Source organism: Piliocolobus tephrosceles, chromosome 5 (genome assembly GCF_002776525.5).
Source record: "Piliocolobus tephrosceles isolate RC106 chromosome 5, ASM277652v3, whole genome shotgun sequence".
In the NCBI taxonomy this organism is placed as follows: Eukaryota; Metazoa; Chordata; class Mammalia; order Primates; family Cercopithecidae; genus Piliocolobus; species Piliocolobus tephrosceles.
Window position 1 is genome coordinate 160273199 of NC_045438.1, and position 71293 is coordinate 160344491.

Here is a 71293-nt window from a genome sequence, read left to right on the forward strand (position 1 = left end):
CTCTGGGAATATATGGAAAACCTGTAATTTGTACACTTTAAATGGTGAATGTTGTAATATGTGAATTACAGCATGAAAGCATTTGGGGGTGGGGAAGCAGTGGAGTCGAGCACACCAGCCTCACCATGTGTTAATTATGAAACCTCACTCAAGTTACTGCACGTGGAATTCCTCATGTGAAATAGGGGCAAAGATGACTGATCTCGTTTAATTTGCAGTGAGAATGTATAAAAATTACCCAGCACTGTGCCTAATGTGTAGAAAGTTATGAGTAAAGGACAAACTGCTATGGAAGGTTGTAAAATCATAAAATTATTAAGACTTTTCCCACCTGCCAATCATCCCTGAGGTACCAACCTGCTCAACATGTGAGCCTATCTGAGATAAATGGTGGCAGAACATCTTGAGATTTTGATAAAACACACATTTACATTACTTACCAGTTTAAAAAGTCTCTCACACCTGTAATCCCAGCACTTTGGGAGGACGACGCGGGCGAATCACAAGATTAGGTGTTCAAGACCAGCCTGGCCAACATGGTGAAACCCCATCTCTACTAAAAATACAAAAAAATAGCTGGGTGTAGTGGCAGGCACCTGTAATTCCAGCTACTTGGGAGGCTGAGGCAGGAGAATTACTTGAACCCGGGAGGCGGAGGTTGCAGTGAGCCGAGATTGTGCCACGGCACTCCAGCCCTGGTGAAAGAGTGAGACTCCGTCTCAAAAAATAAAAAAATAAAAAAGTCTGATTCTTACATTTTTCAAGCTGTTGAAAAAAAGGACCATGCTGTCTTTCTTATTTTGTTTCTAGTAGATCAGCGAGCCAGGTGTGGTGGCTCACACCTGTAATCCCAGTGCTTTGGGAGGCTGAAGCAAGAGGATCACTTGAGCCCAGGATTTGAGATTACAGTGAGCTATGATTGTGCCACTGGATCCCAGCCTGGGCAACAGAGTGAGACTCTGTCTCTTAAAAACAAAGATTGATGAGACCTGTCTAAGATACAGTATAGTTATCTTTGTGAATGATCTTCCTTCAGAAAAGTGAAAGCCCCTTTCCAAGGATTTTCTTTCTGTAATTCCGAGAAACCTACAGCACTGACCAGTCAATGATAACCCAAATATTATTTAGGCCATACTGTGTAACAGACACTCTGCTAGGCCCTGCAGATAACACAGTCACATCCCTGCTCTCATAAAGTTTACAATCCAATGGTCTGTGAACATATTCCTGAAACAAGGTGTATAGAGCACTCTTTGGGAGGCTGCCAGCCACTCAGCATTGTTTGAAAGTAAATAATTAGATATCATTTACTGAGTATTTAATATGTTCTGAGCTCTGTATGGGAATTTTACAACACTAATATGATCTCATGTTAATTTAGGAGCTAGAGAGGAGGCAGAGACTAACCCACATGCTAACCTCCACCTTGGTTAGACCATGGCTGAAATGGGAACTGTATGATTTCAGGGTTGGAAGACCATCTGTTGCCATGTTCACTGGATTTGATTCAACTGCCCTGATTAGATATATGTCCCTATTCCATGTGTAACTTTCAAGAACAGACCAAAAATTCCAAGTAGGGAAGACACACTCTTCAGTCAAACATCCGTGAACTTTTTCATTAATTAGAATAAAAACGAGTTTTAAAACAAATAGAAATTCTAGAATGGGAACAATGTCAAACGACCACAGCCATGGTTATACCCAAGCATCCAAGAGATCATGAAGTGTTTTGTGTAGTTTTGTGGTTGCAAGTCTCTTCCCAAGCGACAACTATCACAATATGGTAGAAAAGGTGACATAGCTCCAAGAATGACATAATCATCCATCCATGACCTGACTTCCCAGTTAAACACCCCATCTCCCACCCCCAGTTCAGCAATAAGATTATTCACTAAGGTTTTTAGCAGATATATAGGAATTCTCATGTTTACTCCCAGTTATACCTTGATCTTCCACTGACCCCACCCAAGTACACCTGAACCCACGGTTAACCATAGTCAGTAATAAGCACATTAGATCTCCCACAGGGATGAAGAAGGCAGGAAAGGAGGAGTGGAATGAATGTGAATCATCACCCACTGCCAGCGCATCATACCATCAGTGCCCCCTTAAAAATGTAGTTCATGGCCAGACGCGTTGGTTCACGCCTGTAGTCCCAGCACTTTAGGAGGCTGAAGTGGGCAGATCACCTGAGGTCAGGAGTTTGCAACCAGCCTGATCAACATGAAGAAAGCTTGTCTCTACTAAAAATACAAAATTAGCCGAGTGTGGTGGCGCATGTGTGTAATCCCAGCTATTTGGGAGGCTGAGGCAGGAGAATCGCTTGAACCCGGGAGGCAGAGGTTGCAATGAGCCAAGATCGTGCCATTGCACTCCTGCCTGGGCAACAAGAGCAAAACTCCGTCTCAAAAAAAAAAAAAAGTCATTCATGAGAGACTCGCTGAAAGTCCATCCAGAATAGCAAGTCTGCCCAGAATAGCTTCAAGATATGTTGATAAAAATTTAAGCAGATATATTGTTAGGACGGAATAGAACTCTATTATAATCAGGTACATGTACATCACACCCAAAGATAAAATACACTATTTGACAAGTGGTCAAATTAGACTTATTGTGAACTATAGCTTTTTCGTATACATTTTTTTCTAATATTTGACTTAATTCCTTTTAAAAAAAAAGTCAGATGTTACATGAACTTTCATATTAATCTAGCTTTGGCAGGGAGGTGGTAGTTTAATGGATTAGAGCATTTAGCTTTTTACCCCAGAGAGCAATATTTCTTCTTTCTCTCTATAATTAGATAATCTGCTACTACCCATTACCAGGGCACTAAATTTCAAATTCTCCATACACCTGAGCAGGCTGCTACATATCTGGCCATCTTAATTTTCGTCTTGATTTATTGAAGCTGAATTACATTCCTAACTCTTCCTGGAGCACTGGGTGAATTTTATTGCAAAAGCAATGGGGAGAAAGTTACCGTCATATATCTCTCTTGCTGGGCAGAGCTTTTAGATACACAAGGGGCTCCACATCCCACTGCTCTGTGGCTTGTATGCTGGATTTATAACATTGTGAAGCCCAGCTCTAGGGTTACATACAGGCATATCAGAGATGAGATGGGGAATTTGATTTTGCAATAATGATTACTTGTTGCTGGTGCCCACATTCCTGCAGGCTTTGCCTTTATTCCCAATACTGCTAGAAATAAAACTAATTCTAACTCTACCTAATCTAGCAAAACTCATCTTTCACTTAAGGAAGGGAGACCAAAAGAAGATAGGCAGGAAGGCAGGAGAATTTGAGATGCTGGCCATTTTTGCTATTATCTCAAGGATTTCTGCTTCCATTATCATGATTCCTTTAGGAATATTTTAATCTTTTAAACTTTTGTTTCTTTGGGGGTAATGAAAGCATTGCATCTTTTTCAGCCCAGTGAGTTAATTTAATGGCTCATTCGTGCTGTCTCTTCCACTTCAAAGAGGCCAGGTCCCGAGGGCTAGCCAATAGTATTATGGCTCCTGCAGATTTGGCTTGCCATTCCTGCTGGGTGTCATCTGTCCTTGGAGTCTTGCAGTGGATAATTTTTGTTCTCCCCAATATCATCAGCTTGAGAAATTTGTGCCTGGCAGGCCTGTCTATCCAAGTTAAGCTTGAAATACAGTAGCCATATGACCAATTTGACAAGGCATACATAGCTCTAAACAATAAGGCCGCAGGCTTGCTTTGAGCAAGATGAGAAACTTCCAGCCACCTGATTAGAAATTCCAAAGCTTCTTCGGTGCAGTCTATGAACTAGTCTGTTCATGTAATGTAAGTTCTCCTTCTCCCCATCCCCATTTTTCCTGACCTTCTGCAACACACATACCTTGTCTTAAAAACCCTTAGAAGTTTTAAACTCTCAGACTGACCTCATGAGGTTTCCAGTTCCTGACCGCTTTCACCATTTGACTTGAGCCCTGTCACTTGGATAAAAGAATTCTATCACTGACTCTCATTATCAGATGCTGAGGGAACAGGTAATAGACACTGCAATAAAGCACTGGTTCTCAGACCTTAGCATGCATGGGAATCACCTGGGGCTTCTCAAAGCACAGATTTCTGGGATCCAATTTGAGTTTCTGATTCAGGAGGATTCTTTTTTTTTTTTTTTTTTTTTTTTTTTGAGACAGAGTCTGGCTCTGTAGCCTGGGCTGGAGTGCAGTGGCCAGATCTCAGCTCACTGCAAGCTCCGCCTCCCGGGTTTACGCCATTCTCCTGCCTCAGCCTCCCCAGTAGCTGGGACTACAGGCGCCCGCCACATCGCCCAGCTAGTTTTTTGTATTTTTTTTTTAGTAGAGACGGGGTTTCACCGTGTTAGCCAGGATGGTCTCGATCTCCTGACATCGTGATCCACCCGTCTCAGCCTTCCAAAGTGCTGGGATTACAGGCTTGAGCCACCACGCCCGGCCTGATTCAGGAGATTCTAATACTGCTGCTGTGATGACCATACCATGCAAACCACTACACTACACCTGTCCAGAGCTTAGGTGACAGGCATACACAGAGTTAGCTGCATGTACACAACAACTCATGCTTTTGTCCTTTTGCACAGCTGAGTCCAGTTTAATGAAGGTGTGCCCAGGGTGGTGGAGGGAATGCATTCTGTGTTCCAGTGGGTTGGTTCTGTCACTGGAGCAGTTACTTTCTAGTAGTTCTTGCAGTAAGCCCTGCATGTTCTCTGAATGGTGGAGCTACACCAGAAGCTTCTCTAGGGGGAACTACTAGTAGCAGTTGGTACAGGAAGATTCAGTACTGGATTATAAAGTTGCTTCAGCCTAAAAGACCGCTAATGCTAATACAAAGCATGCTACCTCACAGTAAACTGGCTTTCATGCCCGGTGTGCCCTAAGCATTTCCCAAACTTTTTTTTTTTTTTTTTTTTTGAGACAGAGTCTCGCTCTGTTGCCCAGGCTGCACTGCAATGGTGCAATCTTAGCTCACTGCAACCTCTGCCTCCCAGGTTTGAGCGATTCTCCTGCCTCAGCCTCCCGAATAGCTGGGATTACAGGTGTTAGCCCGGTGCTAATACTAAAATTTTTTTGTATTTTTAGTAGAGCGGGGTTTCACCATGTTGGTCAGGCTAGTCTTGAACTCCTGACCTCAGGTGATCCACCCGCCTCAGCCTCCCAAAGTGCTGGGATTACAGGTGTGAGCCACCGCACCCGGCCGCATTTCCAAAACTTTATGAGATTGCTACACAGTAATATTTAGTACCTCACCAAAAAAGACCATCTACTCTTTTTGTTTTTGTTTTTGTTTTTGTTTTGAGACAGAGTTTCACTCCTGTTGCCCAGGCTGGAGAGTAATGGTGCGATCTCATCTCACCGCAACCTCCACCTCCCGGGTTCAAACGATTCTCCTGCCTCAGCCTCCTGAGTAGTTGAAATTATAGGCATGTGCCACCTTGCCCAGCTAATTTTGTATTTTTAGTAGAGACAGGGTTTCTCCATGTTGGTCAGGCTGGTCTCGAACTCCCTACTTCAGGTGATCTGCCCGCTTCAGCCTCCCAAAGTGCTGGGATTACAGGCATGAGCCACCGCGAACAGCAAGACCACCTACTCCTTTCTCCTCCTTTGCCTTAATCAGTTTTTGCATTATTTTTTATTTTTTAACCCATTTCTAAAATAGGTTAGACAAATGAAGATAAGAAATAATGTCAATAGAAGATGTTGCAGAGGAAATCTCGTGGAGTGGATTTGATAGAACACAAAATAAACTTAGGAGTCCCTCCATCTCGCACCCTGTGCCGGCTATGGTTCCCCTTGATAGGCTTATACTAAGGAATAAATTATAATTGTATTAATTGTATACATGTAATTACTCATTTGTTTTTTAATTTTCACAAGATTCAATATGGGATTACAGCAAATAATTATCCCCAAAGTCAGAACTTTACTTCTACTAAATTGACAATATCTCCATGATGTAGATGTCTTGACTCTCAAAAAGTACAGTAATTGGAAAAATCCCTTTATAATCCCATGGTTATATTTGTATATGATATCGATTCTCCAATCTTGTATAGAGGTTATGATGTGAGTACAGCTATTCTTAAAAACGTAAAGGTACTTCATGTATGATTTCATTTCTATAATATTTTTGAGGTAAAAAAATTTTTTAGAAATAGAGGACAGATGATAGGTTGCCAGAAGTCAGGGTGGGGACAGGGAGGAAGGTAAATGTGGTTATAAACAGGAAACTTAACGGGATCCTTATGGCATCAGAACTGGTCAGTATGTTGACTGTGATGATAGATGCATAAATCTACGCATAATAAAACTGCATAAACTTAAACATATACACGCACAATGAATACAAGGAAAACTGGTGAAATCTGAATAACACTGGTGATTGTATCAATGTCAATATCCTGGTTGTAATATTAGCATTTGCAAAATGTTACCACTGGGGGAAACTAGGCAAAATGTAAAAGGAAACTCTATTATTTCTTACAACTGCATGAGAATCTACAAATATCTCAATACGAATTTCATTAAAAAATACAAGAAAAGTCCCGCCAATCCCGGGACAATAAGAGATAATACAAGACCTTCAGGGAGAGGATAAGAGTCCTAAAACTCTTGAGATTTCATGGTTCAAAGACCAAGGACACACTCATAGCAGTTGAATGTGCCAGGTGAAATGGCACTGCCAGTGTTGCTTCTCAGTCTCCTAGCTGTCTGAGCTGCAGTGTAAAGATTTCTGTAAAAGCAGAGAGAACAGAAGCATATGCTGGACCTCACTATCCCAGAGAACAATACAACTCAATAGTGTATAATCAAATGGCTAGAACACATATTCACAGGCTACAAGCAACAGACTTGCAGAAAAGTAATTGTGTACTTATTCAGTGTTGGCTCCCCTGTAGGCTCCATGAGGAAAGGAAAAGGCTGCATCAGTCTTGTTCACCACTATATCTTAGTTCCTAGCACTGTGCTGGGCACATAGCAGCTGCTCAATAACGTATTTGTTAAATGTTTTTGAACGAAAAAATGAAAAGCCCATGTGGCCTGTTAAAGTTAATATGGTTTCGGTCTTCCTTCTCTCCAAATCTCCCTTACCCACTTTCTCTTCACCCACCACCTATACTTAAACACATACACAGAGTCAGATGTTTCTGCCACATACAAGTCAGGCAGTCATTTAACCTCTCTGTGCCTCAGCCTCCTCATCTGTAAAATGAGGACAGTAATAATAACGACTTCAAAGGCCGGCCATGAGGATTAAACGAATGCAAATTTGTAGACCACTTACAGTATTGCCTGGCATGTAGCAAGTGCCATGTAAGTGTTTGTTAAACCGCAGTGCTATCCAAAGTTAGCACAGCTTTCAGAGGTCAAAGCATGTTCCTCCTCAAGACTCCCCTTCAGACACCCGCCACAAGCTCTGGGGTTCCCAGGCCACCTGCATTTCTGACCAGCTGTCTCTGTCAAATGCCCAGGGCCTGAGCACTGTCTGCTAGGGTGCCTCAGTTCTCACCCATGCAGCTTCTCTCTACACATGATGTTTCATTGCTATTCGCTTTACTCTCTCAGGTTTCACAGAATGACTCATAGAACTCAAGAAAGTGCTCTCCTTACTATTACAGTTTTATTATAAATGACACATGTCAGGACCAGCCAAATGAAGAGATGCATATGGCGAGATATGGGAGATTCCCCAGATAGAAGCTTACGTGTCCTCAGGAACGCTTCACCCTCCTGGCATTTTGATGAATGATTACCAACCAGTAAGCTCACCTGAGCTTCCATGTCCAGAGTACTCATTAGGGTTCCATTATGTAGGCATAGTTGATTAAATCATTAGCCACATGGCTGAACTCAGTCTCCAGCCCCCATCTGCTCCCCAGAGGTGGACCTGTTTATGTGGCTCAAAGCCTAAGCCCTCATGGTTGGCCGGCCCTTCTGGCGTGGCCAACCTCCCTTCTGAAATCATCTTGGGCCCTCCATGAGTCATCTCATTAGCATAAACTCAGATGTATTCCCAGAGGCCCAGCATGAATAACAAAGACAATTCTATCACCTGGGAAATTCCAAGGATTGAGGGTACCTCCCAGGAACCAGAGTCAAAGTCCAGTCAAATTCTTTATTATACAGCATAAGTTTACTGACTTGAATAGGCAGAGGGAGCAAGAAAAGCATTCTAGGAAACAGGTGTCTAAAAAGAAAGGCAGGAATAGTCTGCCACACTCATGGCATAGTAGGGAAACAGCCCCCAACTAATTGACTTTGCTATACAGTGGTCCCTCCTTATCTGAGGTTTCACTTTCTGCAGTTTCATTACCTGCAGGACAGTACAATAAGATATTTTGAGAGAGAGAGAGACTACATTCACATAACTTTCACTAAATTGTTCTAATTGTTCATCTCTTACTGTGCCTAATTTATAAATTAAACTTTCATATGTATATGCAGGAAAAAACATAGTATATACATGGTTCAGTACTATATGAAGTTTCAGGAATCTACTGGGGGTCTTGGAATGTATTCTCAGCAGATATAGGTGGCAACTGCACTGGAATGCATCAGCCTTGAGCCAAATAACCAGGGCTCTGAGTTTAGCTCCAACGTTCAAGCATCTTCCTATTCCAGCAGCATCCGCCCTGAGCCAGCATGGCGGCAAGAGCTTCTGCCAGTTAACACCCTGACTACACTGCAGACGCCTTTCCGGAATCGCCCGCTGAGTAGATTAAATTTCTCCGGCGCCCTGTGATGACGCAAAAAAAAACCCCGAGCGCGCCTTGAAAGAGGGCGGCCAGGTTTGCGCAGGCGCAGCGCGGCCGCGGGTGGGCGGAACTGGTCGGGATGAGTGGCGGAGGGACAGAGACCCCTGTGGGTTGTGAGGCCGCCCCGGGCGGTGGCAGCAAGAAGAGGGACTCCCTGGGGACTGCAGGCTCAGCGCACCTCATTATCAAGGGTACGGAGTGTCAGGGCTATCGTCCCTGCTGGTTCCTAGCACAGCCTCACCTCCCAGGCGGCGCCCTCTGACCCGGGCCGACCCCTGGCTCACGGGCTGGCGCGCGTGCGTTTGTGCGGGTGGGGGCGTCGTGGTTGGTTCCCTTCCTTTTCCCCGCTCCAAATGCGTCCCACTACAACCAACCAGCCCCAACTCCTCTTGTTTCCCTGCTTTCCTCTGCCTCAGCCTGAGCTATCAGGCCCGCCCACGTCCATTCCGCAAGCTCAGGACCCCTGGGCGCAGAGCCTTTGGGCAGCCTCGTGACCGACGTATAGTGGAAAGGGCATTGGACCTGGGAGGCGGGGGCCAGTCGCTTAGGAGTTGAGTGACTTCGGGTCATTGGCTTTACGCACTCTCCTCCCCGATCTGTTGTTCCTGGTCGTGCGAGGAGTAAGTGAGATACACTTATGAAGGCGCCCTATAGCACCGTAAAGAACCATTCACGTTCAGAAATGTCCATGTGTCCTGTGTGCTTTGAGCTGGGAGAAGGTTACAACCTAGATTCTCACAGAACCTGCATTAGGTTTGACTCCTAAAGCTCGCAACGCTGTTTCCTGCGGGAAAGTCTTTGACAGTTGAGTTGTGTAGTTCTTTATGTATACCAGATATATACGGTGCTTATATACAGTGTTTGTATTCGTATTTTTTCTACTTCACATACTTAAGAAGAGATGTCCTAATAAAATTCATTAAAATAGAGAATTGAAATCTGCCCATCGTGTGTCTGCAAAAATGAAAAATTTGGGGAACATTGCCAGTGAATGAACATGAATACTACATTTTCTTACTTTAATTTCTCAAGGAATTTTGAGATTTACATTTTAAACTACATAGTTGTAACTAAGAAGAATAATAGAGTCACAAAAGACTTAAATTCAGACCTTCTTAATGACTTTCTCAGACTTATGAAAAAGAGACTTACAATGAACATTCACCAACCACCGTGATAAATAAATTACTAAAAACCCCACTGTGTCTTGCTCTAATTGCAGTCATTCCCCTCCCTCCTCTCAAGGTAGCCACCATCCAGAATTCGGTGTTTATTATTCTTGTGCATTTCTTTATAGTTTTGTGGCTTCTATCTCTATCCCAAAAGGAAATATTTTGAATATTTTTAGAAGTTTATGTAAATGGCTTTAATCCTCCTGAAACTTGCTTTTTATTTATTATAAAATGCATATTACATTTTTTATTGTATTTATGTTGATAAGTGTAACTCTGATGTATTTATTTTTAATTGGTGATTCATAGAATTCCATTATATGAGTATGGTTAAGGTGTTTCCCGGTTTTTCTTTTGATATTACACCTATGCTGTAATAAATATGTATAAATGGCCTTATTAATTGGTGCAAGAGTTTTCTAGGCTACATACCTAGGCATGAAAATGCTAGGTATACATGTCTTCAACTTTATCAGATACTGAAAGATTGTTCTCAAAAGCGGTTGCATCGGTGCACACATCCACTGGCAGTGGATGAGATTTCCTCTTAGTCCATAGTCTAAACTGGATTTTAACCTTCATCTCTTGGTGGGGAAGAGAGAGAGTAAAACAAGCTAGAGATGATGCCATTTAGCATGAATTAACCCTGAATTTCATTTTATCTTTATAGATCTTGGAGAAATTCATTCAAGGCTTTTGGATCACAGACCAGTTATTCAAGGTGAAACTCGTTATTTTGTGAAAGAATTTGAAGTGAGTATTTAAACTTATTTTATAAAAGTACTTCCCTAATTGTTAGTGTGTTATTATACAGAAGAGAAATTCCCCAGTTTTAAAATCTGATTTTAGTTCATGTGTTCATAAAATATACGAAGTAAAAATGATGAAGAGGTAAAAATTGCTGTTTTTAATGGGATAAATTCCATACTAAACAGCAGGAGACGTAAGTTCTGGTGCCTACTTTAGGGCATTTAATATCTGTCCATCTCAGGTTTTTTAAATCTATAAAATGAGATATAGTGGAAAAAAAAAGGGATTTTAGAGATTGATGGGTCTGAGTTTTCCAGACTCATTTTCTGTATTTTTTTTCCTCAATTGAGACATCACCAGTCACTCAAGCAGTCAAATTAAAACTTGAGAATTATCCTTGGCTATTTCCTTTCTTATAGGTTCCACATTCAGTGACCACATCTTTTAGACGTTACCTAGATGTTTACCTCATAAATGTCCATTCTTTCTGACAGGTTTGCCTGCTTTATCAACCAAGTCAAATTCAGTTTTCACCCTGCTGCCAGGGGAATCTAACATTATTTCACTTTTTAAAACCTTTGATAATATTTCTGTCAGCAGGATAAAGTCCAAGCATTGTTCTGTGACCTGGCTCCTGCTTTTCTAGCTTAACCACCTGCCACTCTACCTTACATACTATGTTTCAGTGACAGTGATGCACGAACATGCCATCTTGTTTCATATTACTGTTTTTAATATGTAGTATTAAAAATTATTATTAAAAATATTAAACATACTACTGTTTTAAATATGTTTTTAAAATTGTATTCAGTTTCACATTTACAGAGTGTGGATTTAGTTCTTAAATATGGGAGTTACATTTTCTTCTTTTTACTTCACTTCAGCAACCACATTATCAGCAAATCTACCTCTAAAACATATCTTAAATCTTTCTACTTATCCTTTTTGCCACTACTCCCATCCCAACCCAGCTCACCGGCAGCCCTCACCTGGCCACCTGCAGTACGCCCCAACCTGGTCTTCTTGATTTCAGTCTTATATCTGTGAAATAGCCTTTCTCCCACGGTAGCTAAATGGTCTGCAGATCCGGTTGTACAACACCCTTGCTTAGCCTTCTCTTACTATGGCTTCTCTTTACATGGACAGTGCACTCCAGCTCCTTGGCTGTTCTTAAAAATCCTAGATGATCTCTGACCTCAGCTTGTCTTTCAGACTTTATTGTATACAACTCTTCATTCCTTGTGAATCTGCATTATTTGTACTTCTTTTCTATCTTGGCCGAAACAATGATATCAGATAATTAATAAATGGTCTTTGCCCAAAGTGGCATGGTTAGATAGAGAAGAGTGGCGAAGCAGAGCTGCTGGTACCTCCTGGAAGTTTCGTCTTTTCTGTACCATTTGTATATTGTTTACTTTAAGAAAAACTGTCTAGCACTTAAAGTTAAAGTTGTTTATATGTTTAAATAACTTAAGATATATGGCAACAATTAACTTTTTCTTTATAAAATTTTATTTGTAAAAGAAGGGAGTAAGTGCCACATGGTGGCAGCATTACTTAAATTACTGAAGTACTGTTAGGCTATTTTAAGCTCTTTTTTTGTTTTCATTAGTATTTAAGGACAGTTGACTGTCTTTCTCCTAACTTTATACAAACTCTTTTCCCCTTGATTCCAATGGACATTATGGACAGAGATTCATAAGGATCTCACCTTTCAGGTGGAATCCTTCCAGTGAGTATTCATGTCATAGTATCAGTGGGTAAAGGCATTGTCCTCTGTGCCACTGTCTTTCTAGCCTTGGAGGAACTGTTATGGCCTTTCTCATGTAGGAAAGAGCAGAGACTCATGGTAGTCAGTAAGTATTTAGACATACTTATAGAGTATATAATCCTGTATAAGTTCCTTGTTTAGTTTTTAGCAAACTTTATTCATGCAATGCTTTATGGAATAGTTACTGAATACCTATGTGTATCAGTACGGAATGCGTTTAGTTGATAGTGACAGATATCTGAAAAATAGTGGATTTAACAAGTGCTTAATTTTCTATCACAATATGCAGAGTTTAGAGTTAGCGTAGGGGTGGAATGGTGGCCCTATGATGTCAAGCTTTTTCTTCCAGTTTTACCTTCTATCCCCCTGGGATGTTGCCTTTGTCCTTATGCTTTCAAGTTGGCATTTTTGTTTTGTTTTGTTTTAAGACAGAGTCACACTCTAACCCAGCCTGGAGTGCAGTGGCAGGGTCATGGCTTACTGCAGCCTCAACCTCCTGGGTTCAAGCAGTCTTCTTACTTCAGCCTCCCAAGTAGCTGGGACCACAGTAACCTATCCTCTGAATGGAGCTGCATAGCTCCCCTCTCTGTTCTCAGTTGTGTTTGTCTTTGAACTGAGAGACCATTTTCTTGTACATGTTAATTAGTCTGCCATAAGGAATGAAATAGTTTACCCTGCTCTCTCATGATTCTTCCAGATTACAATGCCATGGCCGGCCTTTTCTTTCTTTCTTTCTTTTTTTTAATTTTTGTAGAGACAGAGTCTTACTATGTTGCCCATGCTGGACTTGGACTCCTGGGCTCAATTGATCCTCTTACCCCAGTCTCCAAAAGTACTGGGATTATAAGCATGAGCCACCATGCTCAGCCTACAAGGTGGCCTTTGGACCTCCACCCATTACATGTGCATTTCATGTAGCAAAAAGGAAGGCAGGTAGGAAATAGCTAGCAGTCTCTGTTATAGGCGTGTTACCACTCCAAATGAAATTTAGGTGTTGGTAATGAGAGAGAAGAGAATGGAGGCAGAGATACCTGTCATACCAGACATGTAAAAGATAAATAGGAAACAATTCCTACCCCCATGAAGTTTACCATCTAGGGAGAAGAAAGGCACGTAAACAAAGAATCGTCATGGTGTAATTATTATAATAAAATAAGCATAAAAGACTTGAGAGCTCAGAAGAGGAAACAACTCTAGAAACAACTTCTAAGAGAGCTCATGGAAATTTTCATAGAGCAGGTGATATTTGGACTGAAAGAAAAATAGGAGTTAGAAAAAGTAAAGGAAATGTTGGTTAAAATTTGAGGCAAAAAGAAAAGTATTTAACAGTGCAGTAAGTATAGGAGTTGAGAGGGATTGTTTTAATTAATTCCAATGTGGGTTAAATTGATCAAGAGAAAATTCCTCCAAAGGCAGCACAAGAATTTCACTTGACCTCCTGATTTCTTGTTTTTAGTTAGATTACTAGAGACACTGTCAGGTTAAAACATCATTTTGTCAGAGTGTCTGTTCCATATAACACGTGATAAGTATATGTATACACTGTATGGTTTAAAATCTTGTGACTGAAAGAAAAATTTAAATTATATCAGTCTCTCATTTTCTCTCTAATGCTGTCAGATTACATCAGAAACCAAGGTTTATGAGTGCTGAGCTTTGCTCTGAGAATTTTCACGGCAGAAACAATATACATATATAAATAAACAAGTGTTAGTTTATATTCTTCCTTGTGTGATAAGTGTGAACAGTACCCCTCAGTTAAAAATATCAGCATAAAAACAAACGCATACCACATGGTGAGTTTAAGGGAAGAGACTTTCTAATGTCTTTTTTGTGTAATAGTGTCATGGGTTTTTTTGTTTTTTTTTTTTGAGATGGAGTTTCACTCTTGTTGCCCGGGCTGGAGTACAATGGTGCGATTTCAACTCACTGTAACCTCTGCCTCCCGGATTCAAGCGATTCTTCTGCCTCAGCCTCCCAAGTAGCTGGAATTACAGGCATATGCCACTACGTCCAGCTAATTTTGTATATTTTTTAGTAGAGAACAGGGTTTCATCATGTTGGCCAGGCTGGTCTTGAACTTCTGACCTCAGGTGCTCCAACTGCCTTGGCCTCCCAAAGTACTGGGATTACAGGCGTGAGCCACCACGCTGGGCCTTTTTTTGTCTTTTAAATTAATTATTAATGGGCTGTTAGACAGGTATGGCTACTAATTCACTTACTGTGTGTAAGTACCAGTTTGCCTGCTACAATAAATAACCCTTTAAATAAGTGGTTCTCCTGGTAGGTCACAGACTCCTTTAAGAATTTTTTCCCCCAGAAAAATGCATAGAGAACATATGTCTTCAATTTGACTACAATTTCAGGAGCACCCTGGAAGCCCAAAGCCCATTTATAGGCCCCGGAGTAATCTGTCCTGTGAATGGAACTGCATAGCTCCCTTCTCTGTTCTTTGTTTTGTTTGTCTTTGAATTGAGAGATCATTTTCTTGTACATGTAAATTAGTCTGCCATAAGCAGTGAAGGAGTTTCCCCTGCTCTCTTGATTTTTCTGTATTACAGTGCCATCTGGAGAAGGTGGCAGTGGTGGTGGCATAGTTTTATGTTTTTTTTTTTTCTCTTTGAATATGTCTAAAAACAGAGCAATTAGCATAGCAAAACCAATCTACATCTGTAATAAAACCAGGCAACAGGGTACCCATGATACCAGTGGCCAAGTCACCAACAGCTAAAAGGCTTCTGTGGTATGAGAACTGCCAGAGGGAGTGGAAAGAATGCAGAGGGACTTGTGAGAGCGTTGAGTACTAGACAACCTCAAAATTCCCACCAGATAGATTTGGGAAGCCTGATGAGTGTTTTAGTCTGTCATGTGATGCTATAACAGAATACCTGAAACTGAGTAATTTATAATGAGGAGAAATGTATTTTGCTCACAGTTCTGGAGGCTGGGAAGTTATCAAAGGGGCTTCATCTGGTGAGTGCCTTCTGACTATGTCATCCTATGGTGGGAGGCAGAAGGTAAGAAAAGTTAAGAGAGAAAGAGGAGGGGTCTGAACTTTGTCTACTTATAAAGGAACCCATTCTTTTGATAATGACCTTAACCCATTCTTTTGATAGTTCATGAGGGCTGTGCCCTCATGAACTAATCACCTCTCATTAGGCCCAGACCCCACCTCCCAACGCTGTGGCATTGAGTGTTATATTTCCAGCACATAGTTTTGGGGGATACATTCAAACTGTAGCAGTGGGCCATTTGGAGAACAGCAGCAGAAACTGGGAGGGGACTTCACAGGCTCCAACTTAGGAGTAGGTGCTAGCGGGCTGTTGGAAAGCCCAATGGTGCTGAAGCAGTCAGGGGCTTTGGAACTCCCAAACCAAAACACCCTTTCACAATAATGTTTTACACTGTAGAAAAGCTGTAGGAAACTGAATACTTTGTGAAACAAAAAAGGGAGTTCTACAACTCTGAAGTTAAAAAGGCTGTGTTGTGACCACCCCTCCCTTCTAAAAATAGTGGAAAACTAATTTCACTTAAAGTTGAGCAAGAGTCAAATCCCACACAATTTATTAGAGGATAAAGAACAGAATAATATTCCTCAAGGAAATAAGAAAGATTTGACCACACAAAAAATAAAACTATAACCTAGTATTTTATTTTATATACTTTTTGAGGCAGTCTTACTCGTCTCCCAGGCTGGAATGCAGTGGTGTGATCTCGGCTCACTACAATCTCCACCTTCCGGGTTCCAGTGATTCTCCTGCTTCAGTCTCCCGAGTAGCTGGGATTACAGGCACCCGCCACCACACCTGGCTGATTTTTGTATTTTTTTAATAGAGACAGGGTTTTACCATGTTGGCCAGGCTGGTCTCAAACTCGTGACCTCAGGTGATCCACCCGCCTCGGCTTCCTAAAGTGCTGGGATTATAAGCGTGAGCCACCCAGCCAAACCTAGTATTTTAAGATGAGCTCTGGGAGCGTAAGAAAATTGTAGAAGCAAGGAAAGAACAATATACCTCATAAAAGGAAAAACTCAGAAATGATCAGGTAAAATAATTAACAAAAATAAAAGGTAAGGTGAAAGAATTCAGGAAAAAGAAATTTAAAAACGTGTCATAAATGAAAACTAAACTAAAAGGAACACGAGTGAATAAACAACTGAAGAGTCCTCAAGTGAAGTTGAAAATTGAAATGAAAAATTAAAATATGTGTGATAATGAGCCACTAGAAAAGAAGACCAAAGCAATGTAATAGAGCAAATATAAAATATAAATATAAAAACTAGGAGTCAAAAAAACTGTCTTGAAGTACAATACTACTAAAATTATATTGAAGGGCGTGCTACATTCAGGGAAAATTAACCCAGAACAGACAACACTGAGATAGTTAACAATAAATCTATTAGACTTTATAGAAAAAAGTCCTTTGGGCATCCAGACAAAATGGCTAAGTCCTTTATAAGGGCAAGAAAATGCAGTTGTTAACAGATGTATCTGTCTCATGCCAGAAGACAACGGAATAACAGCCAGGGGTTTTATATCCAGCCAAATTGACCCCCAGGTACAGGAACCACACACTATTAGGTCACACAAGGACTCTGGGATGATTGTTCCAATGAGCCTTTCCTAAGGAATCTGTTATACAACAGAATGAATTTCAGCTAACCAAAATGATTAGAGAGACTTCTACCTAACAACAGTGGGTAAGCATTCAATATATATTCACTTTCAGAATTAAGACTAAACCATAGTTAAAGGCAGACAGTGTAATATCCAGTGGCTCTGTGTTCTGACAGTGAAGATGTAGTGTAACTATCAGAAAATAGAAGGAAATGGTGAGCGTCTGTGAAAAGTAGGATTTCCTTACCGATTGCCTTGTAAATAGTAACTGAAAGTAAAAGGATGCTGTTTCAAATTGGATCCCGAAAAGGAGGGAAAAACTGGGAAAAGAGAAGATTAACACCTAATATTAATATTGCTAATAAGTAGGGAACCAATAAACAGTCACCAAAAAAGTGAAGGTGTTATATACAAAGTTATATAAAGTATAGGTTGGGTGTCCCTAATCAAAAATTCCAAAATCCAAAATGTTCCAATAAGCATTTTCTTTGAGCATCATGTTAGCATTCAAAAAGTTTTGGATTTTGGAGCATTTCAGATTTTGGATTTTCGAGTTAGGGATCCTTGATCTGTGTTAGTATAGACATAACCATGAGAACAAGGACACCAACTTTTCTAAATAACGAAAAGATGCACCAAAAAGAGAAAACAAAGATCACATAGAGAAAGATTTTATATATATATTATGTATGTGTGTATGAATTTGACTCATGAAATAAGAAAAGTCTGTATCTCGTTTCTGTTTAAGAAAGGTAATTTAAAAATATGTACAATATTATTGGTATATTTCAGAAATATTGTGGGTTTGGTTACAGGCCTCTGCAATGAAGTGAATATTGTAATAAAGCAAGTTAAACAAATTACTTGGGTAACCAATTAATAGAAAAGTATGTTTATACTGTAGTCTTTTAAGTTTAAAGTAGCATTATGTCTAAAAAACAATGTACATACCTTAATTTAAAAATACTTCCTTGTTAAGGCTGCTAAATTTCAGCAAGTCATAATCTTTTTGCTAGTGGAGAATCTTGTTTCGACGTTAATGGCTGCTGACTGATCAGGGTGGTGGTTGCTGAAGGTTGGGGTGACTGTGGCAATTTCTTAAAATAAAACAACGATCAAGTTCCCACATCAATTGACTCTTCCTTCTACAAAGATTTCTCTGTAGCATAAAATGCTGCTTGGTAGTGTTTTACCCACAGTCGAAGTTTTTTCCAAATTTCAGTCGTCTCAAACCCTGCTGCTGCTTTATTAACTAAGTCTATATAATATTCTAAAACTTTTGTTGTCATCTCAATAGTGTTCACAGCGTTTTCAACACGTCTTTCTAAGTGTAATCATTTCTAGCTTTTGATTAAAGTGAGAGTTGTGTGACTCTTCTTTACTTGAACATGTAGAGGCCATTGTAGGGTTATTAATTGGCCTGATTTCACCAGGAGTAGATTCCATCTCAAGAAACTGCATTCTTTGCTTATCCATAAGAAGCAACTCCTCATCTGTTCGAGTTTTATTATGAGATGCAGCAATTCAGTCACGTCTTCAGGCTCCACTTTTTTTTTTTTTTTTGAGATGGAGTCTCGCTGTGTTGCCCAGGCTGGAGTGCAGTGGCGCAATCTCGGCTCACTGCAAGCTCTGCCTCCTAGCCTCACACCATTCTCCTGCCTCAGCCTCCTGAGTAGCTGGGACTACAGGCTCCTGCTACCTCGCCCGGCTAATTTTTTGTATGTTTTTAGTAGAGACGGGGTTTCACCGTGTTAGCCAGGATGATCTCGGTCTCCTGACCTCGTGATCTGCCAGCCTCAGCCTCCCAAAGGGCTGGGATTACAGGCGTGAGCCACCGCGCCTGGCCTTCAGGCTCCACTTCTTATTCTGATTGTTTTGCTTTTCCCACCCCGTCTGTAACAGCTTCCTCAGCTGAAGCCTAGAACTCCTCAAAATCACCCATGATGGTTGGAATCAACTTCTTCCAAACTCCTGTTAATGTTGATACTTCGACCTCTTCCCATGAATCATTAATGTTCTTCATGGCATCTAGAATGGTGAATCCTTTCCAGAAGACCTTCAGTTTACTTTGCCCAGATCCATCAGTGAAATCACTGTCTATGGCAGCTGTTAAGACATTTATTTCTTAAGTAATAAGTCTTGAAAGTCAAAGTGGTTTCTTAATCCATGGGCTGCAGAATGGATGTTGTATCAGCAGACATGAAAACAACAGTCATCTTCTTGTGTATCTCCATCAGACCTCCAGGGTAACCAGGTGTATTATTGTCATTGAGCAGTAGTATTTTGAGAGGAGTCTTTTTTTCTGAGCAGTAGGTTTCAATAGTGGGCTTCAGTAAACCATACTGTAAACAGATGTGCTGTCATCCAGGCTTTGTTCTTCCTTTTATAAAGCACAGGCAGAGTAGATTTAGCATAAATCTTTAGGACCCTAGGATTTTTGGAATGGTACACGAGCACTGGCTTCAACTTCAAGTCACCAGCTGCATTAACCCCTAACGAGAGTTAGCTTGTCCTTTGAAGCTCTGAAGCCAGCCATTGACTTCTCTCTAGCTATGAAAGTCCTAGATGGCGTTTTCTGCTAGTAGCAGGCTGTTTCATATACATTAAAAGTCTGTTGTTTAGTGTAGCCACCTTCACCAATGATCGTATCTAGATCCTGCAGTCTACATTAGCACTTGCTGCTTCACCTTGCACTTGTATGTTATGGAGATGGTGTCTTTCCTCAAATCTCATGAACCAGCCTCTGCTGGCTTGGTTTCAAACCTTCCTTCTGCAGCTTCCTCACCTCTCTCAACCTTCATAGAATTGAACAGAGTTAGGGCCTTCCTCTGGATTAGGCTTTGGCTAAGAGAATGTTGTGGCTGGTTTCGTCTTCTATCCAGACCACTCAAACTTTCTCCCTATTAGCAATAAGTCTGTTTCACTTTCTTATTTGTGTGTTCACTGGAATAACTTTTCTTTTTTTTTTTTTTTTTGAGATGGAGTCTCACTCTGTCACCAGGCTGGAGTTCAGTGGTGCAGTCTCGGCTCACTGCAGACTCCACCTCCCGGGTTCAAGCGATTCCCTTGCCTCAGCCTCCTGAGTAGCTGGGACTACAGGAGTGCGCTACCACGCTCAACTGATTTTTGTATTTTTAGTAGAGACAGGGTTTCACCATGTTGGCCAAGACGGTCTCGATCTCTTGACCTCGTGATCTGCCCGTCTTGGCTTCCCAGTGGAATAGCATTTTAAATTTCCTTCAATAATCTTTCTTTTCTACTGGGCGCAGTTGCTCATGCCTGTAATCCCAGCACTTCGGGAGGCTGAGGCAGGAGGATCACCTGGTCAGGAGTTCAAGACCAGCCTGGACAACATGGCAAAACCCTGTCTCTACTAAAAATACAAAAAAATTAACCAGGCATGGTAGTGCTCGCCTGTAGTCCCAGCTACTTGGGGGGCTGAGGTGGGAGAATCGCTTGAACCTGGGCGGCAGAGGTTGCAGTGAGCTGAGATCATGCCATTACACTCCAGCCTGCGTGACAGAGAGAGACTCTGTCTCAAAAAAAAAAAAAAAAAAAAAAATGTTTCTTTTCTCTTCTCGGCTAAATATCTGGTGCAAAAGGCCTCGCGTTCATCCTGCCTTGGCTTTCAACATGCCTTCTTCACTAAGTGTAATCATTTCTAGCTTTGGATTAGAGTCAGAAATGTATGACTATTTATTTGAACACTTAAGAGGCCGTTGTGGTATTATTAATTGGTCTAATTTCAATGTGTCATGGGGAATACGGAGGCCCAAGGAGAGGGAAAGAGATGGGGGAATGGCCGGTTAGTGGAGCAGTGAGAACAGACCCAACATTTATAGATTAAGTTCATGGTCTTATGTGATTGTGGTTTGTGGTACCCCAAAACTATGACAACAGTAACATCAAAGATCACTGATCACAGATCTCCCTAACAGGTGTAATAATAATGAAAACTTGTGAAATTTTATGAGAATTACCCAAATGTGACACAGGGAAACAAAGTGAGCTCGTGCTGATGGAAATATGGCACCAGTAGACTTGCTTGAAACAGGATTGCCACAAACCTTCAATTTTTAAAAAACATAGTATCTGCAAACCATAGTAAAGTGAGGTATGCTTGTGTACACTTAGAAGTATATACATCGGCCAGACACAGTGGCTCACACCTGTAATCCCAGCACTTTGGGAGGCTGAGGTGGATGGATCGCTTGAGCTCAGGAGTTTGAGACCAGCCCTGGGCAACATGATGAAACCCCGTCTCTACAGAAAATACAAGAATTGGCCAGGCATAGTCGCTTGTACCTGTTCTTTCAGCTACTTGGGTTCTGAGGTGGGAGGATCGTTTGAGCCCAGGAAGCGGAGGTTGCAATGAGCCAGGATCACGCCACTTTACTCTAGGCTGGGCAACAGAGTGAGACCTTATCTCCAAAAAAAAAAAAAAAAAGTATATACGTAATTATATACACATTGACACGTATGCATTTATATATGCGTGTGTATACTTAAAACAGTGGTTGAATAAGTTGTTAATAATTACCTAAAGGGAAAGCTGTGGAGGAGATAGGGTGCAAAGGGTAGGAGTAGAAGCTAGACTTCTTTGAATGTATTTTGTTTTACAGATGTAGTTTTGGAGCCATATAAATATTTTACATAATTGAAAATAAACTTTAAATTTAAAGAGCAATTACTAAAAATCAAGTAAAATTTAAAGAAACAAGCCTGTGTTTTTGGATGGCGACATTGCTACTTAGAGAGAAATTGTTCCACATTCTTACTTTCCTTTCTTTCTTGCTTTTTTTTTTTTTTTTTGAGACAAAGCCTTACTCGTCCCCCAGGCTGGAGTGCGATGTCGCGATCTCAGCTCACTGCAACCTCTGCCTCCCGGGTTCAAGAGATTCTCCTGCCTCAGCCTCCCAAGTAGCTGGGATTACAGGCGCCTGCCACCGTGCCCAGCTAATTTTTGTATTTTCAGTAGAGATGGAGTTTCACCATGTTGGCCAGGCTGGTCTCAAACTCCTGACCTCAGGTGATCCGCCTGCCTTGGCCTCCCAAAGTGCTGGAATTACAGGCACGAGCCACTGCGCCCGGCCTCTTTCCTTTCTTTCTTAATTTCCTTTCTTTTCTTTCTTTTGAGGTGGAGTCTCGTACACCCAGGCTGGAGTGAAGTGGTGTGGTCTCGGCTCACTGCAACCTCTGCCACCCTGAGTTCAAGCAATTCTCCTGCCTGAGCCTCCCAAGTAGCTGGTATTAGAGGTGCGCACCACCATGCCCAGCTAATTTTTGTATTTTTAGTAGAGATGGGGTTTCACAGGCTAGTCTTGAACTCCTGACCTCAGGTGATCCGCCCACCTCGGCCTCCCAAAGTGCTGGGATTACAGGCATGAGCCACTGTGCCCAGCCAACTCTTCCACGTAATTTCAAGGCACAATGATTTGACTTTATATCCTAGTGAAATATATCTTCAAAACAAAAAATTTTTTTAAAAAATCTTAAATTTCTTTCATTTTGTTGATGCTAGTATTGGTATTACGACTTGATTGAATCAGTGGTAAAACAAATAATTGGTGTTTTGATAACTGGAAAGAGATAAGACAGAAGAGGGTAATTAGAAATTCTGTGGTCTTAAATTTGAGTTTGACTATCAATATGAACTCAAGATATATCTATTCTTTTTAAAAATACATATTTCCTAGCCTTGTCCACTGAAAAGTTAGAAATAGTGACCAACCCAATAGCAGTGAGCAGCCTTAGTGTTCAGTCCCCAAATTCCATTTCTCCAGTGGGAGTTAGACACCTGCTCATTCCAAGTCCAGAGCAGGAGATGGAGAGGATGAACCTGGAGTATCAGATCATGCCAGAAAGCAAATGACCTACTACAAAATACTAGAGTTTTGTGTGAAGCATTCCAGAGCCAGCTTGAATAGGCTCCCGCTGGACAAAGCTGGGATAATCTGAGTACCAATTATCTGGTGCAAAAGGCCTTGCGTTCATCCTGTGAGAAATACTGCAATGGACTGAAAAACTTCAAATATCTTTAAATCTATGAGTCATAGGGATATGTACAAACAAACAAAAAACCTTTCTAATCACCTTTAGTGAATACTAGGGAGTGAACTCATTATTTTTGAAACTGGTAAATAAGGGAGAAAGAATCAAGTGTTCTGTTTTGCCTTTTGTATGTGAACATTCCTTGGAGTAACCAAGTTGTTGATAGGGGCAGTTTCTCTTCATAGAGTATTTCTGCTAGTAAACAAAGACAGAATGCTACCAAGATGCTGTTGAGAGTATACAACCCATGTCTGAAAAATTCTTCCAAACAAAAAATAGAACCCTGAATTTGATCAGGGCTTTAGTTCTAACGACTAATTTACAGGAAAGAGAACAGACAAAGGAGTATGTTAAATTACACCATGGGGATTCATTCAGCAAACAACAGACTGTGGGAAACTGTGCAGAACAAATGACTCACTTTTTTCCAACAAATTGCAAAGGAAAAAAGTGAAAGGGGAAATCTATTGGTTAAAACGGACTTAAGAAACATATTAATCAATTGCAGTATATAAAACTCGTTTAGGTTGTGGTTCAAACAAACTGGGGGATAAAAAACATTTATAGGACATTTGAGGGAATGTGAACATTACTTTGATATTTCATGATACTAAAAAATTGTTGGCCAGACGTGGTCAACAAATGTCTTTTATAGAGAGATGGATACAACCCTGTCTCTATAAAAAATACAAAAATTAGCCAAGTGTCATAATGTGCGCCTGTAGTCCCAGTTACTTGGAAGGCTGAGGTGGGAGGATCGCTTGAGCCAGGGAGGCAGAGGTTGCAGTGAGCCAAGATTGTGCCACTGCACTCCAGCCTGGAAAACAGAGCCAGACTTTGTCTCAAAAAAAAAAAAAAAATTACTGTTAACTGTGTGTGTGTGTGTGTGTGAGAGAGACAGAGAGAGAGGTGGTCTTATTGTTTGTTTAAGGCAAGTTTTGTGTTTTAAGGATACTAATATATGTTGAGACCGAGCATGGTGGCTCACGTGTGTAATTCCAGTACTTCAGGAGTCCAGGGTGGAAGGATTGCTTGAGCCCACGAGTTTGAGACCAGCCTGTGCGACAACAAAGTGAGACCCTGTCTCTACACAAAATTTTTAAAAAAAGGAAAATGAGCCAGGTGTGGTGGTGTGCACCTGTAATCCCAGCTACTGGGAGGCTGAGGCAGGAGGATTGCTTGAGCCCAGGAGTTCAAGGCTGCGGTGAGCCATGATCACATCACTGCACTCCAGCAGTAGTGTGATCTCAGTGACAGAACAAGACCCTGTCTCTACAACAACAAACAAACAAAAGGATACAGGTTGAAATATTTAACAGTTGAAATGATATACTTTCTTGGATTTGCTTCAAAATAATCTAGAGGGGATGAGGTGTATGGAGCATTGTGGAGGGGAAAAAATCAGTCATGAGAACTGTTGAAGCTTGGTGATGAGTATATGAGAGTTCATTATATTATTCTCTTGCAACTTTTGTATAAATTGTTAATATCTTATTATGGGAAAATTAGAAAAAGTAAGAAGCTGGCCATATAAGAATGGCTCAAAAAAAATAAAGACACTTCAGTAACATAACTAACCTATTATTTTTTCACAGTCAAGTTTACCACTCTTTTTTTAGTAACTTCTTGTTTTGTATTAATTTTAGATTTGTAGAAAAATTGCAAAGATAGTACAGAGAATTCCCATGTACCCCTGTATTAGTTCATTTTCATGCTGCTGATAAAGACATACCCAAGATTGGAAAGAAAAAGAGGTTTAATTGGACTTGCAGTTCCACATGGCTGGGGAGGACTCAGAATCACGGTGGCAGGGAAAAGGTACTTCTTACATGGCAGTGGCAAGCAAAAATGAGAAAGAAGCAAAAGCAGAAACCCCTGATAAGCCCATCAGATCTCGTGAGACTTACTCACTGTCAGGAGAATGGTACAGGAAAGACCGGCCCCCATGATTCAATTACCTCCCCCCGGGTTCCTCCCACAATAGAATTCCCGGGAATTCCAGGAGATACAATTCAAGTTGAGATTTGGGTGGGGACAGAGCCAAACCATGTCATTCCACCTTTGGCCCCTCCGAATCTCGTGTCCTCACATTTCAAAACCAATCATGCCTTCCCAACAGTCCCCCAGATTTTTAACTCATTTCAGCGTTAATCCCAAAGGTCCACAGTCCAAAGTCTCCACTGAGACAAGGCAAGTCTCTTTCACCTATAAGCCTGTAAAATAAAAAGCAAGGTAGTTACTTCCCATATACAATGGGGGTACAGGTATTGGATAAATACAGCCGTTCCAAATGGGAGAAATTTGCCAAAACAAAGGGATTACAGTGCTCATGCAAGTCCAAAATCCAGTGGGGCAGTCAAATTTTAAAACTCCAAAATGATCTCCTTTGACTCCACATCTCACATTCAGGTCACACTGATGTAAGAGGTGGGTTCCCATGGTCTTGGGAAGCTCCGGCCCTGTGGCCGGAAGACAGGGTACAGCCTTCTTCCTGGCTTCTTTCACAGACTGGCGTTGGGTGTCTGCAGCTCTCCCAGGTGCATGGTGCAAGCTGTCTGTGGATCTACCATTCTGGGGTCTGGAGGACAGTGGTCCTCTTCTCACAGCTCCACTAGGCAGTGTCCCAGTAGGGACTCTGTGTGGGGGCTCCGACCCCACATTTCCCTTCTGCGCTGCCCTAGCAGAGGTTCTCCATGAGGGCCTTGCCCCTGCAGCAGACTTTTGCCTGGGCATCCAGGCATTTCCTTACATCTTCTGAAATCTAGGCAGAGGTTCCCAAATCTCCATTCTTGACTTCTGTGCACCCCCAGGCTCAACATCACTTGGAAGCTGCCAAAGCCTGGGGCTTTCACCCTCTGAAGCCACAGCCCAAGCTGTATGTTGGCCCCTTTCAGCCACTGCTGGAGCAGCTGGAACACAGGGCACCAAGTCCCTAGGCTGCACACAGCACGGGGGCCATGGACCTGGCCCGTGAAATCACTTTTTCCCCCTAGGCCTCTAGGCTTGTGATGGGAGGGACAGCCCTGAAGACCACTGACATGACCTGGAGACATTTTCCCCATTGTCTTGGGGATTAACATTCGACTCCTTGTTACTTATGCAAATTTCTGCAGCCGGCTTGGATTTCTCCTCAGAAAATGAAATTTTCTTTTCTTTCGCATTGTCAGGCTGCAGACTTTCCGAATTTTTATACTCCACTTACCTTATAAAACTGAATGCCTTTCACAGCACCCAAGTCACCTCTTGAATGCTTTGCTGCTTAGAAATTTCTTCCACCAGATACTCTCAATCATCTCTCTCAAGTTCAAAGTTCCACAAATCTCTAGGGCAAGTATAAAATGCTACCAGTCTCTTTGCTAAAGCATAACAAGAGTCACCTTTGCTCCAGTTCCCAGCAAGTTCCTCATCTCCATCTGAGACCCCCTCAGCCTGGACCTTATTGTTCATATCACCATCAGCATTTTTATCAAAGCCATTCAGCTTTGATAAACTTTCTCACATTTCCTGTCTTCTTCTCAGCCCTCCAAACTGTTCCAACCTTTGCCTGTTACTCAGTTCCAAAGTCGCTTCCACATTTTCTGCTATCTTTTCAGCAACGCCCCACTCTACTGGTACCAATTTACTGTACTAGTCTGTTTTCACTCTGCTGATAAAGACATACCCAAGACTGGGAAGAAAAAGAGGTTTAATTGGACTTACAGTTCCACATGGCTGGGGAGGCCTCAGAATCATGGCAGGAGGCGAAAGACGCTTCCTTTTTTTTTTTTTTTTTTTGAGGTGGAGTCTCATTCTGTCACCCAGGCTAGAGTGCAGTGGCACAGTCTTGGCTCACTGCAACCTCCGCCTCCCAGGTTCAAACGATTCTCCTGCCTCAGCCTCCTGAGTAGCTAGGACTACAGGCACGTGCCACCACACCTGGCTAATTTTTTTGTATCTTTAGTAGAGACGGGGTTTCACCATGTTGGCCAGGCTTCCAGGCTTGTCTTAAACTCCTGACCTCGTGATCCACCCGCCTCAGCCTCCCAAAGTGCTGGAATTACAGGCGTGAGCCATCGCGCCTGGCCTGAAAGATACGTCTTATATGGTGGTAGCAAGAGAAAATGAAGAAGAAGCAAAAGTGGAAACCCCTGATATGTCCCTCAGAGACTTATTCACTATCACGAGAATAGTATGGGAAAGACCGGCCACCATGATTCAGTTACCTCCCGCTAGGTTCCTCCCACAACATGGGAATTCTGGGAGATACAATTCAAGTTGAGACTTGAATGGGGACACAGCCAAACCATATCAACACCTCACCCACTTTCTTTCGTTATTTAATTTCTTTTATTACCATGCTGCATTTGTAAAAGCTAAGAAACCAACATTGATACATTACTGTTAATGAAACACCAGACTTTATTTGAATTTTACCAGTTTTTCTATTATAGTCCCCTTTCTGTTCCAGAATCTAATCTGGGGTACCACATTGCATTGAATGATCATGCCATCTTAGTCTTTGGTCTGTGACAGTTCCTCAGCCTTTCCTTATTTTTTATGACCTTTACATAAGTCTTGAATACGGGCTAGGTATCCAATCTGGATTTGTCTGTTGTTTTTCTCATGACTAGACTCAGGTTTTGGGTATTGGGAAAGAATACCACAAAGGTAAAGTACCCTTATCACATTATATCAAGGAGTGCATGCTATCAACACAACACCACTGATAATACGAACCTTCTTGGCTTGGTTGAGGTATTACTGCCTTTGCTGGTTTTCTCAACTATCATGTTGCTAGTTTTCTCTACTCTAATGTTAATATTTTTCCCTTTCCCTGTTCTATTCTTTGGAAGCATGTTACTAAGTATAGCCCACCCTCATTTTGGGCAGGGAGGGTGGTTTTGCTCTACTTTCTGTAATGGAGATGTTTTTGGAGTTCTAAAACCACCTGCAGGTTCAGTGATTCACTAGAAGAACTCACAGAAGTCAGCATATGACCATGCTTGTGGCAAGCTTTTTTATGGCAAAAGAATACAAAGCAGTGTCAGCAAAGAGAAAAGGTGCTTGGGAAGCAGTCTGGAGGAACCCAGGTAGAAGCGTCCAAGAGTCCTCCCCCAGTGGAGTCACACAGGATGCACTGAATTCCCCTTGTGACAAGTTGTGACAACACATGTAAAGTGTAATCTTACAGGGAAGCTTGCCTGAGCCTAGGTGTCCAGGGGTTTTATTGGGGGCTGGTCAAGGAGGCATCCTCTGCCTAGCATGTACAGCATTTTCAGACTTCCAGAAGGAAAGAGGTATTCAACATTAATCACATTGTTTGTGTAAACCAGGGGTGTCCAATCTTTTTGCTTCCCTGGTCTACGCCGAAAGAAGAAGAATTGTCTTGGGCCACACATAAAACACACTAACAGTAACAATAGCTGATGAGCTAAAAAAGAAAAAATCACAAAAAAATCTCATAATGTTTTAAGGAAGTTTTGTAATTTGTGTTGGGCTGCATTCAAAACCGTCTGGGGCCGCTTGTAGCCCATCTGCCGCGGCTTGGACAAGCTTGGTGTAAACCATCTAGGCACAGTAAACCACTTTTGTAATTTATGGAAGGGTTTTATACAAACATAGGGAACTGTTTACTAGTCAAGTTTCCAGCCCCAAGCCAGGGCCAACCTTATGAGGAGGTCTTTCTAATGATAATAGCCTCAGGCCTTCAGTGTTCTTTTCGATATAGGAAAGTATCTACATATTGCTTTTACTACCCATTTTTATTTTGAGAAAAAAAAAGGAATCAGATAAAAAAAATAGCACATAATAATAGAAGCTATATGATAGTAAGAATGACAGAATGAAATTTAAGATCAGATCGGGGTGTTTAATTTCCTTCTAATAAAATATGTGGCAATCTGGGCCATTTTTCTGGTTCTTTTAGTATTTCTCTTGCCAATTTTTTAACATTGCTATAAAAATATTACTCATATTGCAACTTTTGGAGCATTTCATAATTTTAAAAATGCCTCTGGGTTATGAGGCATTTATTGCCAAATAATTAGAAGAAGGCTGCATAAATTTTCAGTAATAAGTCATAACCTAACAACCAAAACCTGGGTGGATATCTTAGAAAGTAATTACTAAGATTTAAGACACAATGTGCTGGGCTTGGTGGCTTACAACTGTAATCCCGGCGCTTTGGGAGGCCAAGGTGGGCAGATCACAAGGTCAGGAGTTTTGAGACCAGCCTGGCCAATATGGTGGAACCCCATCTCTACTAAAAGAAAAAAAAATACAAAAATTAGCCAGGCATAGTGGCTGTAGCCTGTAGTCCCAGCTACTTGGGAGGCTGAGGCAGGAGAATCACTTGAACCCGGGAGGTGGAGGTTGCAGTGAGCTGAGATCACACCACTGCACTCCAGTCTGGGCGACAGAGTGAGACTGCATCTCAAAAAAAAAAAAAAAGAAAAGAAAAAGACACCATATTTATTAGTCATTTACTTTCTTTTAATAGGAAAAGCGTGGTCTTCGAGAAATGCGAGTTCTTGAAAATTTGAAGAATATGATCCATGAAACAAATGAACATACTCTTCCCAAATGTAGAGACACAATGCGGGACAACCTCAGCCAAGTTCTCCAGAGATGTGAGTTAGCAATTTTTTTTTAAATTGCTTTTCATTTCAAATGAATGCTACACCACAATGTATTTTCTTGGGTATTATGATGAGAAGTGGAGAGGGAAAGTTCTTAACCTGGATAAATGAGAGGGAAGCTCAGTTACAGAGAAAGTGGTTTTCTAGTGATTAATGTATGTTGCCATTAATTAATCTCCAAACAGCATTCATCTCCAAAGTGAGTTGTGTGCATCTGTGGTACACGAGACAGTCTGTTTAGTATGTGAGAAAGTCAAAATATTTTTCGCCTATTTTTACAAATTTTTCTTTTTTTTTTTTTTTTTTTTGGAGGCACAGTCTCACTCTGCCTCCCAGGCTGTAAGGCAGTGGTGGGATCTCAGCTCACTACAACCTCCGCCTCCCAGATTCAAGTGGTTCTCGTGCCTCAGCCTCCTGAGTAGCTGGGACTACAGGTGTGTATCACCACGCCTGGCTAATTTTTGTGTTTTTAGTGGAGATAGGGTTTCACCAAGTTGGCCAGGCTGGTCTCAAACTCCTGGCCTCAAGTGATTCACCTGTCTTAACCTCCCAAAGTGCTGGAATTTTTAACAGGCATGAGCCACCATGGCCATCCTATTTTTACAAAAAAATTTATATATATATATAAAAAATTTGAGGCTGGGCACGGTAGCTCATGCTTGTAATCCCAGCACTTTGGGAGGCCAAGGCAGGCAGACCACGAGGTCAGGAGTTTGAGACCGACCTGGCCAATATGGTAAAACCCCGTCTCTACTAAAACTACAAAAATTAGCCAGGCGTGATGGCACGTGCCTGTAGTCCCAGCTACTTGGGAGGCTGAGGCAGAAGAATCCCTTGAACCCAGGAGGCGGAGGTTGCAGTCAGCAGAGCGAGATGCCATCTCGGAAAAGAAAAAAAAAAATTGATGACCAGGAACTGGGAAGATCTGAGATGAAACTTCTTTTTCACACAGGGGACTAGAGGTTTTAGCTTTATTTAGAAAATAATGTTTTCATAAATACTTTATCACTTTTTTTCATTAAGTAAAATATTTTAATGTGGAGAGGTAGTTGGTCAAAATGAATGTTTTTAATATCAAACCATAACAAAATAAATAGACGTTTTATTAGTAACTGATTTAGAAATTTGAAGTATTTAAGAAAATCCAGATTTATATTGCCAATATTCAGCTTGTCCAAGTGTTGTGCAGGAAGGAGTTCAAGAGCAACAAGTGGGGATAACGCTGGTAAATAATGATGGGTTACTGAAGTATAAAATGGAAACAGATCTTTCTGAGAGGAAAAAAAGCCAAAAAAAAACCCCACAAAAAAACAAAAAAACTGACCTGCAGTAGAATGGCTGGTGAAGAAAGGCAGCAGAGAGATCTTGGTTAATAACTGAATTAAATACGTCTTTGTGTGCGGGTCCAAGTTAATCTCTTGTGTACTCTAATGCTAAAAGGAGGTTGGAAAACATAGATCTCCCAGGTCACATTTGGTTTCTCGGAGTGGAACAGCAGAAGTATAAAATTGGCCTTAGGCTTTTGCATTTTACAACAAACATGCCCTCATTTGTTCATAACCGCATCCTTAACCCTGTCAAACATTCTAGTTAGCATGCTAAAAGGAAAACTCCAACAGTTATCAATAAGATGTTTACGTATGCCTTGCAGACATGCATACACCTTTCCTTTTCCACATTGTAAGTATATAAAACTAAATTTTGTAAAACTGAGTGAAAACTATTTTGACTTACTTCATTCTGGGGCTAAAGTTATTGAAGATGTGAGGATGAGCCTCTTAAAATTACAGTCTTCTCAGAGAAGTACAAAAGTATTACTGATAATTTGGAATCCAGATTAAGTGCGTTTTCTTGAAAGGCAGAATTAAAACATAAAAATGTGAAGTTAGTAATTGAGGTTCCATTGTGTGTGGAATACATTGGGTCTTGCCAGCTGTAGAAACCAGGCAATGGCTTTCCGAACAGTTTTCTGCTGGAAGCAGGAAAAGTTTCTGTAGTAAGCTCTGACATAAGTATTTTCTTGTACCTTTTATCGCTGAGTGTCACTGCCTTTAAAACTGATGTAGTTTTGAAAATTAGTCTGGGCCCAGCTGTCTTTCATGGCAAATTTCATGTGTAAAAGCGACATTTTAAATGATGTATTGACTTGTTTATTTTCACTACTAATTGATCTGGGAGTTGTGCAAAATCATTTAAGCAAGTTTTTGTATAGAATATATTGATCTCAGTATTTAATAGTACAAGACTATTGATAAGTTGGGTTTCATTTTGTGCCTTTTAGTAGAACCATCACATTTATCTCTTCATATACGTGTTTGACACTATGTGTGTGGTCAGCTGTGCCTCTCAGAACACTACAAATGTGGGTCTTACACATTGTTCTGACATTGTGCACAAAACTAATAGATGAAGGGCCAAGAAGGTGGGACCATCTAGAACTCTCTGAATGGAGACCTAGTACAGAATTCAGCTTGGAACCATTTCTGCTTTTGGCTGCATTGCCACCTACTTTGCAGAGTGTCCTGAGATTAGGTGAGCAGAGGCTTTAGAACCAAAACTCTTCTGTAGTTCCTTAAGAACCACAAAAAAGTAAACAGGAGCTCCATCAAGGTATGTAAGAGCAACCTGTAAAGTAACTTGTTATGAAGATATAGCCATTACCTGTTTTTCATCCTTAAGACAAGGTGTCTGTGTTCTATTTATTAATTATTTAATAGACTTGTAAATTTCACCACGTTTGGTGTCAGGAGATCTTGTCTTAGTATCAAGGACTCAGCCTTTGATTTTTAAAGAGTAAGGAGGATGGATAGCTTCTAGGTTATTCCTCATTCAAATAAACTAACATGACCATAATAAAAGAATATCCCCTCCCTCCTTTTTTCCCTCTCTCTCTTTAAGAACAATGACTTTATTTTTGCATTATTTAAAAATAAAACCTAATATATTTTAGTAATAAGCAAAAAATAAAGAAGAAAATAAATCGTAAAAAGAAAGAAACAGGCCAGGCATGGTAGCTCACACCTATAATCCCAGCACTTTGGGAGGCCTAAGCTGGAGGATTGCTTGAAGCCAAGAGTTCAAGACCAGCCTGGGCAACAAAGCAAGACACTCTCTCTCAAAAAAATTGAAAAAAATTAACTAGGTGCGGTGAGGCACACCTGTAGTCCCAGCTACCTGGGAGGCTGAGGTGGTAGGATTGCTTGAGCCCAGGAGTTCAAGGCTGCAGCAAGTTATGATGATGCCACTGCGCTCCAGCCTGAGCAACAGAGTGAGATCCTGTCTCTAGCCAACAGCAACAACAACCTACTTTAAAAAGCTATTGCTTTTTAACTTTGGCGAACACTATTCCAGACATCTTTGTGTGTATTCAAATAGAACGATGTATGGAGAATGATAGCTGGATAAATGAGCAGGGGAGAGGAGAAGTTGGGGGGAAGGTATGAGAGGGAGAGAAAACATTTGATAAGAATGGGATCATATAACTTTTAAGTTAAAGTATTAACTTTAATTTCATTTGAATTAGAACAAAAAGTAAAATGGAAGACAGTACCTTGAAACAAGTACTTCTTGCCATCAAATATAGTAGTTACTAAAAGATCATTATGAGGAAAATAATTATAGAAAACAATTAAAAGTTGTAGTCATGTTGTTTCTGTTCATTTGTATTATGTTCAAATTGTTAGTAGCATGAATTAATGCCTTGCCATGAGAGATGGAGGATTTTCAACCCTCCCTTCCTGCCACTCTTCCACTACTCTCTCACTTGTGAATTTAACTTTGTCAGGGTTTATAATGTTTGCTTTCTGTTCTACAGTTAAAATTCTGCCAATGTTTAGTTGTAGACAATTCAATTCCTTTTTTTTAGGCTGAATTGCAGGGCTGTGGTCACGGCTCGCTGCAGCCTCGACCCCCTGGACTCAGGTGATCCTCCCACCTCAGCCTTACAAATAGCAGAGACTACAGGTATGCGCCACCATGCTGGCTAAGTTTTTCATAGAGACAGGGTTTGCCATGTTGCCCGGACTGGTCACAAACTCCTGGGCTCAAGCAATCCGCCTGCCTCGGCCTTGCAAAGTGCTGGGGATTACAGGCATGAACCACCACAACCAACCTGATTCAATTCCTTTGTTTCTGATTTTATTTATTGTATCTGTAATGATGATGTTATAGTTCTCTGTTTCCTTAGCTTTGTAATTTCATTTTTCATTTCATTCTGTATTTTTATCATCAGGTTTGATCACATTTATTGAGCTTATAATGCTACTTTCTATTGCAAAGGACTTATGGAGACTTTTATTAGGTTTTCTTCCAGGATGGATACTCTGTCTGTCTTACCTGTCTTTCATATGTTGTTTTCCTTTCTTTCCTCTCCCCTCCCCCATCTGTTTTTCTACAAATTAAAGCATATTAGAGTTCTAACAATTTTGTAGTAGAGACGGGGTTTCACCATGTTGGCCAAGATGGTCTCAGTCTCTTGACCTCGTGATCCACCTGCCTCGGCCTCCCATGGTGCTAGGATTACAGGCGTGAGCCACCAGGAATCTCAGTTCTTGACTGCAATCTGTGTTCCTATTCTTGGTTACTACTTTTCAAAGTTTATTGTATGCAATTATAATTCTTTACTGTTTAGTAAATGGTGAAGTATTTTACCTTTTAAAAAACTTTATTTGTTTTGAGAGTCATCTAAGGGACTACGTTTGTGTGGTTTTGCTTCACTCTGCCATCTTTACCTAGAAATCTTTAAGAACACACTGTAATTTAAAATACAAACTAATTTATATAGCACTTTACTAGTTAGACTTTTCGCCTGTATTTTTTCATTTTTTTCTCATAACCCAGTGAAATAAGTGTTTATCATCTTCCCCGCCTTATAGTTGAGAAAACCGAAATTTATAGTGGTTGAACACTTCAGATTCTCCAATAATAATTGGAGGAACTATCATGCAAGCCTAGCTCTTCTGCCTCCAGAGTTCAAGTTCCACTTCAGGATGTTACTTCTATATATCTTTGAAAAGGTAGTCAGAAAAGTCTGCCTTTATTCCTGGATTATCACTTTTTCTTGGATTTCCTCCTACAACGCAGGCTCCTCCTTCTCAGTCTACTTTGTTAGTTCCCACTTACCTTCATGACTTTTAACCTTGGGGTGCTCGCAGGCTTGGTTCCGCGACTGCTTTCCTGTTTAAACTCACTTGCTTGGTGAGCTCATACAGAATCACGCCTTTCAATATCATCTGTCTACCAATCAATAATTAAATTCCACATTTGTGGTTTTAGCCTGGTCCCATATCCCTGTCTTCCCAACTAAAATTTGAGTCCTGTAAGCTCAGGACTCTGGTTGTTCATTGTGGTATCTCAGGCACCTAGAACAGTGCCTGCTACTTTATAGCCACTCAGTAGTTATTTGTTCATTGAAGTGAATGAGTGAGCATTCGGCCAAAATCTGTTCCTAATGCCAAGCTGAAATTTATTTTCTTTTTTTAAAGCTAATACTACATTTACTTAGCTTTTTAAAAATAACTTTACTTTTGTATTATTGTATAATGTACATATTTTGGTGGTACTTATGGTAATTTAATGCTTTCATATAATTTGTAAAGACCAAATTAGTATAATTCACATATGCATCACCTTAAATATTTGTCTTTTCTTTTCACTAAAAACATTCAAATTATTCTCTTCTACCTATTTTGAATTACATAATAGGTTATTGTAAGCTATAGTCAGCCTACTGATCTATCAAATACTAGGTCTTATTTCTTCCATCAGACTATTTATATCTATTAATCAAACTGTCTTCATGCCCTCCTCCTCACTATACTTCCTGGCCTCTGGTAACTACCAGTCTACTCTCTATATTCATGAGATCCATTTCTTTAGCTCTCATGTATGAGTGAGAGCAAGCAATATTTGTCTTTCTGTGCTTGGCTTATTTCACTTAACATAATAACATCTAGTTCCATCCATGTTGCTGCAGATGATGGGATTTCGTTCATTTTTATGGCTGAATAATATTCCATTGTGTATACCACATTTTCTTACCCATTCATGGAAATTTAGGTTGGTTCCATATTTTGGCTAGTGCTGCAATACACACATGAGTGCAGATGTCTCTCTCCTTTTCTTCTAGATACATACCCAGTCTTGTGGAATTGCTGGATCATATGGTAGTTCTATTTTTAGTTTTTTGAGGAACCTCCAAACTGTTCTCCATAGTGGTTGTACTAATTTATATTCTGACCAACAGTGTACGAGAGTTCCCTTTTCTCCACATCCTTGCCAGCATCCATTATTCTTTGTCTTTTTAATAAAAGCCATTTTAACTAGAGATACTATCTCGTTGTGGGTCTGGTTTGCATTTCTCTGACAATTAGTGATCTTGGGCATTTTTTTCATATTCCTGTTGGCCATTTTATGTCTTTTGAGAAATGTCTCTTTTATTATTATTATTATTATTATTATTATTATTGAGAAATGTCTCTTTCTTCTGAAATAGATCTTTGCCTATTTTAAAAATTGGATTCTTTGGGTTTTTTCCTATATTGTTGTTTGAACTCCTTATATATTCTGGTTATTAATCCCTTGTCAAATGAATAGTTTGCTAATACTTTCTTCTCCTGTGGGTCGTCTCTTGAACTTGATTATTCTCTTTGCTTCACGGAAGCATTTTAGCTTGATGTAATCCTATTTGTCTGTTTTTGCTTTGGTTGCCTCGCTTTTGAGGTCTTAAGGAAAAAAGTCTTTGCCCAGACCAGTGTCCTGGAGTGTTTCCCCCTAGAGTTTCTTCTGGTAATTTCATAGTTTCACGTCTTAGATTTAAGTCTTTAATCCATTTTTGTTTGATTTTTATGTGTGGTGAGAGATAGAGGTTTAGTTTCATTCTTCTTCATATGGATATCCAGTTTTCCCAGTCATATTGATATCCAGTTTTCTCAGCACCATTTATTGAAGAGCTTGTCCTTTACCCATTGTATGTTCTTGGTGCCTTTGTTAAAAATGAGCTGGCTATAAATTTGCGAGTTTATATCTGGGTTATTGATTCTGTGCCATGCATGGTCTGTGTGTTTTTATGCTGGTATCATGCTGATTTGGTTACTATAGCTTTGTATTAATAATACGCTTTGTAATCAGGTAGTGTGATGCCTCCAGCTGTGTTCTTTTTGCTCAAAATTGCTTTGACTATTCAGGGTCTTTCATGGTTCTGTATAAATTTTAGGGTTTATTTTTCCTATTTCTATGAAAAATGTCATTGGTATTTTGATAGGGATTGCATTGAGTCTGTAAATTGCTTTGGGTATTATTGTCATTTTAATGGCATTCTTCCAGTTATGGAGCGTGGATATCTTTCCATTTTTGTGTGCCCTCTTCAATTTTTTTCATCAGTGTTTTATAGTTTTCCTTGTATAGCTCTTTTACTTCTTTGGTTCAATTGATTCCTAGCTATTTTATGTTCTTTGTAGCTATTATAAATAGGATTGCTTTCTTGATTTCTTTTTCAGATTGCTTGCTGTTGGCATATATAAATGCTATGGATTTTTGTATGTTGATTTTGTATCCTGCAACTTTACTGAGTACATTTATTAGTTCTAAGAGCTTTTTGGTGAGTCAGTAGGTTTTTCTAAATATAAGATCATATGATCTGCAAACAAAGATAATTTGACTTAATACCTTTCCAATTTGTGTGCCCTTATTTCTTGCCTAATTGCTTTGGCAGGACTTTCAGTATTATGTTGAATAAAAGTGGTGAATGTGAGCATCCTTTTCTTGTTCCAGATCTTATAGGAAAGGCTCTCAATTTTTCCTCATTCAATATGATGTTAGCTGTGGGTTTGCCATATATGGCCTTTATTATTTTGAGCTATGTTCTTTTTATACCCAGTTTGTTGAGAGTTTTTATCATAAAAATGTTGGATTTTATCAAATGCTTTTTTAGCATCTATTGAAATTACCATATGGTTTATTTATAGATTTGCATATGTTGAACCATCCTTGCATTCCTGGAATAAATCCCACTTGACCATGGTGAATGATCTTTTTAATGTGTTGTTGAATTTGGTTTGCTACTATTTTGTTGAGGATTTTTGCCTTTACATTCATTAGTGATACTGTCTGTAGTTTTTTTTTTTTTTTTTTTTTTTCTTGTTTTGTCTTTGTCTGATTTTGATATTGAGGTAATGCTGGCCTTGTAGAATGAGTTTGGGAATATTCTCTCCTCTTCAAGTTTTTTGAAGAACTTGAGTAGAATTGGTGTTAAATTGTCTTTAAATGTTTGCTGGAATTCAGCAATGCAGACATCGAGTCCTGGGCTTTTCTTTGACAGGAGACTTTATCATGGCTTCATTCAGCCTTATTATTCATTATTAGCTTGTTGAGGCTTTCTGTTTCCTCATGGTTTGTGCTTGGTAGCTTGTATGTGCCTAAGAAATTATCTGTTTCTTCTAGCTTTTCCAATTTGTTGGTGTGTAGTTGTTGATAATCGTTTAATGATTCTTTGATTTTTTTAGCCTCAATTTTATTTATTTCTGCTCTGGTCTCTATTATTTCTTTCCTTCTACTAATTTTGGGTTCCTTGAGGTTCAATGTTAGGTTGTTTATTTGAAGTCTTTCTATTTTTTCGATACAGGCTTTTGTTGCTATAAATTTCCCTCTTAGTACTGTTTTTGCTGTATCTCATAGATCTATTAATGTCTGCTTTATGTACTTGGGAGTTCCAGTGTTGAGTACATAGATACTTATAATTGTTACACCCTCTTGTTGAACTGACCCCTGTATGATTATATAGTGACCTTCTTTGTCTCTTTTTACAGTCTTTGATTTTTATTCCTTTTTAAAAATTTCAATAGACTTGGGGAACAGTGGTATTTGGGTATATGGATAAGTTCTTAAGTGGTGATTTCTGAGATTTTGGTGCACCCATCACTTGAGCAGTGCATTACCCAATGTGTAGTTTAGCTCCCACTTATAAGTGAGACCATAACGACGTTTGGTTTTCTATTCCTGAGTTATTTTACTTAGAATAATGGTCTCTAATTCCATCCAGGTTGATGCGAATGTCATTATTTCATTCTTTTTTATGGCTGAATAGTATTCCATGGTGTGTGTGTATATATCTGTGTGCATGTGTGTATATATATAGATACACCACATTTTCTTTATCCACTTGTTGATTGATGGGCATTTGGGCTGGTTCCATATTTCTGCAATTGCGAATTGTGCTGTTATAAACATGCGTGTGCAAGTGTCTTTTTTGTATCATGACTTCTTTTCCTCTGGGTAGATACCCAGTAGTGGGATTGCTGGATCAAATGGTAGATCTACTCTTGGTTCTTTAAGGAATCTCCACACTGTCTTGCATAGTGGTTGTACTAGTTTACATTCCCACCAGCAGTGTAAAAGTGTTCCCCTTTCACCACATCCACGCCAACATCAATTTTTTTATTATTATACTTCAAGTTCTAGGGTACATGTGCTCAATGTGCAGGTTTGATACATAGGTGTACATGTGCCATGTTGGTGTGCTGTACCCATCAACTTGTCATTTACATTAGGTATCTCTCCTAATGCTATCCCTCCCCCAGCCCCCCACCCCACGACAGGCCCCAGCGTGTGATGTTCCCTGCCCTGTGTCCAAGTGATCTCATTGTCAATTGCCACCTATGAATGAGAACATGCAGTGTTTGGTTTTCTGTCCTTGTGATAGTTTGCTGAGAATCATGGTTTATAGCTTCATCCATGTCCCTACAAAGGACATGAACTCATCCATTTTTATGGCTGCGTAGTATTTCATGGTGTATATGTGCAACATTTTCTTAATCCAGTCTGTCATTGATGGACATTTGGGTTGGTTCCAAGTATTTGCTATTATGAATAGTGCTGCAATAAACATACGGGTGCATGTGTCTTTATAGTAGCATGATTTATAATCCTTTGGATATATATCTAGTAATGGGATTGCTGGGTCAAATGGTAATTCTAGTTCTAGGTCCTTGAGGAATTGCCATACTGTCTTCTACAATGGTTGAACTAATTTACACTCCCACCAACAGTGTAAAAGCATTCCTATTTCTCCATATCCTCTCCAGCACCTGTTGTTTCCTGACTTTTTAATGATCGCCATTCTAACTGGTGTGAGATGGTATCTCATTGTGGTTTTGATTTATATTTCTTTGATGACCAGTGATGATGAGCATATTTTTGTGTGTCTGTTGGCTGCATAGATGTCTTCTTTTGAGAAGTGTCTGTTCATATCCTTTGCCCAGTTTTTGATAGGGTTGTTTGTTTTTCTCTTGTAAATTTGTTTGAGTTCTTTGTAGATTCTGGATGTTAGCCTTTTGTCAGATGGGTAGATTGTAAAAATTTTCTCCCATTCTGTAGGTTGCCTGTTCACTCTGGTGGTAGTTTCTTTTGCTGTGCAGAAGCACTTTAATTATATCGCATTTGTCAATTTTGGCTTTTGTTGCCATTGCTTTTGGTGTTTTAGACATGAAGTCCTTGCCCATGCCTGTGTCCTGAATGGTATTGCCTACATTTTCTTCCAGGGTTTTTGTGGTTTTAGGTCTAAAATTTAAATCTTCAATCCATCTTGAATTAATTTTTGTATAAGGTGTAAGGAAGGGATCCAGTTTCAGCTTTCTACATATGGCTAGCCGATTTTCCCAGCACCATTTATTAAATAGGGAATCCTTTCCCCCATTGCTTGTTTTTTTCAGGTTTGTCAAAGATCAGATGGTTGTAGATGTGTGGCATTATTTCTGAGGCCTCTGTCCTGTTCCATTGGTCTGTATATCTGTTTTGGTACCAGTACCATGCTGTTTTGGTTACTGTAGCCTTGTAGTATAGTTTGAATGCCTCCAGCTTTGTTCTTTTGACTTAGGATTGTCTTGGCAATGTGGGCTCTTTCTTGGTTCCATATGCACTTTAAAGTAGTTTTTTCCAATTCTGTGAAGAAAGTCATTGGTAGCTTGAAGGGGATAGATTGAATCTGTAAATTACTTTGGGCAGTATCATTTTTCTGTTAATGGTATATAGGAATGCTTGTGATTTTTGCACATTGATTTTGTATCCTGAGACTTTGCTGAAGTTGCTTATCAGCTTAAGGAGATTTTGGGCTGAGAAAATGGGGTTTTCTAAATATACAATCATGTCATCTGCAAACAGGGACAATTTGACTTCCTCTTTTCCTGATTGAATATCCTTTATTTCTTTCTCATACCTGATTGCCCTGGCCAGAACTTCCAACACTGTGTTGAATAGGAGTGGTGAGAGAGGGCATCCTTGTCTTTTGCCAGTTTTCAAAGGGAATGCTTCCAGTTTTTGCCCATTGAGTATGATATTGGCTATGGGTTTGTCATAAAATAGCTCTTATTATTTTGAGATACGTTCCATCAATTTTTAAAAATTTTTTAAAGTGATGGCCATTCTTGCAGCAGTAAGGTGGTATCAAATTCTGGTTTTGATTTGCATATCCCCAAAAATTATTGATGTTGAGCATTTTTCATATGTTTGTTGGCCATTTGTATATCTTCTTTTGAGAATTGTCTGTTCACGTCCTTAGCCCATTTTTGATGGCATTGTTTTTCTCTTGCTGATTTGTTTGAGTTCTTTGTAGACTCTGCATATTAGTCTTTTGTGGTGTGCATAGTTTGCAAAGATTTTTTTCCTACTCTGTGGGTTGTCTGTTTGCTGATTATTTCTTTTGCTGTGCAGAAGCTTTTTAGTTTAATTGAGTCCCATCTATTTATCTTTGTTTTTGTTGCATTTGCTTTTGGGCTCTTGGACATGAAGTCTTTGCCCAAGCCAGTGTCTAGAAGGGTTTTTCCACTGTCATCTTCTAGAATTTTTATGGTTTTAGGTCTTAGATTTAAGTCTTTGATCCATCTTGAGTTGATTTTTGCATAAGGTGAGAGATGAGGATCCAGTTTCATTCTTCTACATGTGACATGCCAATTATCCCAGCAACATTTGTTGAATAGGGTATCCTTTCCTTAGTTTATGTTTTTGTTGTCTTTGTCAAAGATCATTTGACTGTAAGTATTTGGCTTTCTTTTTGGGTTCTCTATTCTGTTCCATTTTTGTATGTGCCTGTTTTTATGCCAGTTCCATGCTGTTTTGGTGACTATAACCTTGTAGTGTAATTTGAAGTCAGGTAATGTGATGACCTCAGGTTACTTAGTTTTGCTTAATCTTGCTTTGGCTATGTGGGCTCTTTTTTGGTTCCATCTGAATTTTAGGATTTTTTTTTCTAGTTCTGTGAATATTGATAATGATATTTTGATGGAAATTGCATTGAATTTGTAGATTGCTTTTGGCATTATGGACATTTCACAATATTTATTCTACTCATTCCTGAGCATGGGATGTGTTTCCATATGTATTTTCTGTGATTTCTTTCAGCAGTGTTTTGTAGTTTTCCTTGTGGAGGTCTTTCACATCCTTGGTTAGGTATATTCCTAAGTATTTTGCCTTTTTGGCAGCTATTCTAAAAGGGGTTGAGCTCTGAATTTGATTCTCAGCTTCGTTGCTATTGGTGTATAGCAGTGCTCCTAATTTGTGTACATTGATTTTGTATCCTGAAACCTTCTGAATTCATTTATCAGTTATAGGGGCTTTTTGGATGAGTCTTAAGGAGTTTCTAGGTATACAATAATATCATCAGCGACCAGTAACAATTTTACTTCCTCTTTACCGGTTTGGTTGCCCTTTCTTTCTCTTGTCTGACTGCTCTGGCTAGAACTTCCAGTACTATGTTGAATAGAAATGGTGAAAGTAGGCATTCTTGTCTTGTTCCGGTTCTCGGGGAGAATGCTTTCAAGTTTTCCCATTCAGTATAATGTTGTCTGTGGATTTGTCATAGATGGCTTTTTCACCTTAGGATATGTCCCTTCTGTACCAGTTATGCTGAAGATTTTAACCATAAAGGGATGCTGGATTTTGTCAGTTGCTTTTTCTGAGTCTGTTGAGATGTGATTTTTTTTTCTCTTTTTTAGACTGTCGCTCTGTCGCTCAGGCTGGAGTGCAGTGGTGTGATCTTGGCTTACTGCAACCTGTGTCTTCTGGGTTCAAGCGATTCTCCTGCCTCAGCCTCCCGAGTAGCTGGGATTACAGGTGCCTGCCACAATACCCAGCTAATTTTTCTATTTTTAATAGAGACGGGGTTTCACCATGTTGGTCAGGCTGGTCTCGAACTCCTGACCTCAAGTGATCCACCTGCCTTGGCATCCCAAAGTGTTGGGATTACAGGAGTGAGCCACTGTGTCTGGCCTTTCTTGAGCTCACTGACTCTCCTCTGCTTGATTCATTCTACTGCTGAGAGTCTCTAGTGAATTTTTCAGTTCAGCAAATGTATTTCCCGGTTTCAAGATTTCTGTTTGATTTTTTAAAATTATTTTAATTTGACTGGTTGTGGTGGCTCACACCTGTAATCCCAGCACTTTGGGAGGCCAAGGCGGGTGGATCATGAGGTCAGAAGTTTGAGACCAGCCTGATCAACATGGTAAAACCCCATCTCTATTAAGAATACAAAAATTAGCTGGGCATGGTGGCGCACGCCTGTAGTCCCATCTACTCAGAAGGCTGAGGCAGGAGAATCGCTTGAACCTGGGAGGCGGAGGTTGTGGTATGCTGAGATTGTGCCACTGTACTCCAGCTTGGGCAACAGCTGTCTCAAAAGAAAAAAATCTATTTTAATCTCTTTGTTAAATTTCTGAATTATTTATTTTTTCTGTGTTATCCTGGAGAGCACTGAGTTTCCTTAAAACTGCTATTTTGCGTTGTTGGTCAGAGAGTTCATTTATTGCCATCTCACTGATGTCATTCACTGACTGGTTCTTTGCTTTGTCTGTTTAGGGAGGTCTTCGTTCCTTGTTTGCTGTTGTTTCTTGTGGATGTACATCTGTGTCTTTGCATTGAAGCATTAGTTATTTATTCTCATTTCCTCTCTCTTGTTTCTGTTTTTATTGGATCCATTTGCTTAGAGATTCTTTGTATTTTACCTGCAGATTTCTTTTTTCTTTCACTAGGTCACTGCTTCTTTTCAGCACCAGACGTCATCTTAAACCCGTCTGCCTTAGTTCTAGTAAACAATCAAAATGCCACTCATCTTGAATAGGGGAGGTCCCCAAAGGGATATCTTGTTAGTGTGGGAAGGCTGGCTAGGCAGCCTCTGTGCCCAGGGCACCTGTGGAACGAACCTCCTGCAGTGTGGTGCTGCTGAGTAGCCACTTTGATTTGGTGTCTTCTTTGGCTGAGTTACAGAACAGAGTTTCTAAAAGGCTGGGGGTGGAAGTGGCACCTCTCTCCTTTATCTCTGGCTGTCCTGGAGGATATATCTGCCTCTAAGGTCTCACCAGTGCTTTCCATGGGTTAAGGCAGGGACAGTTCTCCTGCCAGGGAGCCCAAGGTGGTAGGGAAGCTGATCGTCCACCATGATCCCTCTTTTAGCATAGAAACCATGAGTCAGGGAAATTTCCCATGTGCTTGGTGCCAAGGCAGGTTGGGGAAGGAATGGTACAGAGATGGAAGTCCAATTCTGTTCCTGTCTCCTCAGAGTGTTTTCATTTCTCTGTGGCCCTGAGAACTGTCTCATCCTCATGTTTGAGTTCTGGGGTATTGCTGGTAGTGTGTACCTGATTTTCATTTTCTGTTGTGGAGAGAGAAGCTAGCTCGCTTCTATACCCGCATTTTGGAACTACAAGTCCTAAAATTATTTTCTTATGTGTGTATTTGAGGTTTACTTATAGACACCATGATAGAATGAATTTGTTTCTCTTTTATGTGAGGAAAATAGGACATTGTTAACTGTGGTGCGTGGCACAGATCTACTTGAATAATCTTTTGGTTAAGAGAAAAGCACTTGATAAATTCTTGACTTTTTTTTTAAGTCTCTCCTAAAACACCGAGACAGCAGAGCAGATGGCTTCGTACTGAGTTATACAACCAGTAGGCGATGCAGATGTCATAGGAAGGTTCAGAGAAATGGGCCTTCTTGGTGTCACTAACTGATCAAAAAGGGAATGTTTGGTGCAGTCTGGTGACTGTCTTCGACTTTCGAAAAGCAAGTTGCATAAATTCAGAAAGTAAACCTTTTCCATTGTGTGCCTGAAGAGTTAAAAGGTGAATTGCTTCACAGGGACTGTGATTTCTGGAAGTGGATATTCTGTCTAAATGTAGCCATCCTGATGCAGGACAGAAGTGCACCTTTGTCAGATGTGTTCTGTTTACAATTTTAAAGGACGTTACAAATCACAAAGTAGGTGGCAGAAGCCTGTAACTCTTCTTTTAGGTTAGGCTCAGAATCTTCTGAAAGTGATGAAGCTCCTAACAACTGCCAAATGGATTTTAAGTTATGTTCGCAGAGCCAGTGGGGGAAAAAACCAGCCCAGGAAATGATAGAAGCACTGCTTGGGAAAAATGATGTCATATTAATATGCCACAGAAAGAAGGCAGATCTAAACAACTCTTTTTTTAAAAAATATTTTCTTTTATAAAAAAACAATGGGAACCTAATTTTCAGTACTTAAATATTACCTTTGATATAGCTAAAATTAATGGTTACTGATAAAAACACAACTTTTTGAAAACAAAATTCTTCTCTTTTACCATATTCCCAGAGGGAAAGCCCTAACATTTCTCTGAAAGAGAAATCACAGTCCCTGCCCTATTGTGGAACTTGTGACCTAGTTGGGGCCGGATTGGGGTGGGGTAGGAAGACATAATTTTAAAACAATTAGACAAACCTCCAGTTTCAGCAAATGCAAGATATTAATAAATGGTAGGATACACACACACACCTGATAAAGGAATTTCAAATAGGGAAAATCCTCAGAGGGAAGAGACTAATCAGGAGGGCTTTATGAAGACAGTAAACCTTGAACTGGGCTTTTGAAACAAAACAGTTTAATTAGTGAAAAGAAATAAGGAAAGGACTTTCTTTAGCGATAGTACAATAAATAGAATATTGGTAACAGTGAACAGTTCTTGATTGCTTATTTTATATATATATATACACACACCACACACACACACACACACACACACACACACACACACACATACATATATATTTATTTATTTTTTGAGATGGAGTCTCGCTCTGTCACCCAGGCTGGAGTGCAGTGGCACGATCTTGGCTCACTGCAACCTCCGCCTCCGCCTCCTCGTTCAAGCGATTCTCTTGCCTCAGCCTCACAAGTAGCTGGGACTACAGGCATGTGCCACTATTCTCAGCTAATTTTTGTATTTTTAGTAGAGACAGAGTTTCACCATGTTGGTCAGGCTAGTCTCGAACTCCTGACCTCAGGTGATCCGCCCACCACAGCCTCCCAAAGTGCTGGGATTACAGGCGTGCGTGAGCCACCGTGCCCGGCCTGACTGCTTATTTTATCTAAAGAACTACTCTAAGTGGTTATCATTATTAATATTGAAATTACTTACTTTTAAGCATAGTATGTACTGTGTTCTCATTTAAATTTTATGTCACTTCTGAAGCCCTGTCATTAGTAGTTATGTTCATATTACAGATGAGGAACTAAGGTGCTGAGAGATAGGAGTGCCAATAAGAACAGTGCCTGGCACAAAGCAAATGCTCAGTAAACATTTGACAAATGAATAACTGAGCGAGCAAACATGCCCAAGATCGTTCACACAACTGAGTGCCAAATTTGACTGACTAAGGCTCACTTTTAGCTGGCACACTACATGTCTTTATTTGGATGAAGTAAGTGAGAACATTTATGAACAGAAAAAAATGCATGTGGCAGATGAAAAGGTTTAAATAAGGGAAGAATTACAAGTGGTTTCACTGATGAAATAATTAAAGAGGCAGTAGAGTGTTGATAGTAAGAGCCAAGTCTTTAGAGCCAGAAAGATCTGATTTGAAATCCTGTTTCCTGTACTTATTAGTTGTACAACCTCCTTGATTGACAGCTTCACTTCTCTTTACCTCAGTTTTGTCATCTATAAAATGGAATAGTGATCATTTCCTAGTAGGAATGTGGGATTAAGAGAGAGAATACATAGATCTTGGCACTTAGTAAATACTCAATAAATAATTAGAATAATTATTACTAGCAGTTAGTTCTTGAGAAAGAGAAATGACTTAATGGAGATGGTCCAGGGGAAGCTGAATCTTGCAGTGGCAGCTGGGATAAATTAGAAATCAAGAGAGCACAGGCAAGAAGAGTAGAAAGTTGTTGAAGTCATGTAGTTACCAGGCACTGCAGTGAGAGAGCAGTAGTATGAATGAAAGAAAGGGGGGACGGTGGGGACAGACAGACAATGTAACGTCATAATCAGAATGTTGTGATACATTTATCGGCATTTTATATCTTTTTGGAGAATTCTGAGGTGGTTGTAGACAGTCTGTCACTGGAGTTAGTATTTAAATGTCCTTCGGCTTGTAGCTCAAAGCTCAGGAATTATTGTTCTAATTATGACATCCTGAATATATTGGCAAAACTTACTTTCCCTTTCTGGCCACCTCACCACCACCAAAATAATGTCAGTTTTCTCATAGTTTTTTGAGATCTAAAACAATCCGCATGCTCTCCACACATACTCCTCCCCCAGGTGTGTGTTTCCTCGAACACGGTCTGCTGACTGAAAACCCATGTCTTTTTTATTTCAGTGCAAGCAGCTAATGACTCAGTCTGTAGACTCCAACAGAGGGAGCAGGAACGAAAAAAGGTAAAAGATCATTAAGATAACGGGGCATATAAGTCTTGGGTGTTTGTTATATTATTAGCAATTGCTTTTGATCAGAAAATTCTCTGAATGCAGTGATTTTTACATATTTTTAAATGGCTGATTGATTGAAGATGTGTTGAGGAGGTATGGTCATGTGGTCATACCATCAATATTTTTATAAATTGAAATTGCAGAACTCTCTTTTTTTGTTTTCAGTATTTCCATCTTTTCCCTGAAAGTGGTATTTGTCTCCTGGAGGAGAGAGAAAATAGGACTTTTACATGTAACAACAAATATCCACCAGATTGGAGATATAAATCTTTCCTCTGAGCCTGAAGTATTGAGTATATTATGTATATTTCTTCCAGAAAAGGAAGCATTCATGCCTGTGGATAGGTTATTTAATGAATAGCCATAGGAGTATTTGAATCATTTGCTGGGCAGTGCTTTGCTTATTTGAATTATATGTTAACTAAATTCAGATGTGGAAAAATAGCACAAGAATTTAAGTTCCTGTGATAATTTGGTGTTTTTCACTTGCAATTATCATCAAGTGTTTTTGTAACTTACTCATTGCTCTAAACTAATGAAGATACATCTTACACTTATTAAAAAACATTGAAAAGACTAAGTCACTCTGAAAATAATGCCTTTTTGCTTGTGTGTGTGTATCGACAAATGTTACTGTCTCCATTTATCTGGAATGTGTTGTGGTTAATCCACAATAATAGTTCAGATCTGTCACTGTATAAAAATATAATGGAATGAGCCTTCTCAGAGTTTCAGTTTCTGTACCCTCTGCTTAAATCTAAATGTTGATATAAAGTTTGAAAAGTCAACAATTTGCTAATTTACACTTTATTGAAAGGACTTGACATTGAAGACAGATGGGAATGCTGCCCAAGGATAGTGGGACCCCGCAGGCCATTGGGGAAGCAGGGCCATGGCTGAGCTGCTGGATGAAGTGGCAAGGCAGATCTGTGGTCAGGGAAGTTTGTGTCAGGATGGGGTGCTTGCACAGCGTGCAGAGAGTGCTGGAAAGGCAGGCAGGGCTGGGGGATGTAAGTGGACCATGACAGACTGGACAGCAGATACATTTTTAATTCCTCTGTTTTGCTAGGTGCCACTGGGGATGATGGATTTTGTTAATTTTAGGGCAGTTCCTACACTTAAGGAGCTAAAAGTCTTGGAGTCCCAAAGCGCTAACCCTGTAATAATAGAGGATAAAGTGAGAACTGTGATCATTACTCATAACTTTTTAGGATCTTGGCAAAAGTGTAATTTATTAGGAAGACGATGGCATTCAAGCCTGACCTTGATTGGTAGGAATTCAGTTGCTGGAAGATGAGAAGAGAGATATTATAGGGCAAGGAATACGTTGTAAGTAAAGGCGAAAGATGTGAGAAGTCAGTATTGTCTTGTGGACCTGGTATGGAGGCTGTCTGAATGGACATTTCTAGAGATTAGTGTGGACAATCTTAAATGCTGTATTAAACAATTTGTTGTGGGGACATCAGAAACTTTCTGTTTTTTGAGAAGCCGAATAACTATCTGATAGAACACTGGCTATGCGTTTCAACGCAGGCAGTTCTCTTGGCTCTCAAAATAAAAATGAAGACGTATCACGTGCTACGTGTTACCTCTCTGACATGTTGCTGTATGATTTAAGTAGATTCAGGTGAGTGTGCACCAGCACATTAATCGGTCTGTTTTTCTAAGACATTGTCAAAGCACTTATAGTTCTGAAAAATGGCAATTTTTGTCATTCTTGAGCAGAAGGAACTGAAAATTAAATTTTAATTTGAACAGTTTCTCTTGTCACTTTGAACTGTTTCTACTGTGGTGTATTGGCCCTATGTATAGTAGGAAGATGACCAGATTGGGTAAGAAGTACCTGGCTTCTTTTATTTCTGGTATTGGTTCCCTTTGCTAGCTAGCTATAAGCCCTTGGATAAATCCTTGAGCTTCCAGCTCCTCGTCTGCAAAATAATGATCTATTCTACTTATCTGATAGATCGAAGGGTAAATTGCATTGTAAAAACTATTTGAAATGACTTTGAAAATTGTATCTCACTGTCAAAATGTAGAGTAGCATTTTTTTCCTGCCAGCTATTAGTTTAAGATGCGAGCAGTCACTGTGTGGATAAGAGCCCTGCCGTAGTCTGTTAGAGTCTGTGAAGAAGCACTTGAGAAACCTTCCCATTGATGATTTTGCAAATTAAAAAGTGCTGTCTATCCCATGGTTTAAAAAGCACTGGCCACAAGAAATAATATTTTAAGCCGGGCGTGGTGGCTCACACCTGTATCCCAGCACTTTGGGAGGCTGAGGCCAGCGGATCACTTGAGGTCGGGAGTTTGAGACTAGCCTGACCAACATGGAAAAACCCCGTCTCTCCTAAAAAATACATAATTAGCTGGACGTGGTGATGCGTGCCTCGTTTAATCCCAGCTACTGGGGAGGCTGAGGCAGGAGAATCACTTGAACCCGGGAGGTGGAGGTTACGGTGAGCCGAGTTTGCACCATTGCACTCCAGTCTGGGCAACAAGAGTGAAACTCCGTCTCAGGAAAAAAAAAAAAAAAAAGAATATTTTAATATTTAATATGAAGTACATTTCTTTTTTTCTTTTTCTTTTTTTTTTTTTTCTTTTCTTTGAGACGAAGTCTCACTCCGTCGTCGCCCAGGCTGGAGGGCAGTGGTGCGATGGCTCACTGCAATCTCCGCCTCCCAGGTTTAAGCTGTTCTCCTGCCTCAGCTTCCCAAGTAGCTGGGATTACACCTGTAATCCTAGCTAATTTTTGTATTTTTAGTAGAGACAGGGTTTCGCCATGTTGGCCAGGCTGGTCTCGAACTCCTGACCTTGGATGATCTACCCGCCTCAGTCTCCCAAAGTGCTGGAATTACAGACATGAGCCATTGTGCCCAGCCTGAAGGACATTTCTTATAGATATTATGTCTGGGGGTATTTTTAAACTAATTTTTATAGAATATATATTAAAAATTAGTATTTTAAAATATACTGAAACTTTGTTTCACCAGAAGTTGGTAAGTCTGTGAGACTTAGTTTGTAAGCAGACTTAGATTTGTTACCCTGATTTTCTTTCCTAAAGATAATTTAATAAATTAACCAGCTTAAAGTCATAAACAGATGTACTACTTTGCCCAGAGAAAAGTAAAAATTCTTTACATTTTTATTGGAGCAAAAAACTTTTAGTCGTGTCTATTTCTTTTTTCTTTTTCTTCTACTTTTTTGTTTTACTGCCATATGTAGCTTCTTCTGAAACTGTGACATGGCAGAGGTTTCAAACCCCACACATACACATATGTATGCACACACGTATGTCATAAAGGTAAAGTTTAATTTCTCATCTAGCCAATGTAAACAAAACGAAAGACCTGACCTCTAGCTGCATTTTCAACCTAATGTTAATTGTTGCCCTTGGTTATACTATTGCATACATTTTATATATTTGAAAGGTTCTCAGAACAAAGATGGGAGTAGTAATGAAATAAGATAGACTCCTGCCATTACTCATTAATTCTTTTTTTTTTTTGAGATGGAGTCTCACTCTGTTACCCAGGCTGGAGTGCAGTGGCGCCGTCTCAGCTGACTGCAACCTCTGTCTCCTGGGTTCAAGCGATTCTCCTGCCTCAGCCTCCCGAGTAGCTGGGATTACAGGCACACACCACCACTCATGGCTAATTTTTGTATTTTTAGTAGAGACGGAGTTTCACCATCTTGGTCAGGCTGATCTTGAATTCATTAATTCTTTTATGTCAAGACAATTTGTGGATTTCTGTAGGAAGTAAACTGATAAACGTCATTCATACAAATCATATTTCCCACAATTGATATCTAAAAGTACATTCAGAAGAACAATAAATGCACATTCCCTAGTTATTTGACATGTCTTAAAAACTACCACTAGTACAAAGTTGCATTTTGGGCACTAGCAATAAGAATAGTGAAAGGAAAATATTATTGGCTTGTAAAATTCACTGGCTCTTAAAAATATGCCACCGGTGGAGATGAGATGGTTAATAATATCTGTCAATAATTTAAATTTAGGTTCATGCACAGGTGTCAACTTTTGAAGCCCTGTTCAACCAGACTGGAAGTAATTATGAAGTAAATGTGAATGCTTTTGATTCACCTTGTCCACAAATATTTATTAGATCCAGTTATCCTTCTTTATGATTACTTTCATGACAGCAACAAGTTCACATGGCTTATATATCGTTTTTAATAGAGTTTGAAAATAGAGTAACGTATCAGTACATACTGTTCTATATAAAATCATTTTTGACAGTTGTTATACTGACACAACTTACCAAAGGAAATGGTTTTTCCTGTGTCTCTGTAAGGCATATATAAAATTAATGGCATGTATATTACTGGCAGATGCTCTAAAAGACCTTTTAGACCTTAGTTGGATTATTCAGAGTTTTCCTGTAGACCAGGGTTTCTCAACCTCAGCACTATTGACACTTTGGACCTGGTAATTCCTTATTGTGGGTGCTGTCCCACATCCTTGATAGAGGTCAAGGATGCTGCTAAACCTTGCAGGATGTTTAGCAGCATCCTTGACCTCTATCTACTAGATGCCAGTAGCACCTCCCCACAACCTGTGTTATAATAACCAACAATCTCCTGGGGGAGAGGGGTGTAAAATGCCCTCCCCTGCCCCCCATTGAAAATCACTGACTTAGACGAATCTCTGCGGAAGTGTGTTATTATTTTGTAATCCAGACTTCTTTTATATACCTGATTCTAGACACCTGTCTTCAGGATTGGTTTCCATTTCAAATTATCTTTAATTGGTGGAGGGCGGTGAGTGTGTGCCTGCATGCATGCCAGTTTATTATTATTTCTTTCTCTGTTGTAACTTATGTATACGTTTTACTAAGTAGAAAGAGATAACACCATTATAGTTAATTACTTTTGGTATGTAGTTATAGGTTATTAATAAATTCTCTTCCTTTTCTTTTAAAGTTGGCATTTTCTAAGTTTATCTTGAAGAGTGCAGTTGATTTCATTTAAGAAGAGCCCACTGAAACTTGATTTACTTTTTTTTTTATTGTGGCAGAATTCATATAACTTAACATTTACCTTCATAACCATTTTGAAATGTACATTTCAGTGGCATTATCTATATTCACATTGTTCAATCATCACCACCATCCATCCACAGAACCTTTTTTTTCTAAATTTATTTATTGCTATTTTTTTGAGATGGAGTTTTGCTTTTGTCACCCAGGGTGGAGTGCAGTGGCGTGATCTCGGCTCACTGCAACTTCCGCCTCCCAGGTTCAAGCGATTCTCCCACCTCAGCCTACCCAGTAACTGGGACAACAGGCGCCTGCCATCATGCCCAGCTAATTTTTGTATTTTCAGTAGAGACAGGGCTTCGCCATGTTGGCCAGTCTGGTTTTGAACTCCTAACCTCAGGTGATCCAGCCACCTCAGCTTCCCAAAGTGCTGGGATTACAGGCGTGAGCCACCGCACCCGGCCCACAGGACTCTTTCATATTGCAAAACTGAAACTCTGTACCGAATAAGCAGTAACTCCTCATTCCCCTTTCTCTCCACCCCTGGAAACCACCATTCTACTTTCTAGCTCTATGAATTTGACTGCTCTAGGTTCATCGTGTTAAGTAGACTCATATAACGTTTGTCTCTTTTGTGACTGGCCTATTTCTTTAGTGTAATGTCGTCGAGATTCGTCCATGCTGTAGCATGTGTTAGAATCTCCTTCTTTTTTAAGGCTGAATAATGTTCCATTGTATGTGTAGACTACATTCTGTTTATCTGTGTCTGTGGACATTTAGGTTCTCCCACCTTTAGCTATTATGCATAACATTGCTATAAATGTGGGTGTACAAATAGCTGTTCAAGTTCCTACTTTTAATTTTTTTGGATATATGCCCAATAGTGGAATTGCTGCTTTGTATGGTAATTCTATGTAAAAGCCAAGGTTTTTGTATTCTTTAAGCACGATGTTCTTATAACTTTAACCACTTTTTTTGTTGTTTTTCTGATTTCTTTATTTTATTTTTAAGGAGCAGTTTCCAAGTCATTTTATTCAGAATTTTATGTTTCTTGAATCAATAAATACTATACAAAACAATTTCAGTGTAAAAATGGCTACCATTTTCTCTCCTCTGCTTCCCCTACATGGGGACAATCCCCTGGGCAGCCTCACTCAGGAGTTCTAGGAGCTCTCCCTCCAGATTTGTTCCAGCAAATTAAGTTCAGTGACATAGTCCCTTGAATGATATCCAGAGAAACTCAGCTGGGGTGGGGAGAGCCTCTGGAATCTGGAGGTAACTAGCTTAGGGAAATGAATTAGTGTTTTGGGGGAGAAGAAATGGCCCCTAGGGCAAGAGCCTACCCCAAAGAAAAGGGGTGTCTGACATGTTCACAGTTAACTTCTTTTGCCTCAAGAAGTGGTATTTGTTCAGAGAAAAAAGTGACAAGATGTCCATGCCATCCTCACACGCCTGCTGCTCCTCTGCCCCTAGCTGGGGCCAGCTAGCAGGACAGCCTCTCAGACAAGGTCAGCAACATTGAAGGGCATCTCCTCAATGGAGATGTTGTAGGTCTCCGTGTCTCGATGGGTCTTCTTGTCATCTGTCACCATGAACTTTGATTACTTTGGATGGAAATCTTTAAAAAGATATTCTATACTTTTATATATTTTTTAAAATTTATTAAATGTTAAGAATAATTTTGTAGGAATCAGGCATTATAGAGAATATCCGATTTTATATTATGGTGAATATGGTGATGTCATTAGGGAAGGAGAAAGAGAGATACTGTGCTGTGTTTCTGTACCCACTGCCCTCAGACACTGTGTGTTTTAAGTTTTTTATCTGCCTCCTCTTTTGCTATAAGGCTGATGCCTGTTATTCTTCCCTCATTTATCAGCCTTTTCATTTTCTAACTTGTGATTTTTTAATAGGGTGTTGTCTTAGAAACCAGTTAACTAAGGTGGTTAGAAATGTATATAATGTAGGTCAAATAGGCTCAGAATCAGAAGAGTTTTTCATGAGCCCTGCAATATTTGTAAATGGACTTTGTAGTATCTTTTTCTTTTGGATGACTTAAAGGTCTTACCACGTTCTCAACTAAGTTTCAGATACATGTTATTTCCAGGTAGCTGGGTTTTATTTGTATGTAAAGACCACAGTATTGTCAATACATGAATGTATAGGCGACCCCCGCCTCCCCCTTTTTTCTCTACTAATTGTTGTAAAGAATGTAAGAATGGGCCGCCGCGGTGGCTCATGCCTGTAATCCCAGCACTTTGGGAGGCAGAGGTGGACGGATCACCTGAGGTCAGGAGTTCAAGACCAGCCTGGCCAACGTGGTGAAACCTTGTCTCTACTAAAAATACAAAAATTAGCCTGGTGTGGTGGTGGGCGCCTGTAATCCCAGCTATTTGGGAGGCTGAGGCAGGAGAATCACTTGAACCCGGGAGGCAGAGGTTGCAGTGAGCTAAGATAGTGCCATGGCACTCCAGCCTGGGCGACTAGGAAACGATAGCATGGAGTGGCTGTAAGAACTTCTTGATAAGGAAGCAAAACTAGATTTTCATTTGGATTTGGCGATTGTCATCTTTTAGCTTATTTTCACTCGGCCTACAAGGCCAACAAACGATATGCCTGATGTGAACAGGCTACTTGAACATGTTTATCTTTATTCATAGTATTCTGAAACTACACAATAGAAATACTGATCTTTGGCAGTATCTTATTCACTAATATATTGCAGTATCTTAAAGACTGTTCTTGTAGCCAAATAGTTAATAATGGCTACCTCAAGGATTAAATTGAATATAGGAATGGAGGGGAAAGTCTGTTGCTCTTGAGTTGTCTATATTGTTTGAATTATTACAATAATCTGTTGCTAAAATTATTAAAATTAAAGAACAAAAACTATAATGGCAGGGGGATAAAAGTAGAGTGATCTGCCTTCTAGATGCTTCGCTTGTGATTTGTATAATATATACCTTTTATTAAGTTCCTCAGGCACTGAGCTAGGAACTTGATATGTTCTACCTCTAGTCTTTTTAAGTATTATTTATGGATGCGGAGTATTTATTTTCCTCATTTTAAAGTTAAAGAAACTAAGTTGCTCAGCATTGCAACTAGTGACAGGTAGACCAGAATTTGAAGCGAGGTTTATATGCCTGCCAAAGCTATATTTTTCTTTATTGGGCTGTACTGGATAAAATGCATTCTGATTGGGAAGGGGAACACAGGCTGTTGCCTTGTGGTCCACATCACAGGGTCAGCTGAGCCAATGATGACTTTTCATTTACAAAGAAATGAACAAATTAAATAACATCTGAGTATGCATGTTTAATATTCTCTGTATTTATTAAAACACAACTAAAGCTAAATATCATTCTGATGAAGTTTATCTGCATTTTTTCTTTTTCTAGTGTGACTGTGGCTTTTCTCTTAGACTGTAATAGTTTTTTCTAAAGTTCCATCAGAATAGTTCAATAAACTCTTCATGCATCTTTTAGAGAGTTATAATCTGTAAGGCTGAAATGTTAAAAAGTAATTCTTTGCATTTTGTTTAACCTGTTTAACAAATTTATTGGATGAGTAAACCCCTCCCTAATGCTCTCTCCCCACCACTGTAGTATCTGTTCAGATCCCAAGTGTCTGTGGGGCATATTTTAGAGCAGTGTTTGACTGTAAAGGAACAGTCACACATTTTAGAGGCATGTTTGACCAGGAATTTTCAATTGGAAAGAAGTTGACGTGAGTCTGAAGTTGAACAGTCTTGGTGCCGAGGAGCTTCGGATCAGCCTGGCAAAAAGGCTCTCACAAGAGCTTTTGTCTTGTGAAAGAGATTTTTAGCTACCTACGTAAAACTTCCTGTAGAAAGATCTGATTTGTACTCTGTGATAGAAAAGGCATAGGTTTGGGTATCAGAAAGACCTAAATTTGAATCTACAACCAAGCTATTAGGTGAGTGACCATGGAGGATAAAAGTGTCCTTAAGCCTTAATTTCTTTGTCTGTAAAATGAGAATAATGTCATCTTAAAGGAGAGGCTTTTAGAAGTAGCTATGCAAAACAACTAGCAGAAATTTGCATTTTATGGGTACTTAGAGCACATTGGTTTATTCAGCCCTGCATCCTGTTTGTCATCCTGACCTGAATGAGAGAGAAAATAGAACAGCAAGAACAGGATGAACAGCCTGCAGATGGTTTCTTTTTCCTAGTAGCTTTTTTTCCGGTGGCTGACATCTGAGTTAACCTGCATCTGAGTACACTGCGTGTCTCCTTTTCATTCAGGTGCTGGAATTAATATGCCAGAATTAACAGTGACTTTGGGTGCTTTGTAGGGGTGTGTGTGTGTGTGTGTGTGTGTGTGTGTGTGTGCGTGTGTGTGTGTTTTGTTTTTGTTTTCGAGACAGTCTCTCTCTGTCACCCAGGCTGAGTGCAATGGTGCGGTCTCGGCTCACTGCAACCTCCGCCTCCCGGGTTCAAGCAATTCGACCTTGTATGTTTTTATAGTTTGCATATCCCAGTTTTTGTTTAATAGAACCTAATCTGTATCAAAACTTAACTGCTAATGACATACATGTAGAATAGTTGAAATAGGGATGTAAAGTTATTTTTTCATACTATTTAGATTTTTGTTGTACGTATTCAAAGTTAATAATTGAAATTATACTTTGGAGGGAGGGAGAAAACTAAATTTATACCTTTTTATTTATACAGCATTTTATCTGTATTACTGTGGTGCTAGAAAGAAAAAGAAAAAACTTTCATCCTTATATAGCAGTATTAAGGAACATCTCAAGAACTGAGACATTTGACGCAGATGTTTGAGATGTTGATTTGCTTTAAGGGCTAGAACTGACCCAGAGGAGATTTCTTTCTTTCTTTTTTTTTTTTTTTGAGATGGAGTCTCACTCTGTCACCCAGGCTGGAGTGCAATGGTGTGATCTCATCTCACTGCAACCTCTGTCTCCTGGGTTTAAGCAGTTCTCCTGCCTCAGTTTCCTGAGTAGCTGGGATCACAGGCCCCGGGATCACAGGTGCACGCCACCACACCGGCTAATTTTTATATTTTTAGTAGAGACAGGGTTCTGCCATGTTGGCCAGGCTGGTCTTGAACTCCTGACCTCAGGTGATCTGCCCACCTCAGCTTCCCAAAGTACTGGGATTACAGGCGCGAACCATTGTGCCCGGCCCAGAAGAGATTTCTCGAGTTCTCCTCTAGTGACTAATAATTTATGATTCTTTTTAATGCACTTAAAAATATTTTATGTAAGACAGACACTTTGACTTCTTATAGCAATGATTCTTTTAGCATGTATTTTTAAAAATTGGTTTTAAAATATCTGCAGTGAAATGGTGTTTGAGGAGAAATAGAAATATGAAAAAATACTTGGATTGTGTTTGATTTCATCGTTTTATACTAGATGCTTTAAAAAAATTTTTTTTTCTTTTTTTTTTTTTGAGACGGAGTCTCACTCTGTCACCCAGGCTAGAGTGCAGTGGTGCCATCTCAGCTCACTGCAACCTCTGCCTTCTGGGTTCAAGCGATTCTTACGCCTCAGCCTCCCAGGTAGCTGGGACTACAGCCATGTGCCACCACACCCGGCAAATTTTTGTATTTTTAGTAGAGACGGAGTTTTGCCATGTTGGCTAGGCTGGTCTCAAACTTTTTACCTCAGGTGATCCACCTGCCTTGGCCTCCTAGAATGCTGGGATTACAGGCGTGAGCCACTGTGCCCAGCCCGCTTTTAAAATTTAAGAAGGCCAGGCACAGTGGCTCACGCCTGTAATCCCAGCACTTTGGGAGGCCGAGGTGGGCGGATCACAAGGTCAGGAGATCGAGACCATGGTGAAACCCCATCTCTACTAAAAATACAAAAAAATAGCCGGGCAAGGTGGCGGGCGCCTGTAGTCCCAGCTACTCGAAAGGCTGAGGCAGGAGAGTGGTGTGAACCGGGAAGGCGGAGCTTGCAGTGAGCCGAGATCGCGCCACTGCACTCCAGCCTGGGCGACAGAGCGAGACTCCGTCTCAAAAAAATAAAAAGAAATGAGAATATCCATGTTTAATTTTAATGAGAGAAGCCTTAGATGTTTCTAATGTGTCATCTTTTTTTGGATATTATAACACAACTTTTTCCTTGTGACTTCCCAGCTGATTGTTACGGTAACCAAATATCAAGAGATAACTTGATGAAATTACTGTCTGGAAAATGTCATGTGACTTTCTAATTTTCTTTTCTCAGATTCATAGTGACCACTTAGTAGCTAGTGAGAAACAGCATACGCTCCAATGGGACGACTTCCTGAAGGAGCAACCCAACAAAAGGGCTGAAGTGGATGAAGAGCACAGAAAAGCCATGGAGAGGCTTAAAGAACAATATGCTGAGATGGAGAAGGACCTAGCGAAATTTTCAACTTTTTAAGAACTTGAACCACAACAATCACAAACTAATGTGAATATGTTCACCTCTCTCCTGAAAAATATTCCCACCAAACCATTTAGCCTCTGCTTCAAGCTTAGCAATATATTCAGTGGCACTCTTGTATCAGAAGAAAGCAGCTTCTACCGGCGTTCTGATTGGATGTTTTCAGAAAGGTGCTACATCTTTCCATCTTTAAGTGCCTATATGATGATTTGAATGAAGAGGAGTAGGAAGGACAATGGAATAAATGTACTCTTCGTTAGTCAGAATTGATCATCTTTTCCATTGATTAGCTCAGAGAACTGTAGGTATAGACTTCTTAAAAAGATCATTTAATTCATTTCTATGTAGGGTTAATAATTGTTTATTGTTGTGGCTTAATGGGCAGGTATAGAAGCTAGCTGTCATAGCCTCCTTGGCTGTTGGAAGAACGTACAAAGTGTTACTGCATGAGTAATGTAGACCAAAAAAAAAAAAAAAAAAAAACCCAACTGTCCTTGGAGCAGAGACCACATTTCAGAGAGGTGAGAGTGAAAACACTGTCTCCAGGGCGGCAGAGATGGCCGTGTAGGTATTTGAACTGCCTCTTGGGAAGGGTTGCTCATTTTACGTGCAGCATAATGCCACGGGCTTCCGTGGATGAGAAGACACATGTTATAAGTTTTGTGGCCTTCCAACACTTAACTATTTTCAGCTTTTAAATCATGCTTAGTAAGAACAGCTTACCAAAAATATTTTTTGACATTTAGTTTTTCCAAGAACTATAATCTTGCCCATAGTATTTACCTCATTTTTGTGTCTGTTTTGCTGTGGGTAAGCTTTATAAGATAAATAATATCTATACATGTTTCGACTGTTTAGTGGAGTAATCAACAAAATCTGCCAGGGAGTCCCTGTGGAACCATAAAGTTCCTGGCTTTGAATGAACCAGAAGTGTTTGCCCACATGGCAAATGGTCCATGTTAAATGTAAATCCTTTTTAGTGCTAATGTCTGTTCTCATAAGCAGGTATATTATGATGAAACATGTACCAGTTCTGTCATCACTGTGATCTTTAAAAACCTGCGTTTAACAGTCTAATTTGAGGCTGGGTGCAGTGGCTCACACCTGTAATCTCAACACTTTGGGAGGCCAAGGCAGGTGGATCATTTGAGGACCAGGAGTTCAAGCCCAGCCTGGCCAACATGGTGAAACCCCGTCTCTACTAAAAATACAAAAATTAGCCCGGTGTGGTGGTGTGCGCCTGTAATCCCAGCTACTCAGGAGGCTGAGGCACGAGAATCACCAGAACTTGGGAGGCGGAGGTTGCAGTGAGCTGAGATGGCACTGCTGTACTCCAGCTTGGGTGACAGAGCGAGACTCTGTCTCAAAAAAAAAAAAAAAAAACTAACTGCTGAAGAACTAAGTTGATTTTTTATTTGCCATAAACGAAGCAAAAGTAAATGCAATAATTTCAAGAGATTTATGGTAAATGAATTTGAGGTATGGATAAATCTTTCACATACTTTTTATTACTCTTTAGTAAAGAAAGGCACACGGAAGAAAACATCCAGCTCTCTTGTGTTATCTCAGTATGGCGACTGCAGAAAATCGACAATGCCTGCCTGTGTAAATGTATGGCTTACTGTCAAAGCTTCATTCTTGGCTGCATGTTGAAAATGTGATTAAACTTAATAGAGGAGATGAAATAAGTATTTGAGATTTTTTTTCAGTAACACTGAACTTCTGCCAACTTTCTCTATCCGCTACTGTAGGCTTGACAGGCTCATCAATCATTTGCTGGTACCTGGACTAAAAAGCGCACTTGCTGACACCAAGGCATGTTGGAATTTTCTTAATTCTCTTTCAGTGGACGGGAAAAAAAATACTTCCAAAAATATCCTACACATGAAAAGGGAGGGGAGCCTTAAATGAAAATTCCCTTTGTTCTGTAGACACTTTTTGGAATGCGATTAATTGCCAACACATCATTGAACGAATGCTGTAACCAAGAAATTAAGATTGTATGTGTGAGGGGAATATATTCTTAACTGTGGCTACCCAACTTGTATAGCAAACATTTCTGATAGTTTGTGTTCATCTCATGTGAATAATACTTTACCTTGTAAGTTTGTATATATTCCATAAATACCTAAGGGACTTCCTAAACCAAAATGAATCGATGGGCTTTTTGAGCTTTAGACATTAAGATACTCAATTGTTTCCTTGTAACATTTTTAACTATTCAGCATAGCTTCTATAAGAGTTGGTTTATTTGCCTTCCTTTTGATATTTTTAGTGGTGAACACTTTTGCTTCTGTTTCCCAGTTGCCAAATCACTTTTAATATGTATTTTATTTACATGTAAAAAATAATTTTAATAACTGCATAATTTGTAACATTTCTTTTCCTTTTTTTTTTTTTTTTTTTTTTTTTTTGAGACAGAATCCCACTGTGTCACCCAGGCTGGAGTGCAGTGGCGTGATCTTGGGTCACTGCAAACTTTGCCTCCTGGGTTCAAACAATTCTTGTTCCTCAACCTCCTGAGTAGCTGATATTACAGGCATGTACCACCATGCCCAGCTAATTTTTGTATTTTTAGTAAAGAAGGGGTTTCACCATGTTAGCCAGGCTGGTCTTGAACTCTTAACCTCAAGTGATCTGCCCACCTCATCCTCCCAAAGTGCTGAGATTACAGGCATGAGCCACTGTGCCCAGCCAGTTTGTAACATTTCTGCTGTGTTTATGCTGTTGAGCAGAGATACTATGGGTTCTGCGTAGCTCACCGGATTACTGTAATGATCAAATGAAATAATGTTTTATAATTTTAAAGCACCATAGAAAGATTTAAGTTCTATGTATTTTTAAGTTTTAATTATAATTTCTTTCTGGGCTAACATATGTATGAGGCTTTTTTTCCCATTTCCTAGCATGTATATTTTTAAATTTTATGTTTATTGATTTCTGTTTTAATTGAATTTGAATTGTGGACAGAAAATAGGTACATGTAAGACTGATCTGTTAATATTTGTTGAGATTTGCTTTATGACCTAGATTATAAGTTGTTTTTGTAAATGTTTCATGATTGCTTGAAAAGTATGCTTGTTTTTTGGTTGTTGGCTGTCCATTAGACCAAAGTTGTTAATTATGTAGTTCAGTTTTTTTCCAGTTTACTATTCTTTTGTCTTCTACTTGATCTCTCAGACTCTGAGATGTATTGAAATTTTCTGTTCTAGTGAACTTACCAATTTCTCCCTATAATTCTGTCAATTTTTGTTTTATATATTTTTATATATTTTGAAGTCTTGTTATAAATATATACATACATATAAAAATACATAAAATATATATTATATTTATATAGATTATGCCAGCTAGCTAGATTTATAGGATATATCTTTTTTTTTTATCCTTCTGTTAAACCTTGCTGTTATGTTTTAGATATGCCCCTTAAAAACTGTGTCTGGGGCCGGGGTGGTAGCTCATGCCCATAGTCCCAGCACTTTGGGAGGGCGAGGTGGGCAGATCATGAGGTCAGGAGATCGAGACCATCCTGGCTGACATGGTGAAATCCCATCTCTACTAAAAATACAAAAATTAGCTGGGCATGGTGGCGTGCACCTGTAGTCCCAGCTACTCGAGAGGCTGAGGCAGGAGAATCGCTTGAGCCCAGGAGGCAGAGGTTGCAGTGAGCCGAGGTTGCGCCACTGCACTCCAGCCTGGGCGACAGAGCGAGACTCTTTCTTAAAAAACAAAAAAACATGTGAGTGGATGTTTTTCTTTCTTTCTGATCATTTGTCAGCTAAGAAGTTCAATCCATTTACATTTGTCAGAATTACTGATATATTAATATTTATTTATATCATCTTATTTTGTGCTTTTTGTCCCACCTTTTCTGTTTCTTGCTTTCTTTCAGCTTGAGTTTTTGTTTTGTTTTTCCATCTACTTTTCTTCTACTTTCAAAGTTAAACATTTCCCAGTTTCCAAATCACTTTTGATATGTATTTTATTTATATGTAAAAACTAACTTTTAATGAAGTGCTTAGTAGGAAATTTAACTTGCATAGTTAACAGAATCTAAAGTAAACATCTTTTCTCTCTTCCTATACATTAGAGATTTTTGTACAAAGTCTGATTTATCTCTTCAACTTACAAATTGTTGCCTAGAATTCTAGTTCTATCTCCGTTTAACTACAAAAGTAGTTATTTTGTACAGTCAGTGTTTATGTAGATTTACCTAGAAGTTTACTATTTTATTATCCTTGAAAGTTAGCTAGGTATACGATTATAGGTTGACAGCTGTTTTCTCAGTATTTAATAATATTCTACTGTCTTCTTGCTTCCATTGCTGCTTCTGAAATGACAGTTGCCAGTCTGATCAGTATTTGTAGCTAATCTGCCTTCTTTCTCAAGTCATATTGAAGATCTTTATCTTTAATGTTCTACAGTCAAATGTGGCCATACTACAGTATGTTTAGCTGCATATTTCTTTTCATTGTCCTGTTGGGATTCATTGAGATTCCTGAATCTGAGAATTGGTACTTTTCATAAATTCTGAAAAATTCTCAGCTACTGTCCCTTGAAATATTGTGTCTCCCTCATTCTCTCTATTCTCTCCTTAGGAAATCAAATTATACTTCCGTTTTATGATCTCACCATCCTCTCCATATCTCTTAATCCCTGTTTCGTATTTCCCATCTCTCTGTCTCTCGGTGTTGAATTCTGGATAATTTCTTTAAATCTATTTCATTAATTCTGTCTTCACTCTATCTCTAACCTATTTTACCCATCTATTAAGTTGTTAATTATAGTTTTTTTTTTTTTTTTTTTTTTTCAGAAGAGTTGTTTGGTTCTTTCTTAAACTTTCCTGGGTTGCCTGGGATAGTTCCATTATTCCCTCTTTTTCTTTTCTTTAAACATATTAAAAGTACTTATTTTACATTCTGTGTGTGGTAATTTCAATATTTTTTGTGGATGTGAATTTGTTGCTTGTTGTTTTTGCTGAAACAAGTTTACGGTGACTAGTTTCCTAATGTGGTCAGTCATTTTTTATTTTAAGTTCGCATTCCTCTCAACTTTCTTTTGGGAGATTTTTTTAAAATTTCAAGTATAGTCCTACAGAGAAGATTTTTTTTTCTCCTGTCGCATCAATTTGTTTCTTGCGACACTACAAACCACAGACCACTTCAAAATCAGTTTTCACCTTGGATTCCCTGCCTCTCCCTTTTCTACTCCTTAAGCTTTTGCACCCACACACCTACGTGTGTGGTGTACACACTCACAAAATGTGAATTTCAGCCCTGCACACCTGTGACTGTTGGCTGTGATGGCGCATTCTCAGAGGAGACATTTTTCTTCCTTTATCTCTTCTTGAATAATGAAGAAGGGTACATTTAGGTGTTCTCCTAGTTTACTTCCTGAGGACAGGGCCCTCTGAGGCTTTACAAATCCTCCTGCTCATCCAGCTCAGTCCCTGTTATGGACTGAATTTTGTCTCCCCTGGACTCGTCGAGTAAAGCTGGAACCCCATTGTGACTGTATTTGGAGATGCGGCCTTTAAGGAGGTAATTAAGGTTAAATGAGGTCATAGGGCGTGGAAGTGAGACCCCAGAGCTCTCTTTCTGCACGTAGAGGGAAAGTCCTGAGATCCCAGCAGGAAGGCAAGCCAGGAAGAGGGGCCTCATAGGAACCACATTTTTCAGGACCTTGACCTTTGACTTCTTGCCAGCACATCTGTAAGAAAATTAATTTTTATTGAAGCCACCAAGCCTGTGGGATTTTGTTACGGCAGGTGGGGAAGTCCCTCACTTTGATTCCTGTCCCTCACGCAGGTATGGCTTCTAACAAGTGGGGCCTTCCTAGGCTGCAGGGATGGGGATGCCTTTAGGGCAGTTATCCAGAGCTCAATTCCCCTATAGAATGTCCCTGTCTCCTGAGCTGCCTTCAGTTGTTTTCACTAATTTGCCTTGAATTCAGCCAAGAATAATAAATAAAGTTTAAATTGTTTTCTAGCATTACTGGTGTTCAGTGGCTAGACAGATTTCCCTGTACAGAAATGGCATGTTAGACAGGTATATGGTGATTTTATTATACTAAAATTTCTCCAAAAGAGAACATGCCCATATTCTAGTGTAAAAGATAGTTTTTTTACTTTTCTTTCAATATTATACTGAATCTTTTATATTAGATTATTTCCTATTATCCATGAACTAATAATGGTTGTCTCTACTGCTTCTATTGGATTGACCTTTTACTGTTTATGAGCTAATGAAGGCAAAGAAGAGTTCAGTAGTGTTCTAAACCTGTATAACTCTTATCTGAATACTCAATTTTGGAATTTTTAATCTTTAGGACATTATTGTGGTTTGTGAAAAAATGTCTCAGGCTACTATTATGGGCATGTAGATAGAAGGGGCTTGATCTGTGCTATTAAAGCCAAAGTGCCGTGAAAATCTGGAGGAGTCCCAGATGCCTCCAACATACATAGGGAATTCTCTTCTTTGCTCTTATAATACATAAACTTTCTATCTGAACATTTCCATGTGCTGTCTGTACAGTTTTCTACTGTGCATGTGTCTAGAGGTAGTGAGTTTTCTGGTTGCCATTGCAAATGAAAAGGTAGAGGGTTTTATTGCTTTGGAATTTAGTATAGTGTCTGCCTTTCTTGAAATTGTACCCTGGAGGCTTTTTCTTTTTTTTTCTTTTTCCCATTTGGGGCTGTAAGTCTATCTCTCAGGATGAAAAATACCAGAAAAATACTTTAAACATTAATTCAGTCAAAATATTTGAAGCTTCCATTACAGACAAAAATACTTTAAACATTAATTCAGTCAAAATATTTGAAGCTTCCATTACAGACAATATATTTTCTAGTAGCTTGTTCTTAGTCTTTCAGAAAGGTTTTATAATTATTTCATAATTTTCAACCCCAATAAAATGTTAATATTTTATTGACTTGGTGCAAATCAAGGTCATACAATGAATGGAGAATGGAAATTGGTCATATCATGTCACTTACTGCCTGCTCTTCCTCATTCTGCTTTTTTTATTTGTTTTTTTTTTGTTGTTGTTGTTTTTTTTTTGAGACGGAGTTTTGCTCTTGTTGTCCAGGGTGGAGTGCAATGGCGCAACCTTGGCTTACTGCAAACTGTGCCTCCTGGGTTCAAGCCTCAGCTCCTGCCTCAGCCTTCCAAGTAGCTGGGATTACAAGTGCCTACCACAACACCCAGCTAATTTTTGTATTTTTGGTAGAGATGTGATTTTGCCATGTTGGCCAAGCTGGTCTGAAACACCTGACCTCAGGTGATCCACCTGCCTCAGCCTCCCAAAGTGCTGGGATTATAGGCGTGAACCACCGTGCCCGGCCCTCTGCTCATTTTTGAATCTTAACTACTACAAATAATGCTTTCTTGTGACTGGTCTGGCAACAATAGCAAAACAGCATTTCCTCTGGTATTTTCCTATTTATGTTCCATAAGCGAGAGAAAACAAACTTGGATGTTCAGATGTGATACACATCAAAGAGCAGTAAGTTAGTAAGTACATTAACATTTGATCCTCACAAAAACTCAAGGTTCAAATTATCTCTGAAGAAATAGTCAAAATTAATTTAAGGTAAGTTAAACACAATACTCATATTTGTATAACACAGCATAGAGCCTACTTTTTAAGTGCCTTATATGTAGTTTAATCTTTTTTTTTTTTTTTTTTTTTGAGACGGAGTCTCGCTCTGTCACCCAGGCTGGAGTGCAGTGGTGCAATCTCGGCTGGCTGCAAGCTCCGCCTCCCGGGTTCACACCATTCTCCCGCCTCAGCCTCCGAGTAGCTGGGACTACAGGCGCCCACCACCACGCCTGGCTAGTTTTTTTGTATTTTTACTGGAGAAAGGGTTTCACCGTGTTAGCCAGGATGGTCTTGATCTCCTGACCTCGTGATTCGCCTGCCTCGGCCTCCCAAAGTGCTGGGATTACAGACGTGAGCTACTGCGCCCAACCTGTTTTCCCCTTTTAACTTTAAAGAAGAAAAGTTTGGTTGAGACCTGGCAGGCATTAAAAGTTAGCCTCCATTGCAAATATTACCACCATTTATGAGTGTGAAGTTTTACCATAATAGAAGTCAATGTACGAGTTTATCTGTGTTGTGCTTAAAATTTTCTCTACATAGACCTGATTTTTGACTTTTGTGAAATTGTTTATATTGCTAGCATTGCCATTCAGAGAAAATATTCTGTAAATGTTGATTTAATATAATAGTTTCCCTTAAAATAGAATTTGTAGAGAATTTGAAAAGAAAACCACAAGTTATTTCACTTTTTAAAAAACTTCATGTCATCTGAATACTTAAGCTGCTTTATTGGGAAAGTGTCTTTTTAAAGAAAATGGTTAATAAAATTACAGTAAGATAATTGTCACAAAATAAAAATCTTAGGTGGTCAGTTGTGTATTACATAGATTTGTTTGTAACAATTATACAAGTTATTTAAGTGGAAAACATTAATATTAAATTTTATTAAGAAAAATTTTGACACCAAAAAATCTGTCCTTCAGTTAGAATATAAAATTTATAACTGAGCACCAGCAGGTGTCACTGTGATAACACGTTTTCCCCCCTCTGAACAGTTTGATGTGGATGGGTGCATACCATCTGTGGACAAAGGTATGTAGGAGATAATAAATGTAAGTTATATAGCTGAATAAAAATACCAAAATGTAGGAAAACCCTATGTGTTCCGTGATGGTTATGAGTGCTATATTTTTTTTAGGAGTGCTGTATTTTTAGGAGAATTGTATTTTTTTCTCGCTTTCTTCATGTCATAAACATACAGATTCTTTCATTACGTAAGTGATGTGCAGTTTTATTAGCAATAAAAGTACAGTGAAAAATCCCTTTATATTTGGGCTATGTTGAAGTATAGAATGGTACACAAATCAGTAAGTTACACCTTGTATAACCAAAATCAAATTAAGAAACAGAACATTCCTAATAATGTTTTTATATGGGTTTTGGAAGAGTTGGCTGGGCTCTGTGGCTCACGCCTGTAGTCCCAGTGGTTTGGGAGGCCGAGGCAGATGGGTCACTTGAGGTCAGGAGTTCCAGTCTGGCCAACGTGGCGAAACCCTGTCTCTACTAAAAATACACAAAAAAAGTCAGCTGGGTATGGTGGCGCGCACCTGTAGTCCCAACTACTCGGGAGGCTGAGGCAGGAGAATCGCTTGAATCCAGGAGGTGGAGGTTGCAATGAACCGAGATCGTGCCACTACACACTACACTCCAGGCTGGTGGGTGACAGAGCGAGACTCTATCTCCAAAAAAAAAAAAAAAAGAAAAAAACTCTTGGTTCATTCCTCCAAATTAAGGCAGTTATAATTTTTAAGTTAATGTTTACAGGCACAAAAATATAGCAATTGGTCAAAAATAGAAATTTAAGAGCTGTTGTCAGTATTTTTTTCTCCACCTAGCATGGAAGCCAGAGTAGGATTTAATAAACATACGAGCATTGTTCTCTGTCAGGATTGTATTCCAAAAGGCAGATAAGTCAGAAATAGCACTCTATCATAAAGGAATTTATAATTGAGTTGCGCACATGTAATAATAAAGTAGAAAACCAAGACTGTAACATTACATAATACCACACCAAAGACTGTGATATGCTGAGCAGGCCGTGTATGACTAAAATAAGAGTCCCAAGTAGAAACTGTGAGTTGTGATCAGGGAATCATTTGTAATAAAGATAAAACTTGAATGCAATAGGATTTGCATTATGAAAAGGATGGCAGAATCTTTCCAGCTCAGTTTAGTTCAGCAAGCACCTGTGTTCCAGGAACTAGGGCTAAGAAGCTGGCTGAAGCTTGGTTTCTGCCCTTGTTTATCAAAAACGTAGGTGGACATACTTTTGGGAAGTTTAGACAATAATCCATAGACTTCTTTGATGTTGAAGCAGTAGTGGATCAGTGGAAATTGGAAAGTTCACTGGGTTGAGAGAAGACTTGCATTTTGGTCATGCGTCCATCACTAAATTTGTACAGAGACTTTAAACACATTACATAGATGGTTTTCACCTCATTTCCAACTTTAATAATTTGTGCTTATCCTGTAGGTAATGGGACTCTTAGCGTAAGTGACACGATGGAAGTGTTACAGGAAGGTTACGCTGTGGACTCAGATGTATGACTGATAGATCGAGGAAATTATTAGCCTGCATAAGGATTTTTTTAGAATGTAGCTGAAAATAGCAATTCCTAGTCTAGACAGGGCAGGGATAGAGATGAAGATCTTGGTTTGGAATTTAAGATTATGGGAATTTTTAACATCCATATATAGATATGTCTATGGACTGTTTATGTTACTTTATGACAATTACTGGCATGGCTTCAGATTTAGATAATCTCTATTTCTTTTTTATGTAAAATAGTAATTCTTAGCCCAAAGTGACTGAATTTTTGCTTTTGAGAACACCATTACTATAAGTAGGAAATCAAGAAAGTTATTAAATGGTCTTTGTCTTTTAGGCAAGTATTTTGCTTTTTATAATCAGTGTGAAAACACATCAAGCTTTATCAAGCAGCTACCTCTATTTAAGGATTTCCCATTTCCTTTCCCAGAAGACTAAATTATCCAAGGACAAAGAATGTGTTTTATGCTGTTATGGTGTTGTATATCCCTTTCACAGGACATGTGCTGACCACATATTAAAAAGGGAAGTTTGTGGGGGCTAAGCTATGAGGATGCAAAGGCATAAGAATGATTTAATGGATTTTGGGGACTCGGGAGGAAGGATGTAAAGGGGTGAGAGATAAAAGACTACACACTGGGTGCAGTGTACACTGCTCAGGTGATGGGTGCACCAAAATCTCAGAAACCACCACTAGAGAACTTTTCCATGCAACCAATTCCCCAAAAACTATTGAAATAAAGAGAAGAAAAGGGAAGTTCTTGCTGTATTACAAGGCCCACCATGTATTAGTTTGATTAAGGAAAACTTGAGCTATCCTTGCTATTTACATTACATTTATGTTTTACAATAATTGAATATGACAAATGCATAAAGACTAGGTGAATGTGTTTCATTGTTTTTAATCAAAACTTCAGGCTCCTCAATAGTCTGTCATCACCTGGTTTATAAAATTTGCTATTTCTCTCTGGAAAGGCTTTTAAGCTTTTAAACTAAGCCATATACTGCAAAAGTAGAAACTTGAAATTTTACCTTGTTGGAAAAAAAATTACCCCAATTAGCAATATTTCCCCCCAAAACCTCTCTTAGGTCATTTGTTTGGAACTTGGAATGCATCTCCCAATAGAAACAATGATGTACATGGTGATTACCTTTTAGCTGGCCCACAAAGACGGTCTCATGCCTCAAAATACCATAGTGCCAGTAGTGATATGTAATGCTTAAAGCTAATTATCAGCCACTATATTTGATGTTTGTTTGTTTTTTTTTAAAAGAACTGTATTCAGAGTCTTAACTTGTGGGACCTGGGATGTACCCATTTGGCTGCAGCTCTGAAAATCATACTGCCAAGTGGGAAAGCAGAACAGAATCTCTTAGCTCCCGGTCCCTGAAGGAGGCGTCTGCTGTTTAGGACCATTCACTCTGCAGCCACAGCCCCAGCCTCCCACCGGCCTGCTTCCCTTTCTCTTTACTTCCTACCTCAAAACAGTTTGTTCTTCAACTCACTTTCAGAAAAAAGTCTCACAGTTTCCCTTTTATCTGGTGCTGAAGACATTTTGAGTGTTTTACTAAGATTTTTGACAGAAAGGAGAAGCAGTTGAGAAGCACCCCTTTCTACCACCACTAGACACACACACGACTTTAAGAGCGCTTAGTGACACTGATGGTTCCCTAAATGCATCACTGGATAAAAGCATCTCCATGTGCACATTAAACGAGCTCTGTAACATTTTCTTCTTGGTTTCCTTCTTGCGGGATGTTCTGTGGGGTAAGTCGGCCCTGAGGTTGCTGCCTACGGGATTCCCCTAGGGCTGAACAAATGACTAGTGAAAGTGCAGAGCAGTCCCCAAGGATTTATTTTCATCCCTTCCTTCTTGCTCCAACTGGCTCCTCCTGGCTTTCACAGACCTAGGTATCTTGTGAAGTGAATTAGGCTCCCACTTGGAGATCCCAGGTCCCGGTGGTATCTGAAATCATGAGAGCGTAACAAAATCCCTCTTCTCTTCTGTATCTGGGGTGTGTGTGTGTGTGTGTGTGTGTGTGTGTGTGTGTGTGTCTTGTATGGATGTTGGGTTTATTGTATTAAAATCTTATATAGGTATCTAATTAAGGCCACAGAATAGTTCTATACTTAAGTCCTGAAATGAATAGACCTTACTAATGTTAATCACCTGAGAAAGTGATGCGTTCTTAAAGAGGACTAGGTGTGTGTGAGAACCTACCTCTCTCTCTCTCTCTCTCTCTCTCTCTCTCTCTCTCTCTCTCTCTC

General features: G+C 39.6%; 1 protein-coding gene across 2 annotated transcripts; it reads left to right on the top strand.

The window, feature by feature from the left end:
- The first annotated feature begins 8806 nt into the window (after positions 1-8806).
- BLOC1S5 (biogenesis of lysosomal organelles complex 1 subunit 5) lies at positions 8807-60730 on the top strand. 2 transcript variants are annotated; one of them, XM_023221168.3, is made up of 5 exons: positions 8818-8961; positions 10613-10695; positions 29609-29738; positions 47368-47426; positions 58695-60730. In XM_023221168.3, the coding sequence occupies exons 1-5, from the start codon at positions 8850-8852 to the stop codon at positions 58872-58874; spliced, it is 564 nt and encodes a 187-aa protein (XP_023076936.1). In that variant the 5' UTR covers positions 8818-8849; the 3' UTR covers positions 58875-60730. The 2 variants fall into 2 exon arrangements, with proteins under 2 accessions (XP_023076937.1, XP_023076936.1); XM_023221169.2 differs by lacking the exon at positions 29609-29738 and having other exon boundaries at positions 8807-8961; positions 47368-47425; positions 58693-60730.
- Positions 60731-71293: the final 10563 nt, after the last annotated feature.

Excerpts from the sequence above, each read along its gene's own strand:
- BLOC1S5 (XM_023221168.3), top strand. The coding sequence starts at position 8,850 with ATGAGTGGCGGAGGGACAGAGACCCCTGTGGGTTGTGAGGCCGCCCCG. Across the intron at positions 10,696-29,608 it reads ATTTTGTGAAAGAATTTGAA|GAAAAGCGTGGTCTTCGAGA; the intron begins GTGAGTATTTAA and ends TTCTTTTAATAG. Across the intron at positions 47,427-58,694 it reads GGGAGCAGGAACGAAAAAAG|ATTCATAGTGACCACTTAGT; the intron begins GTAAAAGATCAT and ends TTCTTTTCTCAG.